Source organism: Nelumbo lutea, chromosome 4, assembly GCF_056320005.1.
Source record: "Nelumbo lutea isolate HS-2025 chromosome 4, American lotus-T2T, whole genome shotgun sequence".
NCBI classification, from domain to species: domain Eukaryota; kingdom Viridiplantae; phylum Streptophyta; class Magnoliopsida; order Proteales; family Nelumbonaceae; genus Nelumbo; species Nelumbo lutea.
The window spans coordinates 78,473,382-78,545,470 of NC_142687.1; the positions used below are offsets into that span (position 1 = coordinate 78,473,382).

The window sequence follows — 72,089 nt, forward strand, 5'->3', positions numbered from 1 at the left end:
CTTTAGTAAAAATAAAGGAAGTCCATCATACTCAGAAGAAGGAAGAAACTTTCATTCATTCAAAAAAAAATGAATGACAAGTGCAATAACCGAGCTAAACAGCTTGGGAAAGGTTCCATCATCATGGGGCACAACCGCCCAACTGAAAACTTGTGAAAGACCGGGTTTACAGCACCCGGAAGCCACAGAAGCCTAGAGAAATGCCACCTCAAGAATCCGCCTCCTCATCCTCCGGAGAATCAGGCTCCACTTCATCCACCTGGTCAGCTGTCTCAGGAGACAGACCCTTCATAGTAATGCCATCGAGGTCGAGCCCAGAGTGTTAGACAGTTTTGTGCACCCTTAGCTTCAATCAAATTGATGTACTTTATGAGTGAATAAAAGTGCATATTTGATTCATGTTCCCTTGGTATGTTTCTGTGTAATACCCTTAAACTGGACACTTAATGAGACTCAAGTTAGTTTAGAATGTTCATAGCCAGTGGGTCGGTCTGGGGAGAACTATCTTGACAAGGCTGACACTGTGGTACCACCAAGTCGGTTGGGGTGGCTTGTCTCAGCTACCGGGGTGAGACCCTAAGCACATACAGTGTGGGATTAATTGAATATTTGAACTGGACCAGATTTTCAGTATTGCCCTGGACATTGGAGATTGATGGGCAAAACTGGAAAGTTACACCCGACCCCTATACTCGATTATGATACTGCACTAGGTGTTGGATTGGGCTGTCTTTGATATACCAATCAGTGAGATCCTTAGTGGGGGTCAAAACCTGGGTATGTTGGGACTGTCTGAGAATTCATCTGAGTGGGTGATCATAGTGACAAGATCAGCCCCTTTATCAGACAAAGGTAATGATCGGGGATGCACTCTCACTGATGGAAACCAAGACTGCCGGCATCCGATTTCAATCATTGAGATTTGTTTTGCAAAATATATTTTATACGAGATATAAAAAGTATATATATTATGGTTTTGAAATGTTTGCAAAAGGTTTTAATTCCCGGGATCCATACTTGAGAGAGTGCAACATTGTTCCTTGCAGCCGAGGGAGAGGTCCTCTTTTGTCGGGCAGTGTATGATCATTATGGGCTAAGAGGTTAAGTGTAAGGGCATTGAGGATAATACCTGATGGGCTAATCTTGCATCTGCCCACAGTCCCTGGGTGTTACAAGGTGGCTTGGCCCAGGGACCACTTAGGGTAAGTGTTGGGCCCATAGAGCCCATCTGATGGGTTTCAGGAGGTGCACTGTCCATAACAGTGTATTCGGCCAGGCCTTGTAACAAAGGCTGGGCTGAACCCATGTGGCTGATATGTAGAACAATGTTTGGGTCCCACGCCATACAAGGAAGCCCAACTGGGCAGCAGTTTGGAAGGTTTAATGAATACATAACCCTAAATGGGCCTTAAGCCCATTTCGAACTGGGCTAATTTGATTAGTCTTTAAGGGGCGAATTCTGAGATAAGATCAGCTGATAGGATTGGGCCCACACCCTATCCATTCAGAGAATCCAAGATCTAAATGAGATTTAGATTTGGAAACTTCCTAATTAGATTAGGAACTGGCTGATCTAATCTGCAGATAAGATAAGGTTTATCCCTTATCTTAAAGGGACTTCTAATCCAGATATGATTTGGGTTAGCAACTCCTAATGGGATTAGGAGCTGATCCCTTTAAGTCTATAAAAGGAAGAGGGGGCGGCAGCCTTTAGACACACAATCACTAGCAACAGTCTGATCTTCAGAGTTGAGATCACGGAGGAGAGAATTCTGCACCCTGCAAATTCTCTCTAGCCGCCTCCTTCCTACAGCCGCCGCCTATAGCAGTTCGGTCATCATTGCTTGGGAGAAATCAAGATCAGATCTTGATTCCAATCTTTTGGAAAAAAGATTGGTAGGAGTTGTATTCACTAGTTGCCCAGGTGATTCCTGGGAAGAATCAAGTTCTTAGGAAGGACACTGCTAATTCTGCTCCACCCTGCACTGCGCCATCTTCAGTGGGAGCAGATTTTGGTTTCTACCTTGGGCGTGAACACCTCCGTTGAGAGATATTATTTCTCTGTATCAGGTATTATCTCTCTCTCCTCCTTTTGGTTCAGATCTGGTTCAGTTTATGGTTCAAGAATGATCCTTGAAAATATGATTTTCTAAATAGGGAATTCGATTCCCAGTTGAAGGGAAAGAAAAATTTTTGAAATTCGCCCCCCCTTTATTCCACAATCTTGGGGGTTCATATGATGGTTTCCTATCCCTTCATGGAGAACTTCTTTCGAACCAGCCACCACCAGAGCTTAAACCCTGAGCAGTATGAACGTGAACCATACTCCGCCTGGAGGTCATGAAATTCCTGGGAGTCTTTAAAATCCCAGACCGCTTTCTCTCCTCATCCTCCACCATCTGATCAAAGTTTTGGGTCCGATTCAAAAGAGTGGACTCCAAGTCCCGCACCTGCTGCCTGAGAAGCTCCCTCTCCCCAGCCATCCTCGACGACTCCTCCCTGTAGCGTGTGCTCTCTTCAGTAAACCAAGTGATTTGAGCTTCCTGGTCATGGACGAGCAGCTCCTGAGACTCACTCCCCTTGCGGGTGTGCTGGAGCTCACCCCGGATCTGGTCAAGCTCGACTTGGAGCTTCTGGTTGGTAGCACGCTAGTCAAGAGCGTCGACGCAATGGATGTGCATCTGGAAAGCCATGGCATGAATGGCAGAATTTACCTATCGGCAAGAAAGAAAGATCAGAAGACAGCGGGAAAGGGGAAAACAAGAGAAGAGGGAAAAATGTCACTTACCACCATACAGTGAGCAGAGGCGAACACGGATAAATCCCCAGGCTTCATTTTTTCTCACTAAGCAATTTCATCATTGGTAACTGCTTTCCGGCTCCTCCGGCAGGCTACCAGATAATCATTTACCCCTTCCCAGTTTCCCACTGGGAATCGGGGGTAAGGATGGGGCTGAAGGGGGTTGAAGGATACCTCCCCTGATTGAGGGAGTTCGCTTCCCCTAGGGTTAGTCCCACTAGTCCCCTCGGGGGGGCATCAAAACCTCGGAAGAAGGAGAGGGAAGGACCAACTCGGCGGACCTGAACTCAGTGCTTCCCGAAGGCAGGGTTCGGTCGGGGCGTGATGAACCTACAATTTATCTATATTTTATGAGGTTTTTGCATGAAATTTTATGCTGGTTTAATTAGATTTTGCCCTATTTTAGCTTGATTGCAAGAAAGATTTCAGGGGGAGCCAAATCAACAAAAAGAAGGCAAAAGCAAGAAAAGAAAGCCCAAAATTTATCAAGTTCAGCCCGGCCCAGCCATGAGAGCAAGGGAGTTTCATTCGGCCCAAGTAGTGCAAGCTAACTCTTTGGAAAACCCAAGGGAAGAAGCCTAGCAAGAAGGAAATTTCGGCCCAGCCCATTTTTAGCCCAAATAACAACCTAGAGTGTAGCCCACATGAGCTCAAAAGCAAGCTAAGTTGTAGCCCAAATAGCAGCTCAAAGGGAGCTAGGGGCGGCAACTCCTAAATGTTTCTTGAAGAGAAGGAGGGAGCACTCTAGAAGGTTCATGAGGGATGTAATACACCCAATTCTAGAGACTTCAAGAAGGGGCAAGAGCCCCCTTGAAAAACTATATAAGGAGGCCTCTATGAGGGGAGAGAGGTGTTCAATTGCTTGAGAGGAAGGCTCTCCCACTCTTAGAGGTTCGGCCACCTTGAGAGAAGAGAAGAGAAGAAGGCTAGGCGCAAGGAAGAAGAAGAAGAAGGGCTGAAGGAAGTTCAAGACAAGCAAGCTAGAAGAGAAGGTGAGTTCGAAATGAGGGTTTGTGATTCAAAGATCTTTTGTAATAAATCATTTGTAGTTTCATTCTCTTTTGATTCGAATTCAGTTTCTTTGTTATATTTTCTTTCTTCTTTCTCCTTGTTTCCATTCTTCCTTGATGTATTTCAACTTGTAAAATTTTAGTTCAGCAATCTAATTCTTTTTGATTCATTCAAATGGTCATGAATTATACTTGAAGTTTCTTGAATAAGGGTGTTATTGTAGAGTAATTCGGCCAAATAACCTTCAAAACTCAGATCTGAATTCTCAGATCTGAGATTGCAAGATCTGAATTGCTTGAAAGAGAATTCAGATCTGCAATTTTCAGATTGGCCGAATTAATCTACAGCTTGGAATTTCTAGAGTGCTTGAGAGAAACTCTAGGAATTCAGATCTACTATTCAAGAACTGAATTTAGTGCAAGGTTAGAGATAACTTGCACAATTCAGTTGGTGATCAATTCAGATTTGAATTGATGCCTTAGAAGTGTTTGAAGAAATGCATGCATGGGGATTAGATTCTTGCTAGAGATAGAAGAACCGTCACTCATGCATAGGATGAACATGCGCTTGAGAGAGGCTGTTCATGACCTTGGGGTTTCACCTAACCAAGGCTCAATCATGATTTATTCGAATGATCCAAATTGATAGATTGCTGAATTCTGAGATTGACATTTACTGCTTACTCTTCTAACCTGATTTGAAGGCAATTGGGCCAATGATTTAGATAGATTTTAATTTAGGATTTTTTTTTTAGCTTTCATTAAAGTTTTGATTATTTGTTGATCAGATAAGAAGTGCTCAATTTAGTATTGGTAATTGTTTCCTAAATCCTCGTGGGAACGATACTTCACTCACTACTTTATTACTTGAACGGCTAGTGCACTTGCTAGTGTCACAATGAGCCACACATCAAGTTTTTGGCGCCGTTGCCGGGGATTTATAGAAGCAATATTAGGAAACATTGAGCATTCTTAATCTGGTATCATTCAGCATTGCATTCATAGTTGGTTTAATTTGCTTAATTTTACATTTTAGCTTTGAACGCAACTGCTGTACTACTGTAGTTATGTTTCTTCTTTCTTAAGTAGATTATTTTTTTTTTCTGGTTTTAGTTTCATTTTAATAAAGGTAGATTTGATTTCCTTTCAATCTTGGTGTTGTTACCTTCAAAAAAAAAAAAAGAAGAAAAATTCATAACAACATAAGTGTTGCAGATCTGAGGTGCATTCAGCACTCAGATCAGCAGAACTCAGACCTGCAGCACTCTGCCAAAAAGACTTAGTTAGTTTGTGTTTCTGCCATTTATTTTTATTTTTTTTCTTTACAAAAAAAAAATTTATAGAGTGAAAAGGAGAAAAAAAAAGAGATAATATGAACAAAAAGAGGGGCAATTGAGAATTCAGATCAGCACTCAGATCTGAGTTCAGATCTGAATTCTGCTACATCAGATTTGCAACAGTTCAGATCTGAGTTCCTCTTAACACAGATCTGAAATGATGCAAATTTGAGGTGAATTGGGTATCATAACCACCCCAATTTACCCTAGGACACTTCTGCTACTCCTCAAAGGCAATTTGGTAGCAATGACTGAAGGTAAGGCAATTGAGAATTCAGATCCAAACTCAGACTTGAGTTCAGATCTGAATTCCGCTGTTACAGATCTGCTCAGTTCAGATCTGAATTCCTCTGAACTCAGATCTGAACCGATGCAAGTTTGAGGTGAATTGGGTGCCATCACTACCCCAATCCACCCTATGATACATCCAATCTGCCTCAAGGGTGAATGGATAGCAAGGAATGAGAGAAATTCAAATCTGAAATGCAGTTGATATGATGTGAGGACTGAACTGATACAGAGCATACTATGAATTCTGGGTGGACTGAATTCTTGGCTTTACCCACTTGTACCCAATCTAAATTTGCTGAGGATGTGTGCTTGGATTGACTAATTGTGATGCCTCAAATATTCAATGAAAGCAGCAGTGCATTCCACTAGCATTCAGAGCTGTAGCATGGCTGCTATAGTACAACAATTAGCATGAAACTCCACTGCTGATCTAGTTAGCTCTCTTTCCCATTGATGATCTACTTCATATTTGTTTGCTGATTTAGTGTAGCTGGTAGATGTAGTTCTTCAGATGTAGTTCTTCAGCATTGCATTCATAGTTGGTTTAATTTGCTTAATTTTTCATTTTTGCTTTGAATGCAATTGATGTATTACTGTAGTTATGCTTCTTTTCTCTTTAGTAGATTACTTTATTTTCCTTGTTTCAGTTTAATTTTAATAAAAGGGGACCTGTTTTGCTTTCTATCTTGAAGTTATTACCCTCTAAAAGAAAAAAAAAATCACAAAATCATGAGTGTTGCAGATCTGAGTTGCATTCGGCACTCAGATCTGCTATAGCAGAATTGCAGCACTCAACCGAAAAAAAAAAAAAATTTAAAATGAGTTCAGATCTGAATTGCATTCATCAATCAGACCTGCACTCATCCAAAAAGATTTTGGTTGCATTGCTGTATTTTGTTTTAAATTTATTTAAAAAAAAAAAAAGAAAAAAAATAGATAAAGAAAAGAAAAAGAAAACAATGAAAAAATAGCATGTGAGTTTTCAAATCTGAAACTCAGATTTGAAGTTCAGATCTGTGTTCAGCCGGTTGCAGGACTACATTCTGCTAGGTTCAGATCTGAGTTCATCTAAACTCAGACCTGAACCCACTCTATTTTGATGTGAATTCGGGTAGTGACAGCACCCGATTCACAATTTGATGCATCAGACTTGCCTCATTGATGAAAATTTAAGCCATGAATGGTAAAATCAGCTCTGAAGTGCATGAGAATCAGAGGCAGTATAAGTACATGATCTGAAATTTTTGTGAACTTGATGTTTTATTATCTTTTAAATCACTTGCACCCAATCTGAATTGGTTGTATTGGATTAGGACTGATGTTTGTGAGGTCCAAAAAGAGCTTCATATTTTTGATGTAATGGTATTCAGATCTGAAACAAGGCTGCTTTCATTATAAAATTGCAGATCTGATTTCAGGTCTCTGCAATCAATTGAGGCATACAAGACATTTAAGTTGGGACTTGAAAGAGAAGTCTTAAGTTCTTGGGATCAAACTTATTTCAGACCTAACTGCAACAGATTTTAGACCTACTTATTGATATTAGGTTTAGAGTTTTTGTAAGTGACTGTTTTCAAAAGTCAAGTTTTCAAATCTGAAATTTTTTTTTTGGTTAGAACTTGAAGAGCAGCTTAAAGATAATAAATTCAGCAATGATTGTAGATCTGTTTACAGTAGATTTTAGATTTGTTTACTTATGTTCATTTAAGTTTAGAATAGTGTGTAATAAACTCCATTGCTGATTTAGCTAGCTCTCTTTTCCATTGAACATCTACTTCACACTTGAATGTTGGTTTAGTTTCAGTAATGGAGCTATGTTTTTCTACTTTGAAAATTTATTAGTGTGGATCAGATCTGCGTACGTTCACGTACATTGCTGAAATTCTAATGCAGATCTGAGCACACACAAAAAAAAAAAATCAAATAACTTAGGTAGTGTGCTGATTTCAAGAACTCTTAGACTTCTAGGCTAGTTTCAATCTTGTAAATCACTTGTTTATCACTTGCATATCAAATTCCAAGAGATATTTATATTGGCTTTTGATCTTGTTTTTTTTTTATTTTATTTATTTATTTATTTTTTTGTTAGATAGAATCCAAACTTCTTGGCCTTGTAAGTTTCTGTTGTGTATTACAGACTGCTTAAATTATTTACATTGTTTGGAATTGTGTATAGTAGTCTTTTTATTATTTGGTTTAAATTATTTTTAGTTAGAACAAAGCTACTGATCTCCTCTTCTAGTTTGCAAGTGATTTCTAGCAGAAGAAGTTTTCCACCGACAACATATTGCAGAATTTAAGAATGATCTTCAGGGAAGTCCTCTAAATACCTCCTATTACTTGATGATGCTCTTGCTAGTTTTATTGTTACTGCCTAACACTACGAACATTGAGGACAATGTTCATCTTAAGTGTGGGGGAGTGATCCCGAGGCTAGGGTATGGGGGTTGAAACCATGCACCTCATTCACCCCAACACACATATGCAGGCAATGACATAACCAAAAAATACTGGAACCCCTCAAGTTCATTACTATTTATTTGATGATTTTTTTTAAGAAGGAATGCAATGAGTTGAGGGAGACTGATGTACTTGTTAAGTTTTTATTCTTGTGAATGACCCAATTTGATATATGCAGGAGAAAAGGGGAGCTGAATATGCCTTTCAGAATGACTAGCCCTAACTTCCTTCATGTGTATGGAAGCCCTTGATTTCATTGTTAATGGTCAAGAAAACTAGTGCACATCTGAAATGTTGATTCTTGAGGTTCAATAATTGCAAAGAAGGACAAAAGCCCAAATTGACTCTGCTATTTTGAGCTGAATAGTAAAACTAGCAGCTCAGAACATGAGTCCTATTTACCTACCTCAAGTAAGTGACCAGTGTGAGATGGAGCATAAGATGCACTCACAAAAAAAAAGAAAAATAAAAGAGAGAGAAAAGTGTGTGAGATGGAGCATAAAATGCACTCACACTGAAAAAAAAAAAAAGAAGAAGAAAAGGGTGAGATGGAGCATAAGATGCACTCACCCTTAGAAATAAGTAATTGTGGTGACAACCGAGGTTCAGAGGGGCACTCTAAAGTTGAACTCTCATTGAGATTTAGTTACAGATGTGAAACTTAGTGTAATTTGATTAGTAACCTTGACAATTAAGGAGCTGATTTATATATGAATTAGGAGTGAAGGCTAGACTATGATGAAATTCATATTCTCCTTTCCTTGGATCTGATACATATCTTAAATGGTAATTTACAAGAATAAGAGTTGAGCACTTACAAAAGTTCCCCAACTACTCAATGCATTTCTATCTTAAAAAGTTCACCAGGTAAATGGTGAGAACAAAAGGGGGGAATGTTAAGTTTATGGCTGATGTCTTTGCTTGAGGACAAGCAAAAGCTTAAGTGTGGGGGTATTTGATGAACCTACAATTTATCTATATTTTATGAGGTTTTTGCATGAAATTTTATGCTGGTTTAATTAGATTTTGCCCTATTTTAGCTTGATTGCAAGAAAGATTTCAGGGGGAGCCAAATCAACAAAAGGAAGGCAAAAGCAAGAAAAGAAAGCCCAAAATTTATCAAGTTCAGCCCGGCCCAGCCATGAGAGCAAGGGAGTTTCATTCGGCCCAAGTAGTGCAAGCTAACTCTTTGGAAAACCCAAGGGAAGAAGCCTAGCAAGAAGGAAATTTTGGCCCAGCCCATTTTTAGCCCAAATAACAGCCTAGAGTGTAGCCCACATGAGCTCAAAAGCAAGCTAAGTTGTAGCCCAAATAGCAGCCCAAAGGGAACTAGGGGCGGCAACTCCTAGATGTTTCTTGAAGAGAAGGAGGGAGCACTCTAGAAGGTTCATGAGGGGTGTAATAAACCCAATTCTAGAGACTTCAAGAAGGGGCAAGAGCCCCCTTGAAAAACTATATAAGGAGGCCTCTATGAGGGGAGAGAGGTGTTAAATTGCTTGAGAGGAAGGCTCTCCCACTCTTAGAGGTTCGGCCACCTTGAGAGAAGAGAAGAGAAGAAGGCTAGGCGCAAGGAAGAAGAAGAAGAAGGGCTGAAGGAAGTTCAAGACAAGCAAGCTAGAAGAGAAGGTGAGTTCGAAATGAGGGTTTGTGATTCAAAGATCTTTTGTAATAAATCATTTGTAGTTTCATTCTCTTTTGATTCGAATTCAGTTTCTTTGTTATATTTTCTTTCTTCTTTCTCCTTGTTTCCATTCTTCCTTGATGTATTTCAACTTGTAAAATTTCAGTTCAGCAATCTAATTCTTTTTGATTCATTCAAATGGTCATGAATTATACTTGAAATTTCTTGAATAAGGGTGTTATTGTAGAGTAATTCGGCCAAATAACTTTCAAAACTCAGATCTGAATTCTCAAATCTGAGATTGCAAGATCTGAATTGCTTGAAAGAGAATTCAGATCTGCAATTTTCAGATTGGCCGAATTAATCTACAGCTTGGAATTCCTAGAGTGCTTGAGAGAGACTCTAGGAATTCAAATCTACTATTCAAGAACTGAATTGAGTGCAAGGTTAGAGATAACTTGCACAATTCAGTTGGTGATTAATTCAGATTTGAATTGATGCCTTAGAAGTGTTTGAAGAAATGCATGCATGGGGATTAGATTCTTGCTAGAGATAGAAGAACTGTCACTCATGCATAGGATGAACATGCGCTTGAGAGAGGCTGTTCATGACCTTGGGGTTCCACCAAACCAAGGCTCAATCATGATTTATTCGAATAATCCAAATTGATAGATTGCTGAATTCTGAGATTGACATTTACTGCTTACTATTCTAACCTGATTTGAAGGCAATTGGGCCAATGATTTAGATAGTTTAATTTAGGATTTTTTTTTTAGCTTTCATTAAAGTTTTGATTATTTGTTGATCAGATAAGAAGTACTCAATTTAGTATTGGTAATTGTTTCCTAAATCCTCGTGGGAACGATACTTCACTCACTACTTTATTACTTGAACGGCTAGTGCACTTGCTAGTGTCACAATGAGCCACACATCAGGGTGCGTCCTCTTCACTTGGCCTCTCTGGCTACCCGAGAGAAGGTGGCGTGAATCAGCACTAGACGTGATGGCTACCACAAGACCACAATGTATTAGTCCGATAATAAACAAAATGCATGTGTAAACAAGTCGCAAGGCACTACGCGACCTAAAAGACCGACCTACCCGGGCTCAAGCCTGCCTACACGAGCTTCTCCTCGGCTAAGTAGTCTGAGCAATGGAAGCCTACCGATGCCCAAGAAAGCATCGTTTTTTGAGTCTCAGGGTCCAGCTCGGCCCTGGGTCCTGGATAGCACCCCTCCAAGTAGTAGAAAAGGGCCACCCCTCGGGGTTAGGGACCACAAAGTAGTCCCGCTTCCAGGCGGGAGTCTTATTTGGCAGCTCGTATAAGAGCTTATAGCCACGACGGGGGGAGAGGTAATAAAAGCGTCTCTCCGCAGGAACCCTAGGAGCAACATTCTTTATACAAAGGATAGAAGCAAAAATATCAAGATCTAAAGGGAGACAGTACTCGTAACACAAAGATATAGTCTCAACCATGTTTCAAATGGTGTTGGGATGAAGTTGGTCAATGGTGACATTAAAATGATTTAGCACCTCCACTATCAAGGGGTGCAGGTGGAGATGCAAGCCAGCCTCAACCTGTTCTTGAAAGATTACTATGTCATTGGGACCATGCTCCCAAGGGAAGTTGCTAGTAGGGAGGCTGTAAACCAGGTCCCCAGGGAGATGAAAGTAGCAGATCAAAGACCTGAGTCTCTCCGCTGTCATTAAGGAAGGGCCAAAGGTATCAGGCTCCCTTCCCCTAGAAGTAGATGCCGTATCACCAGAGGCTTCCCGAGCCTCTGGGATACGCTCCCAGGCTTCCCCCGAACTTGAGGGAGCATCATCATCCTGGCTATCATCCCTGTGATAGGCATGACGTGGGTACCCAGACATGGCTAAAGGCGATTGGGACTCACCAGAGTAAGACGAAATGAAGCAGGCTAAGGAACTCGAGTAAGCTAGGCAAAGTATGCGACCTCAGAATCCAAAGGATGGCATGGAGGAAGGTAGGGCCTGAGGGGGGCCCCTATTTATAGCCCCTGCCCTTTTAAACTGACGGCCTGGATCAAAGCTGATCCAACAGTTCACAGATTTCCTGACTACATGCCTTTTGAAAACCGAAGGCGATTGGCGGCATGTCTTCCACGATTGAGGTAGTCGCAGCCGCACGACATTCGGAATTAAAGGCCACCTCAGCACGTTTTTGGAATCCAAAAAGTCAGGGAAGACAGAAGATCTCTTGATTCCCACGAACGGATTTAATGAGGGTAGTCAATCAAGTTTGAATTTCGGTCAAATCAGCCCATTGCGCTTCATAAACTCCCCGTGCTAAGGTGATACCCTTAGCCTGAGGAGTGGGGGGCAATTGATGAAGGGTGATTTGACCCGATCTATGAAATAGCAACACGTGGACACTGACCCAACGTAAGCAACAGCTCAGTATTATGGCTCGGTACAGCTAAGTAATGGGCCCCTAAAGCAGCTCGCCATGACGCAAGCTCCGAGTTCCCTGAGCTACCCCCAAAGGGATATTCCGAGGCAACTTCAGCTTGCAAGCTAAGAAAACCAGCTCACCCGAACTCCCAAGCAGACAAGTCATCCCAAAGAATAATTCTACTAAGGGTACTCCTAAAGTATTCCTAGCTCACTACAAAGTAGCTCGCGAATGGGTTGCACGAGCATTTAGCAGGAAGTTTCTATCTGACAGGCCGTACCAATCAAACTGCGCCATATCCCCTACTGACGGCACAGTCCCTGTCCTTTCGGTAGTCTGCACCCACGTTTCTCAGTAGGTGGAGGCGTGCCTGTCACTTTGGAGATGTGTCACTCGCCCGGGTAAGGAGTACTTCATAACGGCCACCTACGTAGCCCTGGCAGGTAACGGCTGTAGCAGGGGGCCCAGTGGCGATTATATCTGATCTCCCAAGGAGCGCCGCTATAAAAGCCCTCAGGGCAAAGTAGTACTAACTTAAGCATCGAAGTATTCCCACCGAGTAAACCCCCGGGAATCCTTCCTTTCATCTTCTCAGGTCCCGCTCGTTGCCAGCAAGGAGCTAGTCAGCGGTCAGCTAGGAGTGCCCGAATTGCACTACATCATAATTGTTTTTCACATTGGGTTGCTTTTATCATTGCTTTTCTTTTATGGCAAATGTACCCTGATTCCAAAGGTTCTTGATACCTAGGAAATGTTACTTTACAAAGAATAAAATGGCCTAAATACGATGAAACGATGCTACACGAACAAACCGCCAACCTTGGTCTCCAATAGTCAATGTTGACCAATTGGCATAGACGTTTTGTAAAAGTACTTTTGTAAAAGTGCTTTTATAGTACTTTAATAAAAGCGATTTTATAAAAGTGCTTTCCTAAAAGTGATTTTGTAAAAGTGCTTTCATAAAAGTACTTCCATAAAAGTACTTTCATAAAAGTACTTCCATAAAAGTACTTCCATAAATGTGCTTTCGTAAAAGTACTTTTATAAAAGTGCTTTTATAAAAGTACTTTGTAAAAGTGCTTTCATAAAAGTAATTCCATAAAATTGCTTTTATAAAAGTACATTCATAAAAGTGGTTTTATAAAAGTGTGCTTTTGCAAAAGTACAAAGTGCTTTTATAAAAGTAATTTCATAAGTGTTTTCATAAAAGTGTTTATAAAAGTACTTTCGTAAAACTGCTCTAGTAAAATACTTTTATATAAGTGCTTTCTAAAGTGCTTTTATAAAAGTGCTTTCATAAAAATACTTCTGTAAAAGTGTTTTTACTAAAGTACTTCCATAAAAGTGCTTTTGTAAAAGTACTTCTGTAAAAGTGCTTTTATAAAAGTACTTTCGTAAAAGTACTTCCGTTAAAATGATTTCATGTAAAAGTACTTTCATAAAAGTGCTTTCATAAATGTGCTTTCTTGTAAAAGTAGTTTTATAAAAGTGCTTTCATAAAAGTACTTTTACAAAAGTGCTTTTGTAAAAATTTCGCAAAAGTAAACATCTATGACAACAATTTTATAGGTAGTTTCCTCAAAGAATGAAATGAGCAAGATGGGGCATGATTATATTTCATGCTGCAAGTTAGTCAATTTTTATACTATGGGGCTGATTTTCATTCTAAAAAAAATGTAGCCGTTGGCAAAAATTTTATAACCAAACAGTCTAATGCAATTCATTCTTGCCCATTCTTGCCTATAATGAGCAAGAATTAAGAGAATGAGGCCTAGATAAGTAAACCAAACATGGCCTAAATCTCGATAACCGGCTCAGTGAGTCCTGTAGATCATCCATCTCATAATGCCCAAACCACCAGTCTCGTTGGATATAAGGTCGCCATATGGGTTTATCAAGGCTCCCTATTAAAAGAAGAGTAAATTCAGCCTGAGGTAAAGAATGGGTATTTTGAAACCAGAAAATACTTAAAAGCTGTAATTTCTATACATTGAAATAATATCAGTTAGATGCTGTGGAGAAATATCCATCACATGATCCAAGCAACACATCAACGTAATTTATAAACATATTATCTAGAAAAACAGGGAGGTTCGTGTTATGGAATGGTTGCTAGCAAGAACTGTATAATAAAGTGTACACCATGAATCCATAAGGTTGCTAGAAAAATGCACGCACCTCACCTTGCACCTAAGGCACGAATCCATACAGTAAGAACGTAATTTACATGCATTTTTGGAATTTTTTAGATATATATATATATTTTTTTTTGCATTTTTGCGCCTTGCTTTAAAAATGTGTACACCTCCCCTTACACCTCAAGCACAAATGGCCCTTGCACTTCTTTTGCGCCTTTCACTTTTAAAATACTCGCTGAATCACATGAATCCTTGAGTTTTGTAATATTTATTTACTTTCTATCTAATTTGTTTTTTTTTTCTATTTTCTTGTGGTGTTATCAATTCCCCTATCATGCTTCCATACAAAAGGGAACTCTTACGGCAGAATAAATTCAATGGTGGTTCATTTCCATTTAAAACAAAGTGAGCATAGGCCTCAGTCACTAAATGGACTCAGTATCCAACTTCCATGAATTTCTCATTCCTGCTTTCTTAATTGTTTTGCTGATTAGACTTTCAACAAGCCAACAGTATTACATTGGGATTTTTTCAATGAATTTCTTTGTGTACAATGTTTCTCACTTCTTAATGTATTGCTGATTAGACTTTCATATATTACCTGCGTACATTAGACTATGCTTGTCAACCTTCCCGTAAAATGGCCTTGTTCTCCTCTTTAGCAGCTCTTTGGAGCTCACTCCATGCACACATTCTATCTTGCCTTGTAACTTTACTCGTTGTCACCACCTGAAGGTAAGATCATGAATTATTAGCGAACACGGAGAGAATGATAAAAGAATTGAAAGAAAAAGGGAAATGAAGACGAATCCATTCGTGTTTAACTGAAATCGTTACCTTAGAAAACAAATACTATGTAGGGATGGAAGTGAAGCAGGCCAAGTCCCTTTTGTGCTCGTCTAGGCCTTATATGAAGGGATAGGAAATCCATCATATGGACGTCCAAGATTAAGGAATAAAGGGGGCGAATTTCAAAAATTTTTCTTTCCCTTCAACTGGGAATCGAATTCCCTATTTAGAAAATCATATTTTCAATGATCATTCTTGAACCATAAACTGAACCAGATCTGAACCAAAAGGAGGAGAGAGAGATAATACCTGATACAAAGAAATAATATCTCTCAATGGAGGTGTTCACGCCCAAGGAAGAAACCAAAATCTGCTCCTACTGAAGATGGTGCAGTGCAAGGTAGAGCAGAATCAGCAGTGTCCTTCCTAAGAACCTGATTCTTCCCAAGAATCACATGGACGGCTTGTGAATACAACTCCTACTAATCTTTTCTCCAAAAGATTGGAATCAAGATCCAATCTTGATTTCTCCCAAGGAATGGAGACCGAACTGCTATAGGCGGCGGCAGCAGGAAGGAGGCAGCTAAAGAGAATTTGTAGGGTGCAGAATTCTCTCTTTTGTGATCTCAGCTCTGAAGACAAGACTTGAGTCTGTTGAATGTTGTGTCTAAAGGCTGCCGCCCCCTTTTGAAGGGATGAGAGATCCATCTCATGGATGCCCAAAGATTGCGGAATAAGGGGGCGAATTTCAAAAATTTTTCTCTCCCTTCAATTGGGAATCACATTCCCTATTTAGAAAATCATATTTTCAAGGATCATTCTTAAACCTTAAACTGAACCAGATCTGAACCAAAAGGAATAGGAGAGAATTATACCTGATACGGAGAAATAATATCTCCCAACAAAGGTGTTCATGCCCAAGTAAGGATCCAAAGATTGCTCCCACTGAAGATGGTGCAGTGTAGGATGGAGCAGAATCAGTAGTGTTTTTCGCTAAGAACTCTGTCCACCAGTGAGAGTGCATCCCCGATCATTACCTTTGTCTGACAAAGGGGCTGATCCTATCACTATGATCACCCACTCAGATGAATTCTCAGACTGTCCCAACATACCCAGGTTTTGACCCCCACTAAGGATCTCACTGATTGGTACATCAAAGACAACCCGATCCGACACCTAGTGCAATATCATAATCGAGTCTAGGGGTCGGGTGTAACTTTCCAGTTTTGCCCATCAATCTCCAAGGTCCAGGGCAATACTGGAAATCTAGACCAGTTTAAAGATTCAATTAATCCCACACTGTATGTGCCTAGGGTCTCACCCCGGTAGCTGAGACAAGCCACCCCAACCGACTTGGTGGCACCACAGTGTCAGCCTTGTCAGGATAGGTCTCCCCAGACCGACCCACTGGCTGTGAACATTCTAAACTAACATGAGTCTCATTAAGTGTCCAGTTTAAGGGTATTACACAGAAACATACCAAGGGAACATAAATCAAATATGCACTTTTATTCATTTACTAAACTCATAAAGTACATCAATTTTGATTGAAGCTAAGGGCATACAAAACTGTCTAACAGCTCCCACTTGCACTTAGGTCCAATCAGGTACTAGCCGGAGTCCCATGCTTTCCACGTGTTTCTCAAACACTTTCTGTGTCAGTGGCTTAGTCAATGGGTCTACCACATTCTCCGCTGATGCTACCTCTTACTATAATCCTCCCGTAGGTCCAGTGTTGTCATACAACAATGGAATGGGTGATGTGCTGAATTCCAAATTCATGAATGAACACCTTCATTCATAAGGCAGCCTCACTTACGGCAATGCGCTCAGCTTGGGTTGTGGACTATTAATTTGCAACTTAGGACCCCTGTTTGCTGACACTCAGGAACTATCGTGAAAATATATCCAGATGTAGACTTTCTATCATCTGGATCCAACTGGAAATCGGTATCTGTATACCCTTGGATCTGTAGTGAATTACCATCGAATACTAGACAAAACTCTTTTGTCTTTCGAAGGTACTTAAGTATGTTTTTCACAACAGTTCAGTGCTCCTGCCCTGGGTTGGCCTGAAATCTGCTTACTACACTCACTACCTGAGCAATGTCAGGGCGAGTGCACAGGATGGCATACATGATGCTCCTTACGGCAGAGGCATAGAGAACGTCTTTCATGCCATCAATCTCCTCAGAAGTCTTGGGAGACATCTTCTTGGAGAGAGTGACTCCGTGCCTGAAAGGAACATTTCCTTTCTTGGAGTTTTCCATGCTGTATCTTTTGACTATTTTGTCAATGTAGGCAGATTGGGATAATCCTATTATCTGCTTCGATCTATCTCTATAGAGTCGAAGACCCAGTATATAGGAGGCTTCTCCAAGATCTTTCATGGAGAATTGCTGTGATAGCCATACTTTCACCGTAGTTAACATACCTACATCATTCCCAATGAGTAGAATGTTATCTACATACAGAACCAAGAAGGTAACCTTATCTCCACTGTACTTATTGTAGACACAGGTTTCATCCGGATTCTGCTCGAAGTCAAACGATTTGACGGCAGAGTCAAAACGGATGTTCCAACTTCTACAAGCTTGCTTAAGTCCATAAATGGATTTATTAAGTTTACATACCATGTTTTCTTGACCTGCAGCAATGAAGTCTTGCGGCTACTGCATATAGATATCTTCAATAAGATATCCATTTAGGAATGCAGTTTTGACATCCATTTGCCAAATCTCATAATCATGGTATGCTGCTACAGCTAGCAGGATCCTAATGGATTTCAGCATGGCCACAAGCGAAAAGGTTTCCTCATAATCGATGCCCTCTTTCCGAGTGTACCCTTTTGCCACCAGACGAGCCTTGAAGGTCTCAACTTTACCATCGGGGCCCTTCTTCCTCTTGTAAATCCATTTGCAACCGATTGCTTTTACCCCGGAGGGCGGATCTACTAGAGTCTAGACTCCATTGGTCTCCATTGAGCCCATCACTGCTCTCATGGCCTCCACCCACTTCTGGGAATCTATGTCCAACATAGCTTCCGTGTAAGTCATGGGATCCTCCTCACTAGTCAAGGTTTCCACCAAGTAACTATCCTGGTCATAACCATAACAGACTGGTGGCCTGGATACCCGAGTCGATTTTCTAGGTTGGTCAAGACCTGGTACTTGTGGGACATCTCCCACTGCTCCTGAGCTCTCCTCATCAAGAACAACTTCCTGACAATGGGTGTCCAGGATATAGTCGGTTTCCATGAATTGCGCATTACGACTGCAGAACACTTTCTGCTCACTTGGGTCATAGAATAGGTAACATATAGAGCCTTTTGGGTAGCCTACAAATAGGCAACGGCTGGTCTTGGATTCCAACTTGTCTACACTCGTTCTTTTAACGTGTGCTAGACAACCCCAAATCTTCAAGTGTCTGACACTTGGTTTCCTTCCGGTCCAAAGTTCATATGGAGTATTCGGAACTGATTTGGTTGGAACCCAATTCAGCACATAAATCGTAGTCTCTAATCCGTAACCCCAAAAGGATGTGGGTAACTCTGAGTGTATGAGAAGCAACTGGACCATATCCAATAAGGTCCTATTTCTCCTCTCCGAAACACCATTAAGTTGTGGTGTAGCAGGAGGAGCTAATTGTGATACTATCCCATTGTCCTTTAAGTAGTCCCTGAATTCGTCAGAGAGATACTCACCACCTTGATCTGATCGAAGGGCCTTAATTTCTCTCCCTAAATGTTTCTCGACCTCTTGTCTAAACTCTTTGAACTTTTCAAAGGATTCAGACTTGTGTCTCATTAGGTACACGTAACCGTATCGTGAAAAATCATCTGTGAAGGTGATGAAAAACACGTGTTGATTTTGTGTCCTAACACTCAGGGGACCACATACATCAGTATGTATTAGGTCAAGTGTGCTTATACATCTTTCAGGCTTACCGATAAATGGCCATTTCGTCATCTTGCTTTGTAGGCAAGGCTCACAAGTGGGAAGATCTTCTACAGTTATAAAATCCAAAGGACCATCCTTTACCAACCTTGTGATTCGGTCAACACTGATGGGGCCAAGTCGATAATGCCACAGACACGTGGGATTAACTGTATCATGGGCTCTCTTCTTGGGGATTTCAGCTGACGTAGTTTCGGTTATGTTAGTTTCTAGAGAAGGATGTAGAACATATAGATCGTTCTCTAGTTCCCCGTATGCAATGAATCTGTTGTTTCTTTTAATAGTAATCGTATTACTAAAGAAGACAAAATAACCATCTGCACAGTTTTGAGATAGAAATCAAATTTCTCCTTAAATTTTGCACATAAAGACAGTCTTTCAGTACAATTGTTCCTTCTCTAAAAATTAACTCCACGGTTCCTATGGCCGTAGCTGCAACAGTTGCAGTAGTCCCTAAGTAGAGTGTGACTTTGCCACTTTGTCCAGCTTTTTAGAAGCTAGGACCAGCATAAGGTTCCTGTACCAGTCAGCATAGTTTGGGCCCTTCAACTTGTTGTCATCAAGCAGTTTTGCAAAAGATCCGTTTGCCATTTTCTGATAAAAGAGCAAACATCAGTCCACAACCTAATTTGATTCATGTTCATTTCATAGATATGGATTTTAATCTACGATCCATTTCCATTTATTCGTCTTTGAAATTTCCCTCCTTTCTCAGTGACGGAGACTATGGGTTATCTCTGGAAATGTGGGAAATCACATAGGGTGCATGGAGCCAACTGTTTCAGTTGCATAACCCCACCACCTTTCTGTGAAGGATCATATCCACTCATCATATGAGTTTTCCCTTTAGCCTCTGTCAGATAGGGTTCAGAGTCATTTTCAAGTAAACCTTTTTGTCCAGTGAGTGCTTACCCATCATATTCGTGAACGCCAAGGTACCGTGAGAGAGTTCCCATTTTCTGGTGAAGCCCCTCCCACATTGGTCTATGACACCCCTATACATTGAGTCTAGAAAATAAAAAATAATTATTTACAGACCCAAAAATAATTCAAGAACTGCAAAATCACAGGTTCCCTACTCAAACCAAGAATTCGATCTCCTCTTGTACGAACAACCCATAAATCAAGAAAATTATAAAGAATAGTTCTAAATAATAATCAGATTTATTTAAAATTAATTTCAGATTATTTGCCCATCTATTTTGGGAACAAATTTCCCAAAATCCATATCTGCGCAAATTGGGTAAAACGCCTTCTCCCTAATTGCACAGGTTCAGATCTGAAACAGAATGGTTCAAGATTTGAACCATGGCTCTGATACCATTGAAGGGATGAGAGATCCATCCCATGGACGCCCAAAGATTGCAGAATAAGGGGGCGAATTTCAAAAATTTTTCTCTCCCTTCAACTGGGAACCACATTCCCTATTTAGAAAATCATATTTTCAAGGATCATTCTTGAACCTTAAACTGAACTAGATTTGAAACAAAAGGAATAGGAGAGAATTATACCTGATACGAAGAAGTAATATCTCCCAACGAAGGTGTTCACGCCCAAGGAAGGATCCAAAGACTGCTCCCACTGAAGATGGCGCAGTGCAGGATGGAGCAGAATCAGTAGTGTTCTTCCCCAAGAACTCTGTCCTTCACAAGAATCAGTAGAATGGTACGTGAGCATAGTTTCCTTTCAATCCTTTCTCAAAGAACTGATGTCAAGATCCAATCTTGACTTCTCCCACAACTGGAGATCGAACTAGCAAACAGGGCGGCAAGAACAGGGAGGCGGCAAGAGAGTATTCGCAGGGTGTAGAATTCTCTCTTCTTGATTTCAGCACTAAAGAGGATCTGATGTATATCTCCTAAAGGCTGCCGCCCCCTCCTTCTTTTGTTAACTTAAAAGATCAGTTTCTAATCCCATTAGGAGCTGCTTATCCAAATCATATTTGGATCAGCCTTCTCTTCTAGTGATAAGGATAAACCCTTATCTTATCTGCATATTAGATCAGCTTTCTCCTAATCCCATTAGGAGGTTTCTAGATTTGAATCACATTTAGATCTGGACTCTCTGAGTGGATAGGATTAAGACCCTATCCTATATGCTAATCCATCTCAGAATTCACCCCTTTAATTAACTAAATAAATAGCCCAGTTCGAAATGGGCTTTAGGCCCATTAGGCTTATGTGCTCACTTAACCTTCCTAACTACTGCCCAGTTAGGCTTCCTTGTATGGCGTGGGACCCAAGCATTGATCTACACATCAGCCACATGGGTTCGGCCCAGCCTTTGTTACAAGGCCTGGTCGAATACACTGTTAAGGACAGTGCACCCCCTGAAACCCATCGAATGGGCTGTATGGGCCCAACACTTAACCTAAGTGGTCCTTGGGCCAAGCCACCTTGTAACACCCAGGGACTGTGGGCAGATGCAAGATTAGCCCATTAGGTATTATCCTCAATGGCCTTACACTTAACCTCTCAGCCCTTAACGATCATACACTGCCCGACAAGAGAGGACCTCTCCCTCGGCTGCAAGGAACAGTGTTGCACTCTCCACTTATATGGATCCTGGGAATTAAAACCTTTTTGCAAACATTTTAGAAACCATAATATATATACTTTTATATCTCATGGAAAATATATTTTGCAAAACAAATCTCAATGGTTGAAATCGGCTGTCGGCAGTCTTGGTTTCCATCAGTGAGAGTGCATCCCCGATCATTACCTTTGTCCGACAAAGGGGCTGATCTTGTCACTATGATCACCCACTCAGATGAATTCTCAGACTGTCCCAACATACCCAGGTTTTGACCCCCGCTAAGGATCTCACTGATTGGTACACCAAAGACAGTCCGATCCGACACCTAGTGTAGTATCATAATCGAGTCTAGGGGTCGGGTGTAACTTTCCAGTTTTGCCTATCAATCTCCAAGGTCCAAGGCAATACTAGAAATCTGGTCCAGTTCAAAGATTCAATTAATCCCACACTGTATGTGCCTAGGGTCTCACCTCGGTAGCTGAGACAAGCCACCCCAACCGACTTGGTGGCACCACAGTGTCAGCCTTGTCAGGATAGGTCTCCCCAAACCGACCCACTGGCTGTGAACATTCTAAACTAACACGATTCTCATTAAGCATTAAGTTTCCAGTTTAAGGGTATTACACAGAAACATGCCAAGGGAACATGAATCAAATATGCACTTTTATTCATTTACAATAAACTCATAAAGTACATCAATTTTGATTGAAGCTAAGGGCATACAAAACTGTCTAACACCTCTTCCTTTTATAGACTTAAAGGGATCAGCTCCTAATCCCATTAGGAGTTGCTAACCCAAATCATATCTGGATTAGAAGTCCCTTTAAGATAAGGGATAATCCTTATCTTATCTGCAGATTAGAACAGCCAGTTCCTAATCTAATTAGGAAGTTTCCAAATCTAAATGTCATTTAGATCTTGGACTCTCTAAGTGAATAGGGTGTGGGCCCAATCCTATCAGCTGATCTTATCTCAGAATTCGCCCCTTAAAGACTAATCAAATTAGCCCAGTTCGAAATGGGGTTAAGGCCCATTTAGGGTTATGTATTCATTAAGCCTTCCAAACTGCTGCCCAGTTGGGCTTCCTTGTATGGCGTGAGACCCAAACATTGATCTACACATTAGCCACATGGGTTCAGCCCAACCTTTATTACAAGGCCTGGCCGAATACACTGTTATGGACAGTGCACCTCCTGAAACCCATCAGATGGGCTCTATGGGCCCAACACTTACCCTAAGTGGTCCCTGGGCCAAGCCACCTTGTAACACCCAGGGACTATGGGCAGATGCAAGATTAGCCCATCAGGTATTGTCCTCAATGGCCTTACAGTTAACCTCTCAGCCCATAATGATCATACACTGCTCGACAAGAAAGGACTTCTCCCTCGGCTGCAAGGAACAGTGTTGCACTCTCTCAAGTATGGATCCCGGGAATTAAAACCTTTTGCAAACATTTCTTCTTCCTTTTTCTCTTATTGGCTTTATTCTGAGGCTTCTTTGCCTTCCTCTTTCTCTTGCCCGTTTTGCTCGTTTCAACAAGCATAGCTGCAGGCTCATCCTTTTTAATTAGTTCTTCAGCTCTTTGCAACATATTGCTGAGCTCTTGCAAGCTGACATTCAACTTGTTCAAGTTATAGTTAATGATGAATGGATTAAAGGAAGGGGGCAAAGAATTTAGGATAGCGTCTATCTGGGTTGCGAGGTCCAGCCCAGATCCAAGAGCCTCCAATTCGTTGATGTAACCCATCATCCGAAGACAATGGTCATGAACTTGTTGGCCCTTGGACATTTGAGTGGTCAAGAACTGCTTCAAGACCTTTTGCCGAGTAAAATGATTCTGCTCTTCATACATCATCCTCAGGCTGTCCAGTATGTCCTTGGCATGTTCGATCTGATCGAACTACCTCTGTATTGAGTTGTCCAAGGAGGCGATGATGAAACACCGGGCTAGGGAGTTTTTCTCCTCTCATTCCTAATAGTCTCTATTTCGGGCCTCAGAAACCCTGTCTCCTGGTCGCTCCGGGACAGGATTCTTTGCCACTTTGTCCAGCTTTTCAGAAGCTAGGACCAGCATAAGGTTCTTGTACAAATCAGCGTAGTTTGGGCCCTTAAGCTTGTTATCATCAAGAAGCTTTGCCAAAGATCCATTTGCCGTTTTTTGATAAAAGAGCAAACATCAGTCCACAACCTAATTTGATTCATGTTCAATTCATAGATATGGCTTTTAATCTACAATCCATTTCCATTTATTCATCTCTGAGATTTCCCTCCTTTCTCAGTGACAGAGACTATGGGTTGTCTCTGGAAATGTAGGAAATCACATAGGGTGCATGGAGCCAACTATTTCAGCTACATAACCCCACCACCTTTCTGTGAAGGATCATATCCACTCATCATATGAGTTTTCCCTTTGGCCTCTATCAGACAAGGTTCAGAGCCATTTCAGGTAAACCTTTCTGTCCAGTGAGTGTTTACCCATATTCGTGAACGCAAAGGTACCGTGAGAGAGTTCCCATTTTCTGGTGAAGCCCCTCCCACATCGGTCTATGACGCCCCTTGATGTGTGGCTCATTGTGACACTAGCAAGTGCACTATCCGTTCAAGTAATAAAGTAGTGAGTGAAGTATCGTTCCCACGAGGATTTAGGAAACAAGTATCAATACTATATTGAGTACTTCTTATCTGATTAACAAATAAATCAAAACGTTAATGAAAGCTAAAAAAATCCTAAATTAAAATCTATCTAAATCATTGGTCCAATTGCCTTCAAATTAGGTTGGAAGAGTAAACAGTAAATTTCAATCTCAGAATTCAGCAATCTATCAATTTGGATCATTCGAATAAATCATAATTGAGCCTTGGTTTGGTGAAACCCCAAGGTCATGAACAGCCTCTCTCAAGCACATGTTCATCTTATGCATGAGTGACAATTCTTCTATTTCTAATAAGAATCTAATCCCCATGCATGCATTTCTTCAAACACTTCTAAGGCATCAATTCAAAACTGAATTGATCACCAACTAAATTGTGCAAGTTATCTCTAATCTTGCATCCAATTCAGTTCTTGAATAGTAGATCTGAATTCCTAGAGTCTCTCTCAAGCACTCTAGGAATTCCAAGCTTTAGATCCATTCGGCCATTCTGAAAATTGCAGATCTGAATTCTCTTTCAAGCAATTCAGATCTTGCAATCTCAGATCTGAAAATTCAGATCTGAGTTTTGAAGGTTAGTTGGCCGAATTAATCTACAAAAACACTCTTATTCAAGAAACTCCAAGTACAATTCATGACCATTAGAATGAATAAAAAAGAATTAGATTGCTGAACTGAAATTTTACAAGCTGAAATACATCAAGGAAGAATGGAAAAAGGAGAAAGAAGAAAGAAAATATAACAAAGAAACAGAATTCAAATTAAAGGAGAATGAAACTACAATTGAGTTATTACAAATGATCTTTGAATCACAAACCCCCAATTTTGAACTCATCTTCTCTTCTAACGTGCTTGTCTTGAACTTCCTTCAGCCCTTCTTCTTCTTCTTCCTTGCGCCTAACCTTCTTCTCTTCTCTTCTCTCAAGGTGGCTGAACCTCTAAGAGTGGGAGAGCCTTCCTCTCAAGCAATTGAACACCTCTCCCTCCTCATAGAGGCGTCTTTATATAGTTTTTCAAGTGGGCTCTTGCCTCTTCTTGAAGCCTCTAGAATGGGGTGTAATACACCCCATTCTTAAGCTTTCTAGAGCTCTCTTGAAAGCTTCATAAGGGCTGCTATTTGGGCTGCACTAAGGCTCTCTCTTAGCACATGATAGCTATACATTGAGCTGCTCTTTTGGGCTGAGAATGGGCCTTCCTTGCTGGGCCGAATTCTACTCTTAGCTAGGCTTTCTTTTCTTAGGTTTTCTCAAGGAATCCACTTGCTCTTCTTGGGCCGAAGTTCTCTCTCTTGCTTCCACAACCGGGCTGGGCTGAATTTGGTCTTTTTGAACCTTCTTTTTTTGCCTTTTTCCTTCATTTTCTTGGATTAATTACCCCTGAAACTTATTCTTAGCATTAAGCTAAATTAAGGCAAAAATTAATAAAACCGGCATAAAAATCCATGCTAAAGTCCTAAAAAATTATAGATAAATTGTAGGTTCATCAAATACCCCCACACTTAAGCTTTTGCTTGTCCTCAAGCAAAGACATCAGCCATAAACTTAACATTCCCCCCTTCTGTTCTCACCATTTACCTGGTGAACTTTTTAAGATAGAAATGCATTGAGTAGTCGGGGAACTTTTGTATGTGCTCAACTCTTATTCTTGTAAATTACCATTTAAGATATGTATCAGATCCAAGGAAAGGAGAATATGAATTTCATCATAGTCTAGCCTTCACTCTTAATTCATATATAAATCAGCTCCTTAATTGTCAAGGTTAATAATCAAATTTCACTAAGTTTCACATTTGTAACTAAATCTTAATGAGAGTTCAACATTAGAGTGCCCCCTTTGAACCTCAGCTATCACCACAATTTCTTAATTCTTGGGGTGAGTGCATCTTATGCTCCATCTCACCCTTTTCTTCTATTTTTTTTTCGGTGTGAGTGCATTTTATGCTCCATTTCACACACTTTTCTCTCTCTTTTTCTCTTCTTTTTTTTTTATGTGAGTGCATCTTATGCTCCATCTCACACTGGTCATTTGCTTGAGGTAGGTAAATAGGACTCATGTTCTGAGCTGCTAGTTTTACTATTCAGCTCAAAATAGTAGAGTCAATTTGGGCTTTTGTCATTCTTTGCAATTATTGAACCTCAAGAATCAACACTTCAGATGTGCACTAGCTTTCTTGACCATTAACAATGAAATCAAGGGCTTCCATACACATGAAGGAAGTTAGGGCTAGTCATGCTGAAAGGCGTATTCAACTCTCCTTTTCTCATGCATATATCAAACTAGGTTATTCACAAGAATAAAAACTTAACAAGTACATCAGTCTCCCTCAACTTATTGAATTCCTTCTTAAAAATCATCAAATAAATAGTAATGAACTTGAGGAGTTTCAGTCTTTTTTGGTTATGTCATTGCCTGCATATGTGTGTTGGGGTGAATGAGGTGCATGGTTTCAGCCCCCATACCCTAGCCTCGGGCTCACTCCCCCACACTTAAGATGAACATTGTCCTCAATGTTCCTAGTGTTAGGGGATCACAATAAAACCAACAAGAGAAATACCAAGTAAAGAGAAGGGTAAAGAGGATTTCCTGAAGATTAATTTCCAAATATGCAAGAGTTCTTTTGGTGGGAGCCTCTTCTGCTAGAATTTACTTGCAACAGAGATCAGAAGCTTTGTTCTAACTAAAAATAATTTAAACCAAATAATAAAAAAGACTACTATTCACAATTCAAAAGAATGTAAGTAATCATAATCTACCAGCTATACAAGAAAAATTTACAAAGCCAAGTAATTAATAAGACAAACCAAAGTCATTTGCTTCACTCTTTTTCTCTCTCTCTCTCTCTTTTTAAACAAGAAAAATAGAGCTCCATTACTGAAAACCAGCATTCAAGTGTGAAGTAGATCATTACTGAAAAAGAAAGCTAGCTAAATTAGCAATAGATATTATTACACACTATTCTAGAATAAATAGAAGTAAACATATCTAACATCTACTGTAATCAGATCTAAAATCAATTGTTGAATATAGTATCTTTAGGCTGCTCTTCAGGCTCTTAATAGAATCAAACCTGAAGTCTTAGCTTTTGAGAACAGTCTTACAAAAAAAACCTAACATCAATAAGTCTGAATTATGATGCAATTAGGTCTGAAATAAGTCTGAACTCAAGAGTTTAAGACTTCTTATTTCAAGTCCCAACTTATATGTCTTGTATGCCTCAATAAATTGCAGAGACTTGAAATTAGATCTGCAAACTTACCTACTGAGAACAGTCACCTTTGGATTTGAGTTCATATATGAAATTACAGTAGTCACTTATACTGAAATCAATGGTTATTAGCATTCAAATAACCACTGATTTTAGATCATAAATGATTTTGATTATTAAAAAGGGAATCCAAACCAACAATCTTATTTACATTCCTTAATTATAGCATCTGAATTCAGATACAATTTATCTGAGTTCAAATATGCAATTAACAAACCATAAAAATTGGAGTCTGAATTGAATATACTTATTGGAACTATTGCACATCATCATTTACATCTGCTATACTGTGGGCTGCTATTCAGAGCTGAATTGTCAATGTGCCTTCAGAGGACTTAAATTGGGCTACAACCAGACCTGAGCCAGGTTTGGATTCAGGTTTGTAAGCTATGCAAGTGTATGGCTTCATAATCTTGAAGACTTCTGAGACCTGAAATCAGGTCTGCAATGCATACAACCTATAAATTCAGCCCACAGTTAGTTCAGCCCATGTTTTGTTTCAGATCTCATATCAGCCCCTATCAATCCATATCAGCCTAAATCTGTCTAGCTCAAATATATTAAGCTGTTCAGTCCACAAATTTACAGAAACCTGAAATTAGGTCTGCACTATTTGGCATTGTTACTGCTGCAATTTAGCAGTGTTGCAGAACAGAACTGAGTCCAATTTCAGATCAGATCTCAAAGCAATCAGAGCTGGCCAACTAAAACTTTGATTTTACTAATGGACATCCAAGACTATGTGCAAGAGGTTTAAAGCAGAAACCTGAAATCATGATGGCTCAAATTAAGTAGTTGCAGAAACCTGAAATCATGATGGCTCAAATTAAGTAGTTGCAGAAACCTGAAATCAGGTCTGCTAACTGTATACTGTAAGCAGCCCTGAATGCTAGTATATTACAATCTAAAATATGAAGCTCTTTTTGGACCTTTCAAGCCTTACAAACTTCAATCCTAATCTAATCAATTCAGATTGGGTGCAAGAGATTTAAAAGACAACAAAACATCAAGTTGAAAGAAATTTCAGATCATGTACTCATACTGCCTCAGATTCTCATGCACTTCAGATCTGATTTTACCATTCATGGCTTATATTTTCATCAAAGAGGCAAGTCTGATACATCAAATTGTGAATTGGGTGTTGTTACTACCCGAATTCACATCAGAATTGAGTGGGTTCAGGTCTGAGTTCAGATGAACTCAAATCTAAACCTAGCAGAATGCAGTCCTGCAACCGGCTGAACTCAGATCTGAACTTCAAATTTGAGTTTCAAATCTGAAAGATCACATGCTGTTCTTTCATTGTTTTCTTTTCTTTTCTTTTTCTATTTTTCTTTTATGTTTTTTTTAAAGGAAGAAAACTAAAACAAAATACAGCAAAGCAACCAAAATCTTTTTGGATGAGTGGAGGTCTGATTGATGAATGCAATTCAGATCTGAACTCATTTTGAGATTTAATTTTTTTCTTTTTAGAACCAAAAGAAGAAGAGAAATTTGATTTGCATAAGCTACATTAAAACTAAAACTAAGGATGGAATAATCAAGTATCAAGAGAAGAAACATGGCTCCATCAATGTAGCCCTTGATGGAACATACACTTATTCGAATGTAGTACACATGGTTGCACACACCCATTCAGATCTGCTAGACTTTCTATTCATGCACAGCTGAAACCAGAGCTATCTAACTTGAAAAAAAATTCAAAGATCAGCCCAGGACAATTCATAATGCCAATTTAGTAATGTTAATTGTAATACAAACCTATTCAAAACCTGCCCTGATTCATTCTTGCAGTAGCAGGTCTGCTATAGTAGCCCTGCTATAGGTATGAACTCTAACAGAAAAATGGTGTGGAAGTGCCACTTTGCATGAAATCTCTTGAGGCATAAAAAAATTCTCAGATTAAATATACTTTTCTTCAACCAAATCAGCTCAGATAGATCGGAGTACAAGTTATCTAACACAGCAAAGTCTGCCCTGTATCCTGCTCTGTTCACAACCCCAGTTCAGATCTATGCGATTGCAGATCCGAATTTCTTCAACCATGGCTCTCAAGCACATGTTCATCCTATGCATGAGTGACAATTCTTCTATCTCTAACAAGAATCTAATCCCCATGCATGCATTTCTTCAAACACTTCTAAGGCATCAATTCAAAACTGAATTGATCACCAACTAAATTGTGCAAGTTATTTCTAATTTTGCATCCAATTCAGTTCTTGAATAGTAGATCTGAATTCCTAGAGTCTCTCTCAAGCACTCTAGGAATTTGATGAACATACAATTTATCTATATTTTGAGGTTTTTGCATGAAATTTTATGCTGGTATAATTAGATTTTGCCCTATTTTACCTTGATTGCAAAAAGATTTAAGGGGGAGCCAAATCAACAAAAAGAAGGCAAAAGCAAGAAAAGAAAGCCCAAAATTTATCAAGTTCAGCCCGGCCCAGCCATGAGAGCAAAGGAATTTTCATTCGGCCCAAGAAGTGCAAACTAACTCTTTGGAAAACCCAAAGGAAGAAGCCTAGCAAGAAGGAAATTTCGGCCCAGCCCATTTTTAGGCCAAATAACAGCCTAGAGTGTAGCCCACATGAGGTCAAAAGCAAGCTAAGTTGTAGCCCAAATAGCAGCCCAAAGGGAGCTAGGGGCGGCAACTCCTACATGTTTCTTGAAGAGAAGGAGGGAGCACTCTAGAAGGTTCATGAGGGGTGTAATAAACCCAATTCTAGAGACTTCAAGAAGGGGCAAGAGCCCCCTTGAAAAACTATATAAGGAGGCCTCTAGGAGGGGAGAGAGGTGTTCAATTGCTTGAGAGGAAGGCTCTCCCACTCTTAGAGGTTCGGCCACCTTGAGAGAAGAGAAGAGAAGAAGGCTAGGCGCAAGGAAGAAGAAGAAGAAGGGCTGAAGGAAGTTCAAGACAAGCAAGCTAGAAGAGAAGGTGAGTTCGAAATGAGGGTTTGTGATTCAAAGATCTTTTGTAATAAATCATTTGTAGTTTCATTCTCTTTTGATTCGAATTCAGTTTCTTTGTTATATTTTCTTTCTTCTTTCTCCTTGTTTCCATTCTTCCTTGATGTATTTCAACTTGTAAAATTTCAGTTTAGCAATCTAATTCTTTTTGATTCATTCAAATGGTCATGAATTATACTTGAAGTTTCTTGAATAAGGGTGTTATTGTAGAGTAATTCGGCCAAATAACCTTCAAAACTCAGATTTGAATTCTCAGATCTGAGATTGCAAGATCTGAATTGCTTGAAAGAGAATTCAGATCTGCAATTTTCAGATTGGCCGAATTAATCTACAGCTTGGAATTCCTAGAGTGCTTGAGAGAGACTCTAGGAATTCAGATCTACTATTCAAGAACTGAATTGAGTGCAAGGTTAGAGATAACTGATGTGTGGCTCATTGTGACACTAGCAAGTGCACTAGCCGTTCAAGTAATAAAGTAGTGAGTGAAGTATTGTTCCCACGAGGATTTAGGAAACAATTACCAATACTAAATTGAGCACTTCTTATCTAATCAACAAATGAATCAAAACTTTAATGAAAGCTAAAAAAAATCCTAAATTAAAATCTATCTAAATCATTGGCCCAATTGCCTTCAAATCAGGTTAGAAGAGTAAGCAGTAAATGTCAATCTCAGAATTCAGCAATCTATCAATTTGGATCATTCGAATAAATCATGATTGAGCCTTGGTTTGGTGAAACCCCAAGGTCATGAACAGCCTCTCTCAAGCGCATGTTCATCCTATGCATGAGTGACGGTTCTTCTATCTCTAGCAAGAATGTAATCCCCATGCATGTATTTCTTCAAACACTTCTAAGGCATCAATTCAAATCTGAATTGATCACCAACTGAATTGTGCAAGTTATCTCTAACCTTGCACTCAATTCAGTTCTTGAATAGTAGATATGAATTCCTAGAGTCTCTCTCAAGCACTCTAGGAATTCCAAGCTGAAGATTAATTCGGCCAATCTGAAAATTGCAGATCTGAATTCTCTTTCAAGCAATTCAGATCTTGCAATCTCAGATCTGAGAATTCAGATCTGAGTTTTGAAGGTTAGTTGGCCGAATTGATCTGCAATAACACCCTTATTCAAGAAACTTCAAGTACAATCCATGATCATTTGAATGAATCAAAAGGAATTAGATTGCTGAACTGAAATTTTTACAAGCTGAAATACATCAAGGAAGAATGGAAACAAGGAGAAAGAAGAAAGAAAATATAACTAAGAAACTGAATTCAAATCAAAAGAGAATGAAACTACAAATGATTTATTACAAAAGATCTTTGAATCACAAACCCTCAATTCGAACTCACCTTCTTCTTCTAGCTTGCTTGTCTTGAACTTCCTTCAGCCCTTCTTCTTCTTCTTCCTTGCGCCTAACCTTCTTCTCTTCTCTTCTCTCAAGGTGGCCGAACCTCTAAGAGTGGGAGAGCCTTCCTCTCAAGCAATTGAACACCTCTCCCCCCTCCTAGAGGCCTCCTTATATAGTTTTTCATGGGGGCTTTTGCCCCTTCTTGAAGTCTCTAGAATTGGGTGTATTACACCCCTCATGAACCTTCTAGAGTGCTCCCTCCTTCTCTTCAAGAAACATGTAGGAGTTGCTGCCCCTAGCTCCCTTTGGGCTGCTATTTGGGCTACAACTTAGCTTGCTTTTGAGCTCATGTGGGCTACACTCTAGGCTGTTATTTGGGCTAAAAATGGGCTGGGCCGAAATTTCCTTCTTGCTAGGCTTCTTCCTTTGGGTTTTCCAAATAGTTAGCTTGCATTTCTTGGGCCGAATGAAAATTCCCTTGCTCTCATGGCTGGGCCGAGCTGAACTTGATAAATTTTGGGCTTTATTTTCTTGCTTTTGCCTTCTTTTTGTTGATTTGGCTCCCCCTGACATCTTTCTTGCAATCAACTAAAATAGGGCAAAATCTAATTAAACCAGTATAAAATTTCATGCAAAAACCTCATAAAATATAGATAAATTGTAGGTTCATCAAATACCCCCACACTTAAACTTTTGCTTGTCCTCAAGCAAAGACATCAGCCATAAACTTAACATTCCCCCCTTCTGTTCTCACCATTTACCTGGTGAACTTTTTAAGATAGAAATGCATCGAGTAGTTGGGGAACTTTTGTAAGTGCTCAACTCTTATTCTTGTAAATTACCATTTAAGATATTTATCAGATCCAAGGAAAGGAGAATATGAATTTCATCATAGTCTAGCCTTCACTCCTAATTCTTATATAAATCAGCTCCTTAATTGTCAAGGTTAATAATCAATTTCACTAAGTTTCACATCTGTAACTAAATCTCAATGAGAGTTCAACTTTAGAGTGCCCCTTTGAACCTCGGTTGTCACCACAATTACTTATTTCAATGGGTGAGTGCATCTTATGCTCCATCTCACCCTTTTCTTCTTCTTCTTTTTTTTTTTTTTTTTTCGGTGTGAGTGCATTTTATGCTCCATCTCACACACTTTTCTCTCTCTTTTTTTTTTTTTTTTTTTTTTTTTTTTTTTTTTTTGGTGTGAGTGCATCTTATGCTCCATCTCACACTGGTCACTTACTTGAGGTAGGACTCATGTTCTGAGCTGCTAGTTTTACTATTCAGCTCAAAATAGCGGAGTCAATTTGGGCTTTTGTCCTTCTTTGCAATTATTGAACCTCAAGAATCAACACTTCAGATGTGCACTAGCTTTCTTGACCATTAACAATGAAATCAAGGGCTTCCATACACATGAAGGAAGTTAGGGCTAGTCATGCTAAAAAGCCTATTCAGCTCCCCTTTTCTTATGCATATATCAAATTGGGTCATTCACAAGAATAAAAACTTAACAAGTACATCAGTCTCCCTCAACTCATTGAATTCCTTCTTAAAAAAAAATCATCAAATAAATAGTAATGAATTTGAGGGGTTCCAGTCTTTTTTTTTTTTGTTATGTCATTGGCTGCATATGTGTGTTGGGGTGCATGGTTTCAGCCCTCATACCCTAGCCTCGGGCTCACTCCCCCACATTTGAGATGAACATTGTCCTCAATGTTCGTAGTGTTAGGCAGTAACAAAAAAGCTAGCAAGAGAAATTCCAAGTAAAGAGAAGGGTATATAGAGGACTTCCTGAAGATTAATTTCCATATATGCAAGAGTTCTTTTGGTGGGAGCCTCTTCTGCTAGAATTTACTTGCAAGAGAGATCAAGAGCTTTGTTCTAACTAAAAATAATTTAAACCAAATAATAAAAAGACTACTATACACAATTCCAAACAATGTAAATAATTTAACCAGTCTGTAATACACAACAGAAACTTACAAGGACAAGAAGTTTGAATTCTATCTAGTAAAAAAAAAATAAATAAATAAATTTAGAAAAACAAGATCAAAAGCCAATATAAATATCTCTTGGAATCTGATATGCAAGTGATAAACAAGTGATTTACAAGATTGAAACTAGCCTAGAAATCTAAGAGTTCTTGAAATCAGCACACTACCAAAGTTATTTGATTTTTTTTTTTTTTTTGTGTGTGCTCAGATCTGCATTAGAATTTCACCAATGTAAGTGAACGTACACAGATCTGATCCATACTAATAAATTTGCAAACTAGAAAAACATAGCTCCATTACTGAAACTAAACCAACATTCAAGTGTGAAGTAGATGTTCAATGGAAAAGAGAGCTAGCTAAATCAGCAATGGAGTTTACTACACACTATTCTAAACTTAAATGAACATAAGTAAACAAATCTAAAATCTACTGTAAACAGATCTACAATCATTGCTGAATTTATGATCTTTAAGCTGCTCTTCAAGTTCTAACCAAAAAAAAAAAAAAAAATCAGATTTGAAAACTTAACTTTTGAGAACAGTCACTTACAAAAACTCCAAACCTAATATCAATAAGTAGGTCTTAAATCTGTTGCAGTTAGGTCTGAAATAAGTTTGATCCCAAGAGCTTAAGACTTCTCTTTCAAGTCCCAACTTAAATGTCTTGTATGCATCAATTGATTGCAGAGGCTTGAAATCAGATCTGCAATTTTATAATGAAAGCAGCCTTGATTCAGATCTGAATACCATTACATCAAAAATATGAAGCTCTTTTTGGACCTCACAAACATCAGTCCTAATCCATTACAACCAATTCAGATTGGGTGCAAATGATTTAAAAGATAACAAAACATCAAGTTCAAAGAAATTTCAGATCATGTACTCATACTGCCTCAGATTCTCATGCACTTCAGATCTGATTTTACCATTCATGGCTTATATTTTCATCAATGAGGCAAGTCTGATGCATCAAATTGTGAATTGGGTGCTGTTACTACCCGAATTCACATCAGAATTGAGTGGGTTCAGGTCTGAGTTCAGATGAACTCAAATCTGAACCTAGCAGAATGCAGTCCTACAACCGGCTGAACTCAGATCTGAACTTCAAATCTGAGTTTCAGATCTGAAAGCTCACATGATTGTTTTCTTTTTCTTTTCTTTTTTTTTTAGGAAGAAAACTAAAATAAAATATAGCAATGCAACCAAAATCTTTTTGGATGAGTGCAGGTCTGATTGATGAATGCAATTCAGATCTGAACTCATTTTGAGATTTATTTATTTATTTATTTTATTTTATATAATTTTTTTAGAACCAAAAGAAGAAGAGAAATTTGATTTGCATAAGCTACATTAAAACTGAAACTAAGGATGGAACAATCAAGTATCAAGAGAAGAAACATGGCTCCATCAATGTAGCCATTGATGGAGTATACATTTATTGGAATGTAGTACACACGGCTGCACACACCCATTCAGATCTGCTAGACTTTCTATTCATGCACAACTGAAATCAGAGCTATCTAACTTGAAAAAAATTTCAAAGATCAGCCCAGGACAATTCACAATGCCAATTTAGTAATGTTAATTGTAATACAAACCTGTTCAAAACCTGCCCTGGTTCAGTCTTGCTGTAGCAGGTCAGCTATAGTAGCCCTGCTATAGGTCTGAACTCTAATAGAAAAATGGTGTGGAAGTGCCACTTTGCATGAAATCTCTTGAGGCATAAAAAAAAAAAATTCAGATTAAATATACTTTTCTTCAACCAAATCAGCTCAGATAGGTCGGAGTACAAGTTATTTAATACAGCAAAGTATGCCCTGTATCCTGCTCTGTTCACAATCCCAGTTCAGATCTAGGTGATTGCAGATCCGAATTTCTTCAACCATGACTATCCAATTGTTTTTGGGAGATAGAAGATTTTTTGTAGGGTGTATTGGGGTGACGATAACCCCCAATTATCCTTTAAATTTACATCAGTTCAGGTCTGAGTTCAAGAGAACTCAGATCTGAACTGTTGTAGATCTGCTACAGCAGAACTCAGATCTGAACTCAGATCAGAGTTCTGATCCGAATCCTTGGTTTCCATTCTTTCGGTTATATGGTTCTCTCTCTCTCTTTTTTTTTTCACTATCTAAATATATATTTTTTTTCTTTTTTGTAATGAAAGAAAAGAATAATAAAGGGCTGAGAACAGATTTTTTTTTTCTGAGTATTGCAGTTCTGCTATAGCAGATCTGAGTGCCGAATGCAACTCAGATCTGCAACACTCATGTTTTCAAATTTTTTTTTTCTTTTAGAAGACAATAACTTCAAGATGGAAAGGAAAAAAGGTCTCCCTTTATTAAAATTAAACTGAAACAGGGAAGAGAAATTAATCTACTAAAACACAATTACAGTAGTACAGCAGTTGCAGTCCAAGCTGAAATGAAAAAGTTAGCAAATTAACCCAACTATGAATGCAATGCTTAATGAGATCAGATTAAGAATGCTCAATGTTTCCTAATATTGCATCTATAAATCCCCGGCAACGGCGCCAAAAACATGATGTGTGGCTCATTGTGACACTAGCAAGTGCACTAGCCGTTCAAGTAATAAAGTAGTGAGTGAAGTATCGTTCCCACGAGGATTTAGGAAACAATTACCAATACTAAATTGAGCACTTCTTATCTGATCAACAAATGAATCAAAACTTTAATGAAAGCTAAAAAAAATCCTAAATTAAAATCTATCTAAATCATTGGCCCAATTGCCTTCAAATCAGGTTAGAAAAGTAAGCAGTAAATGTCAATCTCAGAATTCAGCAATCTATCAATTTGGATCATTCGAATAAATCATGATTGAGCCTTGGTTTGGTGAAACCCCAAGGTCATGAACAGCCTCTCTCAAGCGCATGTTCATCCTATGCATGAGTGACGGTTCTTCTATCTCTAGCAAGAATGTAATCCCCATGCATGCATTTCTTCAAACACTTCTAAGGCATCAATTCAAATCTGAATTGATCACCAACTGAATTGTGCAAGTTATCTCTAACCTTGCACTCAATTCAGTTCTTGAATAGTAGATTTGAATTCCTAGAGTCTCTCTCAAGCACTCTAGGAATTCCAAGCTGTAGATTAATTCGGCCAATCTGAAAATTGCAGATCTGAATTCTCTTTCAAGCAATTCAGATCTTGCAATCTCAGATCTGAGAATTCAGATCTGAGTTTTGAAGGTTAGTTGGCCGAATTGATTTGCAATAACACCCTTATTCAAGAAACTTCAAGTACAATCCATGATCATTTGAATGAATCAAAAAGAATTAGATTGCTGAACTGAAATTTTTACAAGCTGAAATACATCAAGGAAGAATGGAAACAAGGAGAAAGAAGAAAGAAAATATAACTAAGAAACTGAATTCAAATCAAAAGAGAATGAAACTACAAATGATTTATTACAAAAGATCTTTGAATCACAAACCCTCAATTCGAACTCACCTTCTTCTAGCTTGCTTGTCTTGAACTTCCTTCAGCCCTTCTTCTTCTTCTTCCTTGCGCCTAGCCTTCTTCTCTTCTCTTCTCTCAAGGTGGCTGAACCTCTAAGAGTGGGAGAGCCTTCCTCTCAAGCAATTGAACACCTCTCCCCCCTCCTAGAGGCCTCCTTATATAGTTTTTCAAGGGGGCTCTTGTCCCTTCTTGAAGTCTCTAGAATTGGGTGTATTACACCCCTCATGAACCTTCTAGAGTGCTCCCTCCTTCTCTTCAAGAAACATGTAGGAGTTGCCGCCCCTAGCTCCCTTTGGGCTGCTATTTGGGCTACAACTTAGCTTGCTTTTGAGCTCATGTGGGCTACACTCTAGGCTGTTATTTGGGCTAAAAATGGGCTGGGCCAAAATTTCCTTCTTACTAGGCTTCTTCCTTTGGGTTTTCCAAAGAGTTAGTTTGCACTTCTGGGGCCGAATGAAAACTCCCTTGCTCTCATGGCTGGTTCGGGCTGAACTTGATAAATTTTGGGCTTTCTTTTCTTACTTTTACCTTCTTTTTGTTTATTTGGCTCCCCCTGACATCTTTCTTGCAATCAAGCTAAAATAGGGCAAAATCTAATTAAACCAGCATAAAATTTCATGCAAAAACCTCATAAAATATAGATAAATTGTAGGTTCATCAATAACTTGCACAATTCAGTTGTTGATCAATTCAGATTTGAATTGATGCCTTAGAAGTGTTTGAAGAAATGCATGCATGGGGATTACATTCTTGCTAGAGATAGAAGAACCGTCACTCATGCATAGGATGAACATGCGTTTGAGAGAGGCTGTTCATGACTTTGGGGTTTCACCAAACCAAGGCTCAATCATGATTTATTCGAATGATCCAAATTGATAGATTGCTGAATTCTGAGATTGACATTTACTACTTACTCTTCTAACCTGATTTGAAGGCAATTGGGCCAATGATTTAGATAGATTTTAATTTAGTATTTTTTTTAGCTTTCATTAAAGTTTTGATTCATTTGTTGATCAGATAAGAAGTGCTCAATTTAGTATTGTTAATTGTTTCCTAAATCCTCGTGGGAACGATACTTCACTCACTACTTTATTACTTGAACGGCTAGTGCACTTGCTAGTGTCACAATGAGCCACACATCAAGTTTTTGGCGCCATTGCCGAGGATTTATAGAAGCAATATTAGGAAACATTGAGCATTCTTAATCTGGTATCATTCAGCATTGCATTCATAGTTGGTTTAATTTGCTTAACTTTAAATTTTAGCTTTGAATGCAACTGCTGTACTACTGTAGTTATGTTTCTTCTTTCTTAAGTAGATTACTTTCTTTTTCTGGTTTCAGTTTCATTTTAATAAAGGCATATTTGATTTCTATTCAATCTTGGTGTTGTTCCCTTCAAAAAGAAAAAAAAAAAAGAAAAAAATTCACATAAACATGAGTGTTGCAGATCTGAGTTGCATTCGGCACTCAGATCAGCAGATTTCAGATCTGCAGCACTCAGCCGAAAAGAATTGCTTGTGTTTCAGAATTTTATTTCTTTTTCCATTACAAAAAGAAAATATATATATATATATATAAAATGAAAAAAAAAAGAGATATTTTGAACAACAAGTGGAGCAATTGAGAATTCGGATCAGAATTCAGATTTGAGTTCAGATCTGAGTTCTGCTATTGCAGATCTGCAACAGTTCAGATCTGAGTTCCTCTGAACTCAGACCTGAACTGATGCAATTTTGAGGGGAATTGGGTGTCATCACCACCCCAATTCACCCTAGGGCACTTCTGCTATTCTCCAAAAACAATTTGGTAGAAATAACTGAAGGTAAGGCAATTGAGATTTCAGATCCGAACTCAGACTCTTCAGACCTGAACTCTGCTATAGCAGAACTGCAATACTCAGAAAAAAAAAAAAATCTGTTCTCAGCCCTTTATTATTCTTTTCTTTCATTACAAAAAGAAAAAAAATATATTTAGATAGTGAAAAAAGAAAAAAAAAGAGAGAGAAAGAACCATATAACCGAAAGAATGGAAACCAAGGATTCGGATCAGAACTCAGATCTGAGTTCAGATCTGAGTTCTGCTGTAGCAAATCTGCAACAGTTCAGATCTGAGTTCTCTTGAACTCAGACGTGAACTGATGTAAATTTAAAGGATAATTGGGGGTTATCTTCACCCCAATACACCATACAAAAAATCTGCTATCTCCCAAAAACAATTGGATAGTCATGGTTGAAGAAATTCGGATCTGCAATCACCTAGATCTGAACTGAGGTTGTGAAGAGAGCAGGATACAGGGCATACTTTGCTGTATTAAATAACTTGTACTCCGATCTATCTGAGCTGATTTGGTTGAAGAAAAGTATATTTAATCTGAGAATTTTTTTATGCCTCAAGAGATTTCATGCAAAGTGGCACTTCCACACCATTTTTATATTAGAGTTCAGACCTATAGCAGGGCTACTATGGCAGACCTGCTACAGCAAGACTGAACCAGGGCAGGTTTTGAACAGGTTTGTATTACAAATAACATTACTAAATTGGCATTGTGAATTGTCCTGGGCTGATCTTTGAAATTTTTTTCAAGTTAGATAGCTCTGATTTCAGTTGTGCATGAATAGAAAGTCTAGCAGATCTGAATGGGTGTGTGCAGCCGTGTGTACTACATTCCAATAAGTGTATACTCCATCAAGGGCTACATTGATGGAGCCATGTTTCTTCTCTTGATACTTCATTGTTCCATCCTTAGTTTCAGTTTTAATGTAGCTTATGCAATTCAAATTTCTCTTCTCCTTTTGGTTTTAAAAAAATTATATAAAATAAAATAAATAAATAAATAAATCTCAAAATGAATTCAGATCTGAATTGCATTCATCAATTAGACCTGCACTCATCCATAAAGATTTTGGTTGCATTGCTGTATTTTGTTTTAGTTTTCTTCCTAAAAAAAAAAAAAGGGAGATTTTGTCAGTAGTATAGTTGCATTACTGCTTTGTGTTCTATTTCATTTCAAAAGAAAAGGAAAAGAAAATCAGATCCCAGCAGCCACACCATGGTGAATACAGGTCTGATTTCAGATCTTTTTACTACTGATTAATTTCGGTTTTGTGCAGATCTGTATACAACATGTTTCATTGCTGATATCAGTAGGTTATCCTGCTGAATTGCTCAGTTTTAGTATGGCTACTCCATCTGGTGTTTGGTGATGCATAGCTCATCAAAACAGTGGGCTCAGATCTGATATTTAGTAGCCTTCCAATATGGAAATCAGACTTGAGCACAACTGTACTGTTATCAGCAGCTGCTATTATATTTATTGTTGTTCTCAGTGGCTTCTGAGATTTCAGAGCTGATCTCAATTTTGTGTAGAACTGATGTCTGAATTGCTATCTCACAATCCTTTGTACATTGATTTCAGTTTAGTGTATTGACCTTCAGTAGCACAGAAGAGCCTTTTAATATGAAACTCAGACCTGAACACAATCACTGCTGATCCACATTTGGCTGTCCTCAGTAGCTAATAAGATTTCAGAACTGTATATTACTATTCTCAGTAGCTACTGAGATTTCAGCTCTCAGCAGTTTAGATCTGTGAAATTAAATCCCGTCCCTGATTTCAGCAATATAAAGAAGAGGAATTTGTAAACTGTTGTTCTACTCAGAGATTACTGAATTCAGACCTGTTTGTAAATTGCTATTGAATTCTGTATATTGAATAAGATGTTGATCTGCTTTTAGTTAGCTGCATTTATTTATTTTAGGATGTAGGTTTGTATATTCCAATACTTCACTTTACATTTTCAGTTGTAATAGGATTAGTTATTTATTTTCTTTTGTGAATATTGGCCTTTTTATTGCTTTGACCTTTACAGTTTATGACAAGCAGACTTGAACTGGAAGAGATCCTTTACGACCTAGAGATTGAACGGACTCTCCGTGTCCATTTGAGAGCTGCTAGGCAAGTCAGACAAGAAGCACAAGAAATGGCTGAACAAAGAACTATGATGGATTATGCCAAGCCCACCCTCACCGGGACTGTCTCCAGCATTATCAGGCCATCTATTGCTGCCAATAACTTTGAAATTAAACCGGCCATAATCCAAATGATACAAAATATGGTTCAGTTTTGTGGTATGGCCCATGAGGATCCGAATGCCTATATTGCTAGCTTCTTGGAAATCTGTGACACCTTCAAACACAATGGGGTAAGTGATGATGCCATCCGGCTGAGGTTATTCCCATTTTCTTTGAAGGATAAAGCCAAAGCTTGGTTGAACTCATTACCGGCAGGATCTATAGCCACATGGGACGAAATGGCCAGCCGTTTTCTCTCTAAATATTTTCCCCCTTCTAAAACTGCTAAAATGAGGAATGACATCACTACTTTTTTCCAGCAAGAGGGGGAATCTCTCTATGAGTCCTGGGAACGTTACAAGGAGCTACTAAGGAGGGTTCCTCACCATGGCCTTCCGATTTTGCTGCAGGTGCAAACATTTTATAATGGTCTGACCGATTCAAACAAGACCATCTTAGATGCAGCAGCTGGGGGCTCCATAAACAATAAGACTCCCGAGGTTGCCCATGCACTCATCGAGGAGATGGCAGCCAATAACTACCAATGGCATTCAGAAAGGACACCAGTTAGAAAGCAGCATGGCCTTCATAATGTGGATACATACACAGCTCTCTCTGCACAAATAGGAGCACTTAGCAAAAAATTTGATGAGATGCAGATGGCATCTATGCATGTACAGTATGATAAGTGTGGGGGAGGCCATGATAGCACTGAATTCCAAGTTGGCAGTCAGTCTTTTCAGTCCACAGAATAAGTAGACTTTGTTGGAAACTTTACAAGACAGCCAAGAAATCAGTACCATCATGCCCATAACCCCGGATGGAGAGGCCACCTGAATCAGCATGCACCTAAGCCTTTCCACCAAAACTTCTATCAGCCGGAACCGAAATCTAACTTGGAGGAGCTGATGACCAAGTTCATAGCTAGTGCGGAAAATAGATTTCAGAAAAATGAAACATCGATAAGGAACTTGGAAACTCAGGTTGGGCAGCTGGCACAGATGATTTCAGAAAGGGCTCCGGGTACCTTACCTAGTAACACCATGGTAAACCCAAGGGAACAAGAGGCTGTTGGGAGAATTCCCAATTCAGATACTTAGTTATAAACTGTCTTACTTGCTTTTTGTTTTTATTTTTCATAGCATTTAAGTTTAGTTAGTTTTTCTTAGAATTTAATTGAATAAAGAAACTGATCTACTCTTCTAGTTTGCAAGTGATTTCTAGCAGAAGAAGTTTTCCACCGACAACATATTGCAGAATTTAAGAATGATCTTCAGGGAAGTCCTCTAAATACCTCCTATTACTTGATGATGCTCTTGCTAGTTTTATTGTTACTGCCTAACACTAGGAACATTGAGGACAATGTTCATCTTAAGTGTGGGGGAGTGAGCCCGAGGCTAGGGTATGGGGGTTGAAACCATGCACCCCAACACACATATGCAGGCAATGACATAACCAAAAAAAAAGACTGGAACCCCTCAAGTTCATTACTATTTATTTGATGATTTTTAAGAAAGAATTCAATGAGTTGAGGGAGACTAATGTACTTGTTAAGTTTTTATTCTTGTGAATGACCCAATTTGATATATGCATGAGAAAAGGGGAGCTGAATATGCTTTTTAGCATGACTAGCCCTAACTATCTTCATGTGTATGGAAGCCCTTGATTTCATGGATAATGGTCAAGAGAGCTAGTGCACATCTGAAATGCTGATTCTTGAGGTTCAATAATTGCAAAGAAGGACAAAAGCCCCAATTGACTCCGCTATTCTGAGCTGAATAGTAAAATTAGCAGCTTAGACTATGATAGCTGTGGTGATAGCTGAGGTTCAAAGGGGCACTCTAAAGTTGAACTCTCATTAAGATTTAGTTACAAATGTGAAACTTAGTGAAATTTGATTATTAACCTTGACAATTAAGGAGCTGATTTATATATGAATTAAGAGTGAAGGATAGACTATGATGAAATTCATATTCTCCTTTCCTTGGATCTGATACATATCTTAAATGGTAATTTACAAGAAAAAGAGTTGAGCACATACAAAAGTTCCCCGACTACTCAATGCATTTCTATCTTAAAAAGTTCACCAGGTAAATGGTGAGAACAGAAGGGGGGAATGTTAAGTTTAAGGCTGATGTCTTTGCTTGAGGACAAGCAAAAGCTTAAGTGTGGGGGTATTTGATGAACCTACAATTTATCTATATTTTATGAGGTTTTTGCATGCAATTTTATGCTGGTTTAATTAGATTTTGCCCTATTTTAGCTTGATTGCAAGAAAGATGTCAGGGGCAGCCAAATCAACAAAAAGAAGGCAAAAGCAAGAAAATAAAGCCCAAAATTTATCAAGTTCATCCCGGCCCAGCCATGAGAGCAAGGGAGTTTTCATTCGGCCCAAGAAATGCAAGCTAACTATTTGGAAAACCCAAAGGAAGAAGCCTAGTAAGAAGGAAATTTTGGCCCAGCCCATTTTTAGCCCAAATAACAGCCTAGAGTGTAGCCTAGATGAGCTCAAAAGCAAGCTAAGTTGTAGCCCAAATAGCAGCCCAAAGGGAGCTAGGGGCGGCAACTCCTACATGTTTCTTGAAGAGAAGGAGGGAGCACTCTAGAAGGTTCATGAGGGGTGTAATACACCCAATTCTAGAGACTTCAAGAAGGGGCAAAAGCCCCCATGAAAAACTATATAAGGAGGCCTCTAGGAGGGGGGAGAGGTGTTCAATTGCTTGAGAGGAAGGCTCTCCCACTCTTAGAGGTTCGGCCACCTTGAGAGAAGAGAAGAGAATAAGGCTAGGCGCAAGGAAGAAGAAGAAGAAGGGCTGAAGGAAGTTCAAGACAAGCAAGATAGAAGAAGAAGGTGAGTTCGAATTGAGGGTTTGTGATTCAAAGATCTTTTGTAATAAATCATTTGTAGTTTCATTCTCTTTTGATTTGAATTCAGTTTCTTAGTTATATTTTCTTTCTTCTTTCTCCTTGTTTCCATTCTTCCTTGATGTATTTCAGCTTGTAAAAATTTCAGTTCAGCAATCTAATTCCTTTTGATTCATTCAAATGATCATGGATTGTACTTGAAGTTTCTTGAATAAGGGTGTTATTGCAGATCAATTCGGCCAACTAACCTTCAAAACTCATATAAGAATTCTCAGATCTGAGATTGCAATATTTGAATTGCTTGAAAGAGAATTCAGATCTGCAATTTTCAGATTGGCCGAATTAATCTACAGCTTAGAATTCCTAGAGTGCTTGAGAGAGACTCTAGGAATTCATATCTACTATTCAAGAACTGAATTGAGTGCAAGGTTAGAGATAACTTGCACAATTCAGTTGTTGATCAATTCAGATTTGAATTGATGCCTTAGAAGTGTTTGAAGAAATGCATGCATGGGGATTAGATTCTTGTTAGAGATAGAAGAACCGTCACTCATGCATAGGATGAACATGCGCTTGAGAGAGGCTGTTCATAACCTTGGGGTTTCACCAAACCAAGGCTCAATCATGATTTATTCGAATGATCCAAATTGATAGATTGCTGAATTCTGAGATTGACATTTACTGCTTACTTTTCTAACCTGATTTGAAGGCAATTGGGCCAATGATTTAGATAGATTTTAATTTAGGATTTTTTTTAGCTTTCATTAAAGTTTTGATTCATTTGTTGATTAGATAAGAAGTGCTCAATTTAGTATTGGTAATTGTTTCCTAAATCCTCGTGGGAACGATACTTCACTCACTATTTTATTACTTGAACGGCTAGTGCACTTGCTAGTGTCACAATGAGCCACACATCAGAATTCCAAGCTTTAGATCCATTCGGCCAATCTGAAAATTGCAGATCTGAATTCTCTTTCAAGCAATTCAAATCTTTCAATCTTAGATCTGAAAATTCAGATCTGAGTTTCGAAGGTTAGTTGGCCAAATTAATCTACAAAAACACCCTTATTCAAGAAACTCCAAGTACAATTCATGACATTCGAATGAATAAAAAAGAATTAGATTGCTGAACTGAAATTTTACAAGCTGAAATACATTAAGGAAGAATGGAAGAAGGAGATAGAATAAAGAAAATATAACAAAGAAACAGAATTCAAATTAAAGGAGAATGAAACTACAATTGAGTTATTACAAATGATCTTTGAATCACAAACCCCCAATTTCGAACTCACCTTCTCTTCTAGCTTGCTTGTCTTGAACTTCCTTCAGCCCTTCTTCTTCTTCTTCCTTGCGCCTAACCTTCTTCTCTTCTCTTCTCTCAAGGTGGCCGAACCTCTAAGAGTGGGAGAGCCTTCCTCTCAAGCAATTGAACACCTCTCCCCCCTCATAGAGGCCTCCTTATATAGTTTTTCAAGTGGGGTCTTGCCCCTTCTTGAAGTCTCTAGAATGGGGTGTATTACACCCCTTTCTTGAGCTTTCTAGAGCTCTCTTGAAAGCATCCTAAAGGCTGCTATTTGGGCTGCACTTAGGATCTCTCTTAGCACATGATAGCTATACATTGAGCTACTCTTTTGGGCTGAGAATGGGCCTTCCTTGCTGGGCCAAATTCTACTCTTAGCTAGGCTTTATTTTCTTAGGTTTTCTCAAAGAATTCACTTGCTCTTCTTGGGTCGAAGTGCTCTCTCTTGCTTCCACAACCGGGCTGGGCTGAATTTGGTCTTTTTAAACCTTCTTTTCTTGCCTTTTTCCTTCATTTTCTTGGATTAATTACCCCTAAAACTTATTCTTAGCATTAAGCTAAATTAAGGCAAAAATTAAAAAAAACGGCATAAAAATCCATGCTAAAGTCCTCAAAAATTATAGATAAATTGTAGATTCATCACCCCTATCATCTTATGAAACACTCAGACAAACCCAACAGCAAATGGATAGCCCATTTTCTAGTGCGTTTCCTCATTACTAAAGGACCCATCCTCATGCTAATAATGGAAGGCTTTTAGAGAGTTCATCATATGAATCTCCCTATCACTTGCACTCATATTAGCTGGAGAGAACAAATAATTATGCCCTAGTTTGATTTAGGTCAAACCAAAGTGGCTCCCACTGACTTTCATAAAGCCAGATTTCGGTGGGCCTTAAATCGGCTAGAGTTCCGCACGTAACCTCTTGATAAGGTGTGGGGCCCACCATTGAGGGAGGTCATCCAATGACCTAAAGGGACACCATGGCAATTGATGAACCTATAATTTATCTATATTTTATGAGGATTTTGCATGAAATTTTATACCAGTTTAATTAGATTTTTTCCTATTTTAGCTTGATTGCAAAAAAGATTTCAGGGGCAGCCAAATAAAAAAAAAGAAGGCAAAAGCAAGAAAAGAAAGCCCAAAATTTATCAAGTTCAGCCTAAACCAGCCATGAGAGCAAGGGAGTTTCATTCGGCTCAAGTAGTGCAACCTAACTCTTTGGAAAACCTAAGGGAAGAAGCATAGCAAGAAGGAAATTTAGGCCCAGCCCATTTTTAACCCAAAGAACAGCCTAGAGTGTAGCCTACATGAGTTCAAAAGCAAGCTAAGTTGCAGCCCAAATAGCAGCCCAAAGGGAGCTAGGGGCGGCAACTCCTAAAAGTTTCTTGAAGAGAAGGAGGGAGCACTCTAGAAGGTTCATGAGGGGTGTAATACACCCAATTCTAGAGACTTCAAGAAGGGGCAAGAGCCCCCTTGAAAAACTATATAAGGAGGCCTCTAGGATGGGGGAGAGGTGTTCAATTGCTTGAGAGGAAGGCTCTCCCATTCTTAGAGGTTCGGCCACCTTGAGAGAAGAGAAGAAAAGAAGGTTAGGCGCAAGGAAGAAGAAGAAGAAGGGCTGAAGGAAGTTCAAGACAAGCAAGCTAGAAGAGAAGGTGAGTTCGATATTGGGGGTTTGTGATTCAAAGATCATTTGTAATAACTCTAGTGTAGTTTCATTCTCCTTTAATTTGAATTCTGTTTCTTTGTTATATTTTCTTTCTTCTTTCTCCTTTTCATTCTTCCTTGATGTATTTCAGCTTGTAAAATTTCAGTTCAGCAATCTAATTCTTTTTGATTCATTCGAATGGTCATGAATTGTACTTGGATTTTCTTGAATAAGGGTGTTTTTGTAGATTAATTCGGCCAACTAACCTTCAAAACTCATATCTGAATTCTCAGATCTGAGATTGCAAGATCTGAATTGCATGAAAGAGAATTCAGATCTGCAATTTTCAAATTAGCCGAATTGATCTAAAGCTTGGAATTCCTAGAGTGCTTGAGAGAGACTCTAGGGATTCAGATCTACTATTCAAGAACTGAATTGGATGCAAGATTAGAGATAACTTGCACAATTCATTTGGTGATCAATTCAGTTTTGAATTGATGCCTTAGAAGTGTTTGAAGAAATGCATGCATGGGGATTAGATTCTTGTTAGAGATAGAAGAATTGTCACTCATGCATAGGATGAACATGTGCTTGAAAGAGGCTGTTCATGACCTTGGGGTTTCATCAAACCAAGACTCAATTATGATTTATTCGAATGATCCAAATTGATAGATTGCTGAACTCTGAGATTGAAATTTACTGCTTACTCTTCTAACCTGATTTGAAGGCAATTGGACCAATGATTTAGATAGATTTTAATTTAGGATTTTTAGCTTTCATTAATGTTTTGATTTATTTGTTAATCAGATAAGAAGTACTCAATTTAGTATTGATACTTATTTCCTAAATCCTCATGGGAATGATACTTCACTCACTACTTTATTACTTGAACGGCTAGTGCACTTCCTAGTGTCACAATGAGCCACACACCAAGTTTTTGGCACCGTTGCCGGGGATTTAGAGAAGCAATATTAGGAAACATTGAGCATTCTTAATCTGGTATCATTCAGCATTGCATTCATAGTTGGTTTAATTTGCTTAATTTTATATTTCAGCTTTGAATGCAACTGCTGTACTACTGTAGTTATGTTTCTTCTTTCTTAAGTAGATTACTTTCTTTTTCTGGTTTCAGTTTCATTTTAATGAAGGTAGATTTCATTTCCTTTTAATCTTGGTGTTGTTACATTCAAAAAGGAAAAAAAAAAAGAAAAAAATTCACAAAAACATGAGTGTTGCAGATCTGAGTTGCATTCGGCACTCAGATCAGCAGAATTCAGATCTACAGCACTCAGCCGAAAAGAATTGCTTGTGTTTCAGACTTTTATTTCTTTTTCCATTACAAAAAGAAAAAATTATATAAAATGAAAAAAAAAGAGATCTTTTGAACATCAAGAGGAGCAATTGAGAATTCGGATTAGAACTCAAATCTGAGTTCCTATTGCAGATCTGCAACAGTTCAGATCTGAGTTCCTCTGAACTCAGACCTGAACTGATGCAATTTTGAGGGGAATTGGGTGTCATCACCACCCCAATTCACCCTAGGGCACTTCTGCTATTCTCCAAAAACAATTTGGTAGCAATAATTGAAGGTAAGGCAATTGAGATTTCAGATCCGAACTCAGACTTGAGTTCAGACCTGAATTCTGCTATTGCAGAACTGCTCAGTTCAGATCTGAGTTCAGATGAACTCAGACCTGAACTGATACAAGTTTAAGGTGAATTGGGTGCCATCATCACCCCAATTCACCCTATGATAAATCCGACATACCCCAAAGGTAATTGGATAGCAAAGAATGAAAAAGAAAATTCATATCTGAACTGATACAGATCTGAACTATAGTTGAGGACTGAACTGATACAGAGCACATTTTGGATTTTGGGTGAACTGAACATTTGCTTTATCCACTTGTAACAGAGCTACATTAGCTAAGGAGGTGTATGTTTGGATTGAATAATTGTGATGCCTCAGTTATTTAATAAAAAATTCGCACTTTCCAAGTATTTCTAATAGCATTCAGATCTGTAGCAGGGCTGCTATAGTACAACAGTTAGCAGACCTGATTTCAGATTTCTACAAAAGTTGTGTGGACCGAATAGCTTGCAATACCAAACATTGCAGACCCAATTTTCAGGTCTTAGCAAGTGTTTGATATGCATCAGCTATACAGGTTTGAGCTTCAATTGTAGAGCTTAAAATCCTTAAACCAAGCCTAACTCAGGACTGGTTTTAGTTTATTTCAGATCCTTTTAATATATTTTTCAGATCAGATCTGATTTCAGCCCTAAAGCATCACAGATTTGATTCCAACCTTAATGGATGTATATTGTAGTGTATACCAATAAGTGTGTATGAATATACAGCTCAGATCTGACATATTATTTGTTAATTTTCTCTGGACTAACATTACCAAAGACTTGCAGATCTGAACTCAACTAAATTGGATCTGAATTCAGATGTTGCAATCGATGGATGTAGATAAAGGAACCTTGAATAAGATGTTGATCTGCTTTTAGTTAGCTGTATTTATTTGTTTTAGGATGTAGGTTTGTATATTCCAATACTTCACTATACATTTTCAGTTATAATAAGGTTAGTTATTTTGTGAATATTGGCTTGTTTATTGCCTTGACTTTTGCAGTTTCTAACAAGCAGAGTCGAGCTGGAGGAAATCCTCTATGACCCGAAGATTGAAAGAACTCTCCGTGTCCGACTAAGAGCAGCCAAACAAGTCCAGCAAGAAGCTCAAGAGGCTCAAGAAATGGCTGAGCAGAGGACTATGATGGACTATGCCAAACCCACTCTCACTGGAGCTGCCTCCAGAATTATCAGGCCCAATATTGCTGCTAACAACTTTGAGATCAAACCTGCCATCATACAAATGATTCAAAACATGGTACAATTCTGTGGATTGGCCCACGAAGATCCCAATGCACACATTTCTAACTTTTTAGAAATTTGTGACACCTTCAAACACAATGGGGTAAGTGATGATGCCATTAGGTTGAGGTTATTCCCATTTTCTTTGAAGGATAAAGCCAAAGCATGGCTGAATTCATTACCGGCAGGATCAATAGCTACGTGGGATGAAATGGCCAGCCGTTTTCTCTCTAAATATTTTCCCCCTTCTAAAACTGCTAAAATGAGGAATGACATCACTACTTTTTTTCAGCAAAAGGGGGAATCTTTATACGAGTCATGGGAACAATACAAGGAGCTGTTAAGGAGAGTTCCTCATTATGGCCTCCCCATTTGGCTGCAAGTGCAGACTTTCTATAATGGTCTTACTGACTCAAATAAGACCATATTAGATGCTGCAGCCGGAGGGTCCATAAATAATAAAACTCCTGAGGTTGCCCATGCACTTATTGAGGAAATGGCAGCCAACAACTATCAATGGCATTCTGAAAGAACTCAAACTAGGAAGCAGCATGGCTTGCATAATGTTGATAATTATACGGCACTATCTGCACAAATAGGAGCACTCAATAAGAAAATAGATGAAATGCAGATAGCTACCATGCATGTGCAGCCTCTTAATTGTGAATTGTGTGGGGGAGGCCACATCAGTACTGAATGCCAAGTTGGCAATCAGTTTAGGCCATCTACTGAACAAGTTGACTATGTCAGCAATTCGTCAAGACAGCAGGGTTATCAGAGTCACCATACTTTTCATCCAGGATGGAGGGGACATTCAAACCAGTCCTGGCCAAATCAGCATACTTCCAAGCCATTCCACCAAACTTATCATCAGCTTGAACCAAAGTCCAATTTGGAGGAACTAATGACAAAATTTATAGCAGGTGCAGAAACCAGGTTCCAGAACAAAGGAAGCCTCAATCAAAAACCTGGAAAACCAAGTGGGGCAATTGGCACAATTAATCTCTTCCAAACTGCCAGGAACTCTTCCAAGCAACACTGAAGTGAATCCACGAGAGCAGGTGCAAGCGATTACCTTAAGAAATGGAAAAGAGTTGCCCGAGGTAGAAATGAAGAATTGGGCTGAACCCAAGGCAGAAACAAGCCTTGGGACCGGACAACAGAAGACGGAACAACCAGAAGCACAACAAGGGATGCACCAGCTGCCACAAGTTCCATTCCCTAATAGGCTGAAGCAACAAAAATTGGAAAAAGAATTTGGTAAGTTTCTTGAAATATTTAAAAGTTTACATATTAATATTCCTTTTGTTTATGCTTTAGCCTAGATGCCACACTATGCAAGGTTTTTGAAGGAATTATTGGCAAACAAAAGGAAACTGAGAGATGTGATTACAGTTTCAGGGAGTTTCACTATTCCTTGTACCATTGGCAGTTTAAAAATTGAAAAAGCTTTATGTCACCTGGGAGCTAGCATCAATTTAATGCCATATTATATCTTCAAGAAATTGGGGTTGAATGAACCCCAACCCACTAGAGTGGCATTACAATTGGCTGATAGATCCATTAGACATCCTAGGGGGATCATAGAAGATGTGTTAGTTAAAGTAGACAAATTAATTTTCCCAGTTGATTTCATTGTGTTAGACATGCAAGAAGATGTGGAGGTCCCGCTTATCCTAGGGAGACCTTTCCTGGCTATCGGGAAAGCAATGATTGATGTCCAACAAGGACAACTCAGCCTTAGGATACAAGATGAGGAGATAATTTTTAAAATGTCTGATGCTATGAAACATGCACCCTCTAGTGATGATTCTTGTTTTATGATTGATGCCATTGAATTGACAATTGATGAATGCTTCCAGGTAAGTAGAATAACTGATCCTCTTGAACTCTGCCTCCAGCAGGGAGAACTTGAAGGAGAAAATGAAGAAATAAACCTCATGATAGCATACCTGAATGATAAGCCTCAATTCAAGGGAAAGTGGTTTCTTAAATTAGAGAACTTAGGCAAATTGCCTGGACCATCAGGTAAGCCATCACCCCAAGAACCCCCCACCCTTGAACTAAAGCAATTACCATCCCATTTAGAGTATGCTTTCCTTGAGGAACCATCAAATCTCCCCGTGATAATTTCCGCAGCACTGAATCCCTTACAAAGAGAAAAATTATTAAGAGTGCTACGGGAACACAAAAATGCTATAGCTTGGAAGGTAGAAGATATCAAAGGCATTAATCCATCAATCTACACTCATAGAATTTTGATGGAAGAGGATAGCAAGCCTTCCGTTCAGCCCCAAAGGCGCCTGAACCCCAACATGAAAGAAGTGGTAAAGGCTGAAATAATTAAGTTGTTAGATGTTGGGATCATTTATCCTATTTCTGATAGTTCTTGGGTAAGCCCTGTGCAAGTTGTGCCCAAGAAAGGGGGTATGACTATTGTTCCAAATGAGAAAAATGAATTCATCCCTACTAGAACCGTCACCGGATGGCGTGTGTGTATTGACTATAGAAAATTAAATGAAGCCACCCGGAAGGACCATTTCCCTCTCCCATTTATGGACCAAATGTTGGAGAATCTAGCCGGGCATGAGTATTATTGTTTCTTGGATGGATATTCAGGGTATAACCAGATACCAATTGCACCAGAAGATCAAGAAAAGACCACTTTTACTTGCCCATATGGAACATTTGCATACCGAAGGATGCCCTTTGGGTTATGTAAAGCCCCAGCTACCTTTAAGCGATGTATGATGTCTATATTTTCTTATATGGTTGAAAATTTTATTGAGATCTTTATGGATGATTTTTCAGTTTTTGGCTCTTCGTTTGATGCATGTTTGAATAATCTGGAACAGGTGCTTACTAGATGCAAAGAAACACATCTTGTGTTGAATTGGGAGAAATGTCATTTTATGGTGCAAGAAGGCATAGTGCTTGGACATAAGATCTCTCAAAGAGGTATAGAAGTCGACAAAGCCAAGGTGGAAGCAATTGAAAAACTACCACCCCCAACATCTGTTCGTTCTTTGAGAAGTTTCTTAGGACATGTCGGATTCTATAGAAGGTTTATTAAAGATTTCTCAAAAATTTCCAAGCCATTATCTACCTTGCTTCAGAAAGAAGTGCCTTTTGAATTTTCAACTGAATGCCTTCATGCTTTCAACATCTTGAAAGACAAATTGATCCATGCACCTATCATGGTAGCACCAGATTGGACCCTCCCATTTGAATTAATGTGTGATGCGAGTGATTCTGCTATAGGAGCTATTTTAGGACAAAGAATGAACAAACATTTTTAGCCAATTTACTATGCTAGCAGAACCTTGACTAGACCCCAACTCAATTACATCACCACAGAAAAGGAGCTGCTAGCAGTAATATTTGCACTTGACAAGTTTCATTCATATCTGATATTATCCAAGGTTGTTGTCTACACAGATCACTCGGCATTAAGGCACTTGCTTAAAAGCAAAACTTAAAACCAAGACTGATCAAGTGGATCCTTTTATTGCAAGAGTTTGACATTGAGATTAGAGACATGAAGGGTGCTGCAAACCTGGCTGCTGACCATCTCTCCCGGTTGGACAAGGTAAGCTCAAAAGAGGAGATAGCCAACAACATTGAAGAAGAATTTCTGGATGAGTAGCTGTACTCAATACAGAAATACTCATATCCTTAGTATGTTGATTTTTCTAATTATCTAGCTGCACAAATCCTTCCTCCTAACCTTTCATATCAACAGAAAAAGAAATTCCTTTCTGATGTAAAATACTATCTGTGGGAAGAACCCTTTTTGTATAAATTGTGTGCAGATCAGATCATAAGGAGATGTGTCCCTGAGGAGGAGATGGAGTCGGTACTCCAATTTTGCCATGATAAAGAAGCTGGAGGTCATTTTGGAGCTAGTCGCACTGCAGCCAAGGTTTTGCAATCAGGTTTTTATTGGCCCACACTTTTCAAAGATGCCCATAGGTATGTGTCCACATGTGACAAATGCCAAAGATCGGGAAACATTTCCCGACGGAATGAAATGCCCCTTTCCAATATTTTGATATGTGAAATCTTTGATGTTTGGGGTATAGATTTCATGGGACCTTTCCTGAATTCTTTTAGAAATAAGTGCATCCTCATTGCAGTTGACTATGTATCCAAATGGGTAGAAGCCATGGCTTTACCCACAAATGACTCAAGAAGGGTGGTACACTTCCTAAAGAAGCTATTCTCCAGATTTGGCACTCCGCGAGCTATAATTAGTGATAGGGGAATTCACTTCTGCAATAGCCAATTTGAAAGGTTAATGCAAAAATATGGAATTACACATAAATTAGCTACCCTTTATCACCCTCAAACTAGTGGCCAAGTGGAGTTGGCTAATAGGGAACTCAAAAGAATTCTGGAAAAGACCATAGCATCTGCTAGAAAAGATTGGTCCATCAAATTAGATGATGCATTATGGGCATACAGAACTGCATTTAAGACACCCATTGGCATGTCCCCCTACAGATTGGTCTTTGGTAAAGCATGCCATTTACCAGTTGAATTAGAACACAAGGCCTTTTGGGCTCTTAAATTCTTAAATTTTGACATTCAGGCCACAGGGGCTAAAAGGTGGTTGTAATTGAATGAATTGGATGAATTCAGACTTGCCGCCTATGAGAATGCCAAAATTTATAAAGAAAGAATAAAAAACTGGCTTGATAATAACTTGCTGAGATGAGACTTTTATGTAGGCCAACATGTATTGTTATATAATTCCCGTCTCCGCTTGTTTCCAGGTAAGTTGAGATCCAGGTGGTCTGGACCCTTTACCATTTCACAGGTTTTTCCCCATGGGGCTATAGAACTCACCCACCCGGTTTAGGGCATGTTTAAAGTAAATGGTCAGCGCCTGAAACCATATTTAATGGGCGGTACTGTACCCCCTTTATCCACTGTTTATCTTGATAACCAATAATCTTTTATGCTTGCTCTTGAACAGGTTAAGGCATCTTTTTGTCATTTATCTTTTTAAAATATTAGTTAGTAAAATAAAGTTCTTTTTCTCAAAATTCCAAGTCTTTAAGGACTCAGTTCATCCATTTCTTTTCTTCAGTTTGCTCTAGCAAGTGTGATTCCCTAACACTACAAACATTGAGGACAATGTTCATCTTAAGTATGGGGGAGTGAGCCCGAGACTAGGGTATGGGGGCTGAAACCATGCACCTCATTCACCCCAACACACATATGCAGGCAATGACATAACCAGAAAAAAAAAAAGACTGGAACTCCTCAAGTTCATTACTATCTATTTGATGATTTTTAAGAAGGATTTCAATGAGTTGAGGGAGACCAATGTATTTGCTAAGTTTTTATTCTTGCAAATGACCCAACTTAGTATATGCATGAGAAAAAGGGGAGTTGAATATGTCTTTCAGCATGACTAGCCCTAACTACCTTCATGTGTATGAAAGCACTTGATTTCATCGTTAATGGTCAAGAGAGCTGATGAACTTACAATTTATCTATAATTTTTGAGGACTTTAGCATGAATTTTTATGCCGGTTTTATTAATTTTTGCCTTAATTTAGCTTAATGCTAAGAATAAGTTCAGGGATAATCAATCCAAAAAAAGGAAGGAAAAAGGCAAGAAAAGAAGGTTCAAAAAGACCAATTTCAGTCCAGCCCGGTCATGGAAGCAAGAGAGAGCACTTCAGCCCAAAAAGGGCAAGTGAATTCCTTAAGAAAACCCAAGAAAATAAAGCCTAGCTATGAGGAGAATTTGGCCCAGCAAGGAAGGCCCATTTTTAGCCCAAATAACAGCCTAGAGTGTAGCCCACATGAGCTCAAATGCAAGCTAAGTTGTAGCCCAAATAGCAGCCCAAAGGGAGCTAGGGGCGGCAACTTCTAGGAGTTTCTTGAAGAGAAGGAGGGAGCACTCTAGAAGGTTCATGAGGGGTGTAATACACCCCATTCTAGAGGGTTCAAGAAGGGGCAAGAGCCCCCTTGAAAAACTATATAAGGAGGCCTCTAGGAGGGGAGAAAGTTGTTCAATTGCTTGAGAGGAAGGCTCTCCCACTCTTAGAGGTTCGGCCACCTTGAGAGAAGAGAAGAGAAGAAGGCTAGGCGCAAGGAAGAAGAAGAAGAAGGGCTGAAGGAAGTTCAAGACAAGCAAGCTAGAAGAAGAAGGTGAGTTCGAATTGAGGGTTTGTGATTCCAAGATCTTTTGTAATAAATCATTTGTAGTTTCGTTCTCTTTTGATTTGAATTCAGTTTCTTAGTTATATGTTCTTTCTTCTTTCTCCTTGTTTCCATTCTTCCTTGATGTATTTCAGCTTGTAAAATTTCAGTTCAGCAATCTAATTCTTTTTGATTCATTCAAATGATCATGGATTGTACTTGAAGTTTCTTGAATAAGGGTGTTATTGCAGATCAATTCGGCCAACTAACCTTCAAAACTCAGATCTGAATTCTCAGATCTGAGATTGCAAGATCTGAATTGCTTGAAAGAGAATTCAGATCTGCAAATTTCAGATTGGGCGAATTAATCTACAGCTTGGAATTCCTAGAGTGCTTGAGAGAGACTCTAGGAATTCAGATTTACTATTCAAGAACTGAATTGAGTGCAAGGTTAGAGATAACTTGCACAATTCAGTTGGTGATCAATTCAGATTTGAATTGATGCCTTAGAAGTGTTTGAAGAAATGCATGCATGGGGATGAGATTCTTGCTAGAGATAGAAGAACCGTCACTCATGCATAGGATGAACATGCACTTGAGAGAGGCTGTTCATGACCTTGGGGTTTCACCAAACCAAGGCTCAATCATGATTCATTCGAATGATCCAAATTGATAGATTGCTGAATTCTGAGATTGACATTTACTGCTTACTCTTCTAACCTGAATTGAAGGCAATTGGGCCAATGATTTAGATAGATTTTAATTTAGGATTTCTTAGCTTTCATTAGAGTTTTGATTTATTTGTTGATCAGATAAGAAGTGCTCAATTTAGTATTGGTAATTATTTCCTAAATCCTCGTGGGAACGATACTTCACTCACTACTTTATTACTTGAACGGCTAGTGCACTTGCTAGTGTCACAATGAGCCACACATCAAGAGCTAGTGCACATCTGAAGTGCTGATTCTTGAGGTTCAAAGAAGGACAAAAGCCCAAATTGACTCTGCTATTTTGAGCTAATTAGTAAAACTAGCAGCTCAAAACATGAGTTTTTTTTATCTACCTCAAGCTTGTGACTAGTGTGAGATGGAGCATAAAATGCACTCACACCAAAAAAAAAAGTGTGAGATGGAGCATAAAATGCACTCACCCCTAGAAATAAGTAATGCTGGTGACAGTTGAGGTCCAAGAGGGCATACTAAGTTGAAATCTCATTAAGATAAAGTTACAGATGTGAAACTTAGTGTAATTTGATTATTAACTTTGACAATTAAGGAGCTTAATTATATATTGATTAGGAGTGAAGGCTAGACTTTAATGAAATTCGTATTCTCCTTTCCTTGGATCTTAAACATATGTTAAATGGTAATTTACAAGAATAAGAGTTGAGCACTTACAACAGTTCCCCGACTACTCAATGCATTTCTATCTTAAAAAGTTCACCAGGTAAATAGTGAGAATAGAAGGGGGGAATGTTCAGTTTATGGCTGATGTCTTTGCTTGAGGACAAGCCAAAGCTTAAGTATGGGGGTATTTGATGAACCTACAATTTATCTATATTTTATTAGGTTTTTTCATGAAATTTTATGCCAGTTTAATTAGATTTTTCCCTATTTTAGCTTGATTGCAAGAAAGATTTTAGGGGCAACCAAATCAAGAAAAAGAAGGCAAAAGTAAGAAAAAAAAGCCCAAAATTTATCAAGTTCAGCCCAACCCAGCCATGAGAGTAAGGGAGTTTCATTCGGCCCAAGTAGTGCAAGCTAACTCTTTGGAAAACCCAAGGGAAGAAGCCTAGCAAAAAGGAAATTTTGGCCCAGCCCATTTTAAGCCCAAAGAACAGCCTATAGTGTAGCCTACATGAGCTCAAAAGCAAGCTAAGTTGCAACCTAAATAGCAGCCCAAAAGGAGCTAGGGGCGGCAACTCCTAGAAGTTTTTTGAAAATAGGAGGGAGCACTCTAGAAGGTTCATGAGGGGTGTAATACACCCAATTCTAGAGACTTCAAGAAGGGGCAAGAGCCCCCTTGAAAAACTATATAAGGAGGCCTCTAGGAGGGGGGAGAGGTGTTCAATTGCTTGAGAGAAAGGCTCTCCCATTCTTAGAGTTTCGGCCACCTTGAGAAAAGAGAAGAAAAGAAGGTTAGGCGCAAGGAAGAAGAAGAAGAAGGGCTGAAGGAAGTTCAAGACAAGCAAGCTAAAAGAGAAGGTGAGTTCGAAATTGGGGGTTTGTGATTCAAAGATCATTTCTAATAACTCTAGTGTAGTTTCATTCTCCTTTAATTTGAATTTTGTTTCTTTGTTATATTTTCTTTCTTCTTTCTCCTTCTTTCATTCTTCCTTGATGTATTTCAGCTTGTAAAATTTCAGTTCAGCAATCTAATTCTTTTTTATTCATTCGAATGATCATGAATTGTACTTGGAGTTTCTTGAATAAGGGTGTTTTTGTAGATTAATTCGGCCAACTAACCTTCAAAACTCAGATATGAATTCTCAGATCTGAGATTGCAAGATCTGAATTGCATGAAAGAGAATTCAGATCTGCAATTTTCAGATTGGCCGAATGGATCTAAAGCTTGGAATTCCTAGAGTGCATGAGAGAGACTCTAGGAATTCAGATCTACTATTCAAGAACTGAATTGGATGCAATATTAGAGATAACTTGCACAATTCAGTTGGTGATCAATTCAGTTTTGAATTGATACCTTAGAAGTGTTTGAAGAAATGCATGCATGGGAATTAGATTCCTGTTAGAGATAGAAGAATTGTCACTCATGCATAGGATGAATATGTGCTTGAGAGAGGCTGTTAATGACCTTGGGGTTTCACCAAACCAAGGCTCAATTATGATTTATTCGAATGATCTAAATTGATAGATTGCTGAATTCTGATATTGAAATTTATTGCTTATTCTTCTAACCTGATTTGAAGGCAATTGGACCAATGATTTAGATAGATTTTAATTTAGGATTTTTTAGCTTTCATTAAAGTTTTGATTTATTTGTTAATCAGATAAGAAGTACTCAATTTAGTATTGATACTTGTTTCCTAAATCCTCGTGGAAACGATACTTCACTCACTACTTTATTACTTGAACGGCTAGTGCACTTGCTAGTGTCACAATGAGCCACACACCAGCAATGATGTGCATTCAGCCATGGTGTGCGCAAGAGCCACTGTCGAATGAGCATGGGCCAAGCACTTATGGCCCAAGTACGCAGCACATCCTACATCCATACATCTCATTCAGTGATAAATTGATCCAATCAATTAAATATATGTAAGGCCCATTGGAAGCCCGTTAAAATTTCATAATATTAACCATTAATATTATCTAGGTATATGGGCGGAATTAGGGTTACCCAGTTCGGCCCATATAGCTTTATCCTTTAAAATGGGCTTTTGCAGTTTTAACTACTTAAAATCGGGCCTTTATAGGCTGGGCCGAATTAACCATTTAGTTAAATATCAATCCTTAGGCCCATTAGTGAGAAAATTAGGGCTGACTTTCAGCCTTGATTAAACCCTAGAATTGGTCCAAACAGTTTGAACCAATCTTGGTTCGAATGGGTCTTGGGTTTGATTTTTAATTAAATCCTTAATTCAAGAAAATAATCTGAAGTTAAATAACTTATAAAAGAAAATCAATAATCAGTTAATCAGGGCTGTTCGCACACTCCATCTGTGAAATCTCCTTCTCTGTGCCGCCATCTTTGATCCAAAATTAAAAATAAATAGAAATCCTATTTCTATTAATTATTACATCAGATCAAATGCCTGTACATTGAGTCTAAAAATAAAAAATAAAATTATTTACAGACCAAATGTAATAACTAAATTCAATAAACTGCAAATTTTGCAGTTCTCCCTACGCAAACCAAGATTTCAATCTCCTCTTGTACAAACAGCCCATAAATCAAGAAAATTATAAAGAACTATTCTAAATAATAATCAGATTTATTTAAAATTAATTTCAGATTATTTGCCCATCTGTTTTGGGAACAAATTTCCCAAAACCCATATCTGCGCAAATTGGGTAGAACGCCTTCTACCTATTTGCGCAAGTTCAGATCTGAAACAAAATGGTTCAAGATTTGAACCATGGCTCTGATACCACTGAAGGGATAGGAAATCCATCATATGGATGCCAAAGATTGTAGAATAAAGGGGGCGGATTTCAAAAATTTTTCTTTCCCTTCAACTGGGAATCGAATTCCCTATTTAGAAAATCATATTTTCAATGATCATTCTTGAACCATAAACTGAACCAGATCTGAACCAAAAGGAGGAGAGAGAGATAATACCTGATATAGAGAAATAATATCTCTCAATGGAGGTATTCATGCCCAAGGTATAAACCAAAATCTGCTCCCACTGAAGATGGCGCAGCGCAAGGTGGAGTAGAATCAGCAGTGTCCTTCCTAAGAACCTGATTCTTCCCAAGAATCAACTGGATGGCTTTTGAATACAACTCCTACCAATCTTTTCTCCAAAAGATTGGAATCAAGATCCTATCTTGATTTCTCCCAAGGAATGTAGATCGAACTGCTATAGGCGGCAGCTGTAGGAAGGAGGCGGCTAAAGAGAATTTGTAGGGTGTAGAATTCTCTCTTCTGTGATCTCAGCTCTGAAGACAAGACTTGAGTCTGTTGAATGTTGTGTCTAAAGGCTGCCACCCCCTCTTCCTTTTATAGACTTAAAGGGATCAGCTCCTAATCCCATTAGGAGTTAAAAACCCAAATCATATATGGATTAGAAGTCCCTTTAAGATAAGGGATAATCCTTATCTTATCTGTAGATTAGATCAATCAGTTCCTAATCTAATTAGGAAGTTTCCAAATCTAAATGTCATTTAGATCTTGGACTCTCTGAGTGGATAGGGTGTGGGCCCAATCCTATCAACTAATCTTATCTCAGAATTCGCCCCATAAAGACTAATCAAATTAGCCCTGTTCAAAATGGGCTTAAGGCCCATTTAGGGTTATGTATTCTTTAAGCCTTCCAAACTGCTGCCCAGTTGGGCTTCCTTGTATGGCATGGGACCCAAACATTGATCTACACATCAGCCACATGGGTTCAGCCTAGCCTTTGTTACAAGGCCTGGCTGAATACACTGTTATTGACAGTGCACCCCCTGAAACACATCAGATGGACTCTATGGGCCCAACACTTACCCTAAGTGGTCCCTGGGCCAAGCCACCTTGTAACACCCAGGGACTGTGGGCAGATGCAAGATTAGCCCATCAGGTATTATCCTCAATGGCCTTACACTTAACCTCTCAGCCCATAATGATCATACACTGCTCGACAAGAGAGGACCTCTCCCTCGGCTGCAAGGAACAGTGTTGCACTCTCTCAAGTATGGATCCCAGGAATTAAAACCTTTTGCAAACATTTCAAAACCATAATATAAATATACTTTTATATCTCATAAAAAATATATTTTGCAAAACAAATTTCAATGATTGAAATCGGTTGCCAGCAGTCTTGGTTTCCATTAGTGAGAGTGCATCCCCGATCATTACCTTTGTCTGACTAAGGGGCTGATCCTGTCACTATGATCACCCACTTAGATGAATTCTCAGACTATCCCAGCATACCCAGGTTTTGACCCCTGCTAAGGATCTCACTGATTGGTACATCCAAGACAACCCAATCCGACACCTAGTGCAGTATCATAATCCAGTCTAGGGGTCGGGTGTAACTTTCCAATTTTGACCATCAATCTCCAAGGTCCAAGGCAATACTGAAAATGGTCCAATTCAAAGATTCAATTAATCCCACACTGTGTGTGCCTAGGGTCTCACCCTGGTAGCTAAGACAAGCCACCCCAACCGACTTGGTGGCACCACAGTGTCAGCCTTGTCAGGATAGGTCTCCACAGACCGACCCACTGGCTATGAACATTCTAAACTAACATGAGTCTCATTAAGTGTCCAGTTTAAGGGTATTACACAGAAACATACCAAGGGAACATGAATCAAATATGCACTTTTATTCTTTTACAATAAACTCATAAAGTACATCATTCTGATTGAAGCTAAGGGCATACCAAATTGTCTAACATTATAGTTAGTTACCCTGTGTGAAGATGATTCTTCGAGTTAGTTCTCCATCGAGCTAAGGAAGGACTTCAAACCCTTGACCAATTTCTCCTTCGTCAAAACCTCAGCCTCAGCCTTCTTACGTCATTCATACTTCTTACGAGCTTAACCCTCTTCCTATGATCGGCACAACTGTTGAATCAGGACCTCCACCATTTCGTAGAGGCCGACAGAGCAAGAGACCATTTGCAGAAAGAAAAAATATTAGTTAGTTCAAATTAGTCAAGATACTATAACAATCGATGAAGTCCAAAATCATACCTCAGCCACCTTATCCAGCAAGATATTCTGAAGCGAGTTAATGGAGTGTTGGGTCTAGGACTGATGGTCACTAGGAAGCACCATCCCTATGGCGAGTTGTTAGTTGGTCCTGGCTTATGCATAAGGAGTCTCCCTTCCTAACATTCCACGTCGGCTGGTAGACTAGATGAGCACTCAGGGCCTCATGATCCTGAGCGTCAGAGGAGTAGGGAACAACTTGACAAGATGCACTAGAAGTCCGCTTGGTTTGGTGTTCCCTCAATCGTAGCTTCATGGAAAACCATTGATCTCAGAAACTCTTCAACTTCTTTAGTTACAAGTTCTCGTCCAAGGAATAGGGAGAGATAAATCAGAATGGTTCAATATTTGAACCATGGCTCTGATACCACTGAAGGGATAAGAAATCCATCACATGGATGCCCAAAGATTGCGGAATAAGGGGGCGAATTTCAAAAATTTCTCTCCCTTCAACTGGGAATCGAATTCCCCATTTAGAAAATCATATTTTCACGGATCATTCTTTAACCATAAACTAAATCAGACCTGAACCAAAAGGAGTAGAGAGAGATAATACCTGATACAGAGAAATAATATCTCTCAATGGAGGTGTTCACGCCCAAGGAAGGCTGATAAACTAAATCAGACCTGAGTGAAGTATCGTTCCCACGAGGATTTAGGAAACAATTACCAATACTAAATTGAGCACTTCTTATCTGATCAAAATATAAATCAAAACTTTAATGAAAGCTAAAAAATCCTAAATTAAAATCTATCTAAATCATTGGCCCAATTGCCTTCAAATCAGGTTAGAAGAGTAAGCAGTAAATGTCAATCTCAGAATTCAGCAATCTATCAATTTGGATCATTCGAATAAATCATGATTGAGCCTTGGTTTGGTGAAACCCCAAGGTCATGAACAGCCTCTCTCAAGCGCATGTTCATCCTATGCATGAGTGACGGTTCTTCTATCTCTAGAAAGAATGTAATCCCCATGCATGCATTTCTTCAAACACTTCTAAGGCATCAATTCAAATCTGAATTGATCACCAACTGAATTGTGCAAGTTATCTCTAACCTTGCACTCAATTCAGTTCTTGAGTAGTAGATCTGAATTCCTAGAGTCTCTCTCAAGCACTCTAGGAATTCCAAGCTGTAGATTAATTCGCCCAATCTGAAATTTGCAGATCTGAATTCTCTTTCAAGCAATTCAGATCTTGCAATCTCAGATCTGAGAATTCAGATTTGAGTTTTGAAGGTTAGTTGGCTGAATTAATCTACAATAACACCCTTATTCAAGAAACTTCAAGTACAATTCATGACCATTTGAATGAATCAAAAAGAATTAGATTGCTGAACTGAAATTTTACAAGCTGAAATACATCAAGGAAGAATGGAAAAAAAAAGGAGAAAGAAGAATGAAAATATAACAAAGAAATTGAATTCGAATCAAAAGAGAATGAAACTTCAATTGATTTATTACAAAATATCTTTGAATCACAAACCCTCAATTCGAACTCACCTTCTCTTCTAGATTGCTTGTCTTGAACTTCCTTCAGACCTTCTTCTTCTTCTTCCTTGCGCCTAGCCTTCTTCTCTTCTCTTCTCTCAAGGTGGCCGAACCTCTAAGAGTGGGAGAGCCTTCCTCTCAAGCAATTGAACACCTCTCCCCCCTCCTAGAGGTCTCCTTATATAGTTTTTCAAGGGGGCTCTTGCCCCTTCTTGAAGCCTCTAGAATGGGGTGTATTACACCCCTTTCTTGAACTTTCTAGAGCTCTCTTGAAAGCCTCCTAAGGGCTGCTATTTGGGCTGCACTTAGGCTCTCTCTTAGCACATGATAGCTATACATTGAGCTGCTCTTTTGGGCTGAGAATGGGCCTTCTTTGCTGGGCCGAATTCTACTCATAGCTAGGCTTTATTTTCTTGGGTTTTCTCAAGGAATTCACTTGCTCTTCTTGGGCCGAAGTGCTCTCTCTTGCTTCCACGACCGGGCTGGACTGAAATTGGTCTTTTTGACCCTTCTTTTCTTGCCTTTTTCCTTCCTTTTCTTGGATTAATTATCCCTGAACTTATTCTTAGCATTAATCTAAATTAAGGCAAAAATTAATAAAACCAGCATAAAAATCCATGCTAAAGTCCTCAAAAATTATAGATAAATTGTAAGTTCATCAAAGGATCCAAAATCTACTCCCATTGAAGATGGCGCAGTGCAGGGTGGAGCAGAATCAGCAGTGTTCTTCCAAAAGAACTTGATCATTCTCAAGAATCTCCTGGATGACTTGTGAATACAACTCCCACCAATCTTTTCTCCAAAAGATTGAAATCTAGATCCAATCTTGATTTATCCGAAGAACTGGAGATCGAACTGCTGTAGGCGGCGACTATAGGAAGGAGGCGGCGAGAGAGTATTTGCAGGACTGATGTCAAGAACTGATGTCAAGAACTGATTTCTTGACTTCCTATTGTTGCAAAGATCCAATCTTGCAAGAGGGAAATGGCGGCGGCTGGAGGAGAACTCCAGGGACGAAGAGGCTTGAACTATTTCTCTTCTCTTTGGAGTCTATGTGTGATCAAATCTCAATTCGCAGGAGGTATATCTTTTCCTACCAACCCTTGTTCAAAATCTAATATATCTCTTAGGGTTTCTCCTCTTTCTTCTTGATTAAGAAACCTCCTAATTGGGAGTTATCCCAATCCAAATCAGTATTTGGATAGGGGATAATCTTAATCCTATCTGTAGATTAAGCTAGCTTACTCCTGATCTTATCAGGAGGTTACCAGATTCAAATCTAATTTGAATTTGGTCTCCTACAGTTGATAAGGTTAAAGGCCCAATCCTTTTACTAACATTTATCTCAGATTCGCCCCATGAATAGGTGATCATATCAGCCCAGCTCGAAATGGGCTTTTCGCCCATTAAGTGTTCAGTGTTTAACTAGTTTCCAATCTGCTGCCCAATTGGGCTTCTTTGTATGGCATGGGACCCAATCATTGATCTACACACCAGCCACATGGGTTCAGCCCAGCCTTTATTATAAGGCCCAGCCGAATTCACTGAAAAACTCAGTAAACCCCTGAGCCCATCATATGGACCCTATGGGCCCAACACTTACATTAAGTGGTCCTTGGGCCAAGCCATCTTATAAAAACCCAAGGACTGGTGGCAGGTGCAAGATTAGCCCATCAAGTACTATCCTAAATGGTCTTACACTTAACCTCTCAGCCCGTAATGATCAAACACTACCCGACAAGAGAGGACCTCTCCCTCGGCTGCAAGGAACAGTGTCGCACTCTCTACTCACATGGATCCCAGGAATTAAAACCATTTGCAAACATTTTGAAACCATACATATATATTAATTTTTCAAAACAAAATTCCAATGATTGAAATTAACTGCCGAAAGTTTGGTTTCCATCAGAGAGAGTGCCTTTCCTGATCATTACCCTTGTCCGACAAAGGGGCTGATCTTGTCACTATGATCACCCACTCAGACGAATTCTCGGACTATCCCAACATACTCAGGTTTTGATACCTGCTAAGGATCTCACTGATTGGCATATCAAAGACAGCCTGATCCGACACCTAGTGAAGTGTCATAATCAAGTCTAGGGGTCAGGTGTAACTTTCCAGTTTTGCGCATATGTCTCCAAGGTCCAGGGCAATACTAGAAATCTGGTCCGATTCAAGGATTCAAGTAATCCCATACTACATGTGCCTTGGGTCATACCCTGGTTGTCGAGACAGGCCATCCCAACATTTGGTGGCACACCAGTATCAGCCTTGGCAGGATAAATCTCCCCAGACTTATCCAATGGCTGTGAACATTTAAAACTAACACGAGTCTCTATAAATGTCCAGTTTTAGGGTCTTACACAGAATTATACCAAACAACATGAATCAAACATGCACTTTTGTTTATTTCCACTAAATAACAAAAGTACATCGAACCAGATTGAAGCTAAGGGCATACAAAATTGTCTAACAGCTCCCACTTGCACTTAGGTCCAATCTGGTACAAGTCGGAGTCTCATACTTTCAACGTGTTTCTCAAACACCTTCTGTGTCAGTGGCTTAGTCAATGGGTCTGCCACATTATCCGTTGATGCTACCTTCTGAATTAGGACGTCCCCTCTACCAACGATCTCCCGCAGTACATGGTACTTCCTCTCGATGTGCTTTGGCTTCGAATGAGCCCGAGGCTCTTTAGCCTGGGCGATCGCTCCATTGTTGTCACACAACAACGGGATGGGTGATGTGCTGGACGGAATCACTCCCAATTCATGTATGAATTTCTTCATCCACATGGCTTCCTTGGCAGCTTCACTTGCGGTAATGTACTCGGCCTCGGTTGTGGAGTTTGCAGTGGACCCCTGTTTGCTACTTTTCCAGCAAATAGCACACAATCCTATCGTGAAAACATACCTAGATGTAGACTTTCTATAATCTGGATCCGACTGAAAATCGGCATCGGTATACCCTACAAATTGTAGTGAACCATCGAATACCAGACAAAACTCTTTTGTCCTTCGAAGGTATTTAAGTATGTTCTTCACAGCAGTCCAATGCTCCTGGCCTGGGTTGGCCTAGAATCTGTTTACCACACTCACCGCCTAAGCTATGTCCGGGCGAGTGCACAGCATGGCATACATAATGCTCCCTATGGCTGAGGCATAGGGAACGTCTCTCATGCCCTCAATCTCCTCAAAAGTCTTAGGAGGCATCTTCTTGGAGAGAGTGACTCCATGTCTGAAAGGAACATTTCCTTTCTTGGAGTTCTCCATGTTGTACCTTTTGACAATATTGTCAATGTAAGTAGCTTGGGATAATCCAATTATCCGCTTCGATCTATCTCTATAGAGTCGAAGACCCAGTATGTAGGAAGCTTCTCCAAGATCTTTCATGGAGAACTGTTGTGATAGCCATACTTTGACCGAAGTCAACATTCCTACATCATTCCCAATGAGTATGATATCGTTCACGTACAATACCAAAAAGGTGATCTTATCCCCACTGGACTTCCTGTAAACACAGGGCTCATCCGAATTCTGCTCAAAGTCAAACATTTTGACGGTAGAATCAAAACGGATGTTCCAACTCCTAGAAGCCTACTTAAGTCCAAATATGGATCTATTGAGTTTACATACCATGTGTTCCTGACCAGTAGAAATGAAGCCTTGCGGCTGCTGCATGTACATATCTTCACTATGATCTCCATTCAGGAATGCAGTTTTGACATCCATTTGCCAAATCTCGTAGTTATGGTACACTGCTACAGCTAGCAAGATCCTAATGGATTTAACCATGGCCATGGGCGAAAAAGTTTCCTCATAATCGATACCTTCTTTCTGAGTATATCCTTTCGCCGCCAAGCGAGCTTTGTAGGTCTCAGTCCTGCCATCGGGGCCCTTCTTCCTCATGTAGATCCATTTGTAACCAATTGCTTTTACCCCGGAGGGCAGATCTACTAGAGTCCAGACTCCATTGGTCTCCATCGAGTCCATCTCAGCTCTCATGGCCTCCACCCACTTCTGGGAATCTATGTCTAACATAGCTTCTGCATAAGTCATGGGATCCTCTTCACTAGTCAAGGCTTCCACCAGGTAACTATCCTGGTCATAACCATATCGGGCTGGTGGTCTAGATACCCGGGTGGACCTTCTAGGTTGGTCACTACCTGGAACTTGTGGGTCATCTCCCATTGCTCCTGAGCTCTCCTCGTCAAGAACTATTTCCTGACGATGAGTGTCCAGGATGTATTCGGATTCTAAGAATTGGGTGTTTCGACTACAGAACACTTTCTACTCACTTGGGTCATAGAATAGGTAACCCACTGCTCACTTGGCTTCCTTCTAGTCCATAGTTCATATGAAGTTTTTGGAACTGATTTGGTTGGAACCCGATTCAGCACGTAGATAGCAGTCCCTAATGCATATCCCTAAAAGTATGTGGGTAATTCTGAGCGTACGAGAAGTGACCGGGCCATGTCCAACAAGGTCCTATTCCTCCTCTCTGAAACACCGTTGAGTTGAGGTGTAGCAGGAGGAGCTAGTTGTGACACTATCCCATTGTCCTTTAAGTAGTCCCTGAATTCATTAGAGAGATACTCACCACCTCGATCCGATCGAAGGGCCTTAACTTCTCTCCCTTACTGTTTCTCGACTTCCTGTCTGAACTCTTTGAACTTTTCAAAGGATTCAGACTTGTGTCTTATTAGGTACACGTAACCATATCGTGAAAAATCATCTGTAAAGGTGATGAAATACACATGTTGATTCCGTGTCCTAACACTCAGGGGACCACATACATCAGTATGTATTAGGTCAAGTGTGCCTCTACCGTCAAATGGCCACTTAGTCATCTTACCTTGAAGGCAAGGCTCACAAGTGGGAAGATTTTCTATGGTTAGAAAATCCAAAGGACCATCCTTTACCAGCCTTGTGATTCGGTCAACACTGATATGGCCAAGTCGGTAATGCCAAAGGCACATGAGATTTACTGTATCACGATTCCTTTTCTTGGGATTTACGACCGAAGTAGTTTTGGTTAGGTTAGTTTCCAGAGAAGGATGTAGAACATAGAGACCGTTCTCCAGTTCCCCACATGCGATGAATTTGTTATTTCGTTTAACAGTAATCATATTACTAAAATAAACAGTATATCCATCAGCACACATTTTAGAAACAGAAATTAAATTTCTTCTCAATTCTATACATAAAGACAATCTTTAAGTACAAGGACTCCTTCTCTAAAAACTAATTCTACGGTTCCTATTGCCGCAGCTGCAACACTTGCAGTCATTCCCAAAAATAGTGCCACTTCGCCTTCCCCCAATCTTTTGCTAACTTTGAACCCCTGCAGTGAGTTACATGCATGAGTTGAAGCCCCGGAGTCAACACACCATGACAAAGAAGTAACTAACATATTAGTTTCTATGACACAAGTTTCGATGTTACCTTTCTTAAATTCCAGGTAGGTAGGACAGTTCCTCTTCCAGTGGTCGGTCTGCTTGCAGAAGTGACAGACATCAGATGCCTTGTTCTTCTTCTGCTTCTTGGGTTTGGCAGTTTTCTTCTGGGGCTTCTTTGGCTTTCTCTTTTTCTTGCCCGATTTATTAGCTTCAGCAAGCATAACCACAGGCTCATCCTTCTTGAGTAGATCCTCTGCCCTCTACAACATATTGCTGAGTTCCTGGATGCTGACATTTAGCTTATTCATATTTTAGTTCATTGTGAATGCATTGAAGGAAGAGGGCAAAGAATTCAGGATAGCATCCACTTGCGTGCCATGATCTAGCCCGGATCCAAGAGCTTCGAGTTTGTTAATGTATCCCATCATCCGAAGACAATGGTCATGAACTTTCTGCCCTTTGGACATCTGCGCGGTCATGAACAATTTTAGGACCTTCTGTCGAGTAGAACGGTTCTGCTCTTCATACATTGTTCTTAGACTGTCCAATTTGTCCTTGGCTAGTTCGATCTGATCGAACTGCCTCTATATTGAGTTGTCTAATGAGGCAATGACAATGCAGCGGGCTAGGGAGCTCTTATCCTCCCAATCTTGGTAGTCCCTCCTACGGGCCTCAGAAGCCCTATCACTCAGACGTTCCGGGGCAGGATTTTTCACCACCTTGTCTAACTTTTCAAAAGTTAGGACTAGCATAAGATTTTTGTACCAATCGGCATAGTTTGGGCCCTTAATCTTGTTATCATCTAGAAGCTTTGCAAATTGATTGTTTGCCATTTTCTGATAAAACAGCAAAGACGTTAGTCCATAACCTTAGTTTGATTCATGTTACCTACATAGATATGATTTTTAATCTATGTTCCTTTCCCATTTGTTCATCTTTGAGATTTCCCTCATTTCTCGGTGACGGAAATGATGAAATGTCTCAGAAAAATGTGGGAAATCACATAGGGTGCATGCAGTCAATTGTTTCAGCTGCAAAACCCCACAACCTTGTGATGGATCATATCCACTCATCAAATGAGTATCCCTTTGGCCTCTGTCAGACAAGGTTCAGAGCCACTTTCAAGTAAACCCTTCTGTCCAATGAGTGCTCACCCATCATATTCAGGTTACGCCAAGGTACCGTGAGAGAGTTCCCATTTTCTGGTGAAGCCCATCTCACATCGGTCTATGACGCCCCTATCATCTTATGAAACACTCTAACAGATCCAACAGCAAATGGATAGCTCACTTTTATGGTGTGTTTCCTGATTACCGAAGGACCCATCATTGTGCTAATGACGGAAGGCCTTTAGAGAGTCCATCATATGGATCTCCCTATCACATGCATTCATATTTGCTGAAGGGACCTAGTTCCAATTTAGGTCAAACCAGAGTGGCTCCCACTGACTTTCATAAAGTCAGATTTCTGGTGGGTTTAAATCGGCTAGGGGTTCTGTACGCATCCATTTTCAGGGTTGTGGGGCCCATCAAGCAAGGAGGAGTCATCCAATGAACATAAGGGACACCATGGCAATGATGTGCATTCAGCCATAGTGTGCGCAAGAGCCACTAACGAGTCAACATGGGCCAAGTTCTTATGGCCCATGGTCGTAGCACATCAAACATCCAAACATCACATGTAAAGGAGGAATTGATTCAATCAATTAATTGCTATAAAGCCCATCGAATAGTCCATTTAAAAACCCAAAGCATTAACAATTAATGTCTACTAGGTGTATGGGCTGAATTGCAGTTAGCAATTCGGCCCATACAACTTTTCTCACAATAATGGGCTTTTGTAGTTTTAACCCTTTAAAACTGAGCTTTACAGGTGGGCCAAATTAATCCCTGTAATTGAACATCAGATTTGGAACAACAAGTGTGAGGAATATGGACCAAAAAATAGCCCTCTTCGAACCCCAGATTTGATCCAAACAGTTTTGGTCCAATCTAGTCCGAAATGGTCCAAAACTGATTTTCAATTCAAGAATTAATTCATGAAAGATTTGAAATTAATAATCTTGATTGTAACAAACACAAATCAACTATGGACTGTTCGCACCACCTACAAAATAGAGGTTAATCACTAATGTTACAATTTCATAAACTGTAAATCGCAGGAAGCGTTTTTTCCGTCTACAAATCTCCAGCGCCGCCATCTTCTTCCTTCTTCTTTAATCAAGAAAATAAACAACAGAAATCCTATTTCTATTAATTAATTATATTCTTTATCAAATCCTATACATTCAGTCTAGAAAATAAAAAAAAAATTATTTACAAACCGAATTGAATAAAATAAATGAAAAATGGTGCGTAGACCATCTGCGCCAAAACTGCACTGCGATCTCCAGGTTCGAACAATCCATTAAATCAAAAATAAATAAAGAACAATTCTAAATAAATTTTGGATTTAGCAAAAATTAATTTCAGATCAATCGCCCTTAACAAGAAACCATTTCTTGAAAAAAAAGAAAGCAATCTGCGCAAATCTTGGCAGAACATCTTCTGTCCATCTGCGCAGGGTCAGATCTGATTTTCTTTTGGTTCAAGATTTGAACCTGGGGCTCTGATACCTTGTAAGAATGGTAGGATCCATCTAATGGATGCCAAAAGGGTTGCGGAATGGTTGGGCGAATTTCAAAAATTTTCCTACCTTCTTCCAATTGGGAATCACATTCCCAAATTTAGAATACAATATTCTAGGATCCTACTTGAACCATAATCGAATCAGATCTGAACCAAAAGCAAAAGGGAGGAATATACCTGATTCAGAGAAGTAGTATCTCCCAAAG

General features: G+C 39.3%; 1 protein-coding gene and 2 non-coding genes across 3 annotated transcripts; 1 reads left to right on the forward strand and 2 right to left on the reverse strand.

Moving 5' to 3' along the window:
• Positions 1 to 2,549: 2,549 nt before the first annotated feature.
• Positions 2,550 to 52,937, forward strand: LOC148861208 (uncharacterized). Its single transcript, XM_088985022.1, has 4 exons — positions 2,550 to 2,797; positions 49,538 to 49,547; positions 49,597 to 51,095; positions 52,691 to 52,937. Exons 1-3 carry the CDS (start codon positions 2,550 to 2,552, stop codon positions 50,875 to 50,877), a joined length of 1,539 nt encoding a protein of 512 aa, XP_088841148.1. The 3' UTR covers positions 50,878 to 51,095; positions 52,691 to 52,937.
• On the reverse strand, positions 41,425 to 41,531 carry LOC148861209 (small nucleolar RNA R71). Its single transcript, XR_016095316.1, has one exon. It is a non-coding gene; the product is annotated as a small nucleolar RNA R71 (small nucleolar RNA).
• LOC148861210 (small nucleolar RNA R71) lies at positions 50,095 to 50,201 on the reverse strand. Its single transcript, XR_016095269.1, has one exon. It is a non-coding gene; the product is annotated as a small nucleolar RNA R71 (small nucleolar RNA).
• Positions 52,938 to 72,089: the final 19,152 nt, after the last annotated feature.

Bases quoted from the DNA above. Each gene is read 5' to 3' on its own strand.
- LOC148861208 (XM_088985022.1), top strand. From the start codon at position 2,550: ATGGACGAGCAGCTCCTGAGACTCACTCCCCTTGCGGGTGTGCTGGAG.